Source organism: Zosterops lateralis, assembly GCF_965231275.1.
Source record: "Zosterops lateralis genome assembly, chromosome: 10".
Classification (NCBI taxonomy): Eukaryota; Metazoa; Chordata; class Aves; order Passeriformes; family Zosteropidae; genus Zosterops; species Zosterops lateralis.
Genome location: NC_139770.1, coordinates 14,007,614 through 14,079,702, shown reverse-complemented (window position 1 = coordinate 14,079,702; position 72,089 = coordinate 14,007,614). Strand labels below are relative to the sequence as shown.

The window sequence follows — 72,089 nt, the reverse complement described above, 5'->3', positions numbered from 1 at the left end:
GGATCACTGTAACTGAAAGAGAAATCTAGAGATTAATATTTTCCTTTCTTCAGAAGAAGATATCCTTAAGGCTATGCAGCAAACTGAACAAACTTATCATTACTATGTACTGAGCCATGATATAACAAGAATATCCTTAGGCTTAGAGAAATAGTTCTAGAAATGCATCACTAGGCATTATATTAGGAAGCACACATTATAATATTCATTACAGTAGTAGAATGTGAACTGCATGTTATTGTAAAAGAAAATCCAATTTGCTGCCTACTGCCTTCAATTTGGTTTTGACAAGTACTCAATCTTCTGCTATATTTTGCTTTCTACATTTATCTTCCTGGGCATGTTCAGTAATGTCTGCTTAGGGCAAAAGCAATAATCTTTTCATTTAATTTAGTGAAAAAGCTCATGTATTCACTATGCTTACTAGGTACAACAATATGAAAACAAATCCCACTTGCTAAAGATCCATTTGACAATATGAAATAGATTCTGACTTTTTAATTTAAGCATAAAACTGCAGAGGGCATATAAGGGATGCAGATTTACACAGCTGTACCCTTTATTTATGAGTGGTTGCAAGAGAGGGATTTGCAAAAGCCCATTTTATTTTAGCAGTGATGGATGAACTTAAGATGGTCTAAAAATAATTTTATTTGACCCTTGCAGAAAACTCTGGAGAGTATCAAACTTATTTGGCTTTGTTAAAAATCTGAGAACTTGAGTTTACCTCAGTTTCTGCAATGGGTGTTTCTTCAGAATGGAACATAGTTTTAATTACATTGAAGTTGCCTCCTTTGTAATTTAGCTCACTGCAAATCATGGGAAGGAGAGAGGGCAGAATTTTAATAGATATTCAACCATACTGAGCATTTCTGCTGCACTGTCTTTGAAGCAGCACTGTGTGATCAAAGGGAAACCAATCTTGCCAAAATTTTAATTGTTTTAGATCTGAGGTTTGGTTTGCTTTACGGGGTTGTTTTTTCTGAATTTGTACAAAAATGTCAAAAGAACATGTTTTATCTTCCTTAAGGTAACTTGAAGTTTGGTAAAAATGCATCCCTAATTTTCTTATTAGTTTTTCCTCAGAATGAAGTCTGATTTTTTTTTTATAAGCTCCTCAGTTTGCCCAACCAACAAACACCTCCAGTGCTTTGCTCCCCAAGTAATGTGTCTCAGATTAAAAAAAAAAAAAAAAAAACAAAACCAAAAAAAAACTGTATAAATTTTTGCTATGAAGCTCACAGAATCAGGTAAGCTCACCACCCTGATCTAGAAGGCCATTTTCAGCCCAGTTCCTCCACCTCTTTCCAGAAATAAACAGAGAAATAGAAGGATATTAAAGTTTATCCTTTACAGTCCTATTAAAACCTATGTCTTAGCCCTTCAAACAGCAAACTGCAGCATCTTTCCTGTTCCCTCATTTATAATGAGGAATAGCTGAAGGGAGGCACAGTTGGATTCATTATTTTTTCCAGGAATAATCATCAGTCTGAATACTAGGAGCTATAGCATGGCCTTATGTATTAGGCACTGCTTCCAGTGATGGCTGAAAAATGGCAATTATTTCTTATCTCTTCAAACTGGAAGGAGGCAACATAGCCTCAAGGAAAAACAACCACAGACACATGGTTTGTGGAGCAGTTTTTGTAGAATTAAATAATGGCAGAGCAAATCTGATGCTTCTCAGACCTCTGACTTTACATTTTCACTTGGCCAAGTATATCTTTAAAGTTTAGTAGAGTTTTTTTCCAGAAATGGAAATGGCCAGAAATGTATTAAATTCTTCATAACCAAATACTGCAGGTGCCGGGTCAGTAAAATTCCTCCAGACCTAAAAATGCCATAGAATTTGACCACCTGGAAGCTGGTTAGCAACATATCAGATTTTTGATTTACTTGATACAAATGTCTGATCTCTCTTATGCACTTGTGAGCAACTTTTTCACTGAGGCATTCAGACCCTATGGATATGGGTGTGATTTTAGAAACTGTGGTGCCACACATGCTCTAGAGCTCAGCTCTCAGTCACTACCTTTACAACAGATTGCAAGTGTTTCTGCATGACCTGGAGATACCTGAAATTTAGCCAGCAACTACAGAACTGGGATTCTGCAAATTCCACCAACTTGCTGCATTGCCCCAGAGTTTCACCTGACTCTCTTCTGGCATACGACTTTCTGTAGACTCTTAGAATTTAATTTTTTTGTATGTCCCGAGTTACCTCAATTGTGACAAAGCTGAACATCTTGTGGCTGAGCCTGATTTGTCTTATCCAGAAAAAAGCCCAAATGGATTTTGTGTCATTTAAAACAATGAGAGGCTCAAAATTTAGGATGTCTTTCAGAGCAGATTTGCAGAATAGGTACAGTATCATCACTGAGAATATTGATGAGATCAGCCTGGGGAGGAAATCCATAAACACTCAGTGGTGCCTTTCCCTCTCCTGCCTTCCCACACATCCTTACATGAAAGCTTCCTTGAATGTGCTGGCAGGGGTGACTTTCTCACCTATCCCAGTGCTACTGATGCCCCTGTGTGAAAAGAGGTCAGTAGAAAGGGTGGCAGGAGCAGAGCACACCCCATCAGTGCCTCAGCACAAGCACAGACTGAAGAAGGCAATTTTGTATCTCCCTGGTTGGAGGAGAACTTACAAGTTCAGACTTCTGCATGTTCTCAAAGTGTGTGATATTTTTGCTCTGAAAGAGCATAATTTCTTCCACAGCTTTATGGCTTTAAGTTTGCTGCTTCACTTTGAAGTCTAAATGATTTCATTTTCCTGGAAATTATTCCATCTCTTTTTTGCATAAAGCTCTTAATCCTTAGCCAATCTGGAAATGCTCAAGAACTTCAAAACACACTCCTTGGTGATTTAGCCTTGTATGTCTTCATTCTTCATCAGCCTATTAACAATCCTTTTCTCATCTGTTGACTTCCTTCTCTCTTTGCTGTAAGCTTTTGCCACAGAGAGCCTCTCACAGTAATCAGTAAGTTTCATAAACTGCAATTGTGCCAGATAATTAAATAAGAACTCTGTTTCAAATCAATTTAAATCCATATGGCTCTCAGAAATGACACTTGCTACACTGTAAAACCAGTGAATAAAACCTTTTTGAATACTTAAATCAATCCCAACTTTGTTTCATCTTTATCTTCAGAAAGCAATTCCTGAAAATGTCAATAACACCCTAATAGATTGGGTGATGATATCTTGTATATGTTAGCTCCAGAACTGCACTTGGATCAGGTCAATTAAATGGCTGTAATTGTTGCTTTTCAGCACAGCACAGATAGAAGTTGGTGCTTTAGCTAAGGCAAGCATTTGTAGCAATGCTGAAGTATTGCTATGGACATAAGTGGATTTCTCCTATTTATTGTGTATTGCAGATCCACAGCATCTACCATAGGTTTATAGCTGACAACCCAGAATGCTGTATGGCTGTATAGAATGGATATTTTTGTGTGGCTGGGGAAGTGTTTTTGATGGGTTTTTTATTGTTTTGTTTTCTCTAGGATCAGGGCCTGATTTTGAATGAAAGCTCCAATGCTGCACAAATTTGCAGGGAGAAGTAATCCTTTTCCCTTAATCAAAGTCAGTGAGTGGAAAGAAATAATACAACAACAGGTTACAGAGTAAATCAGTGGCATAACAGAAATAATCTCTACTGAGTCTCATCTGAGTAGCCCTATGCAGTAGAGCATCTTCAATAGACTAAATTGCTTTATATCTTTTTTACATCTGAGAGTCTGTTGTTGTCAGTCTATGAACATCAAATATATGTTCCACATATTCACAATGTTTGCATTAAAATAACAGTGAGCATATGTTCTTGAATCATATTTCTTTAATTTCCTCTAGTCATCTGAAATCTTGACTATAAAGGCAACTGTCACAAAATTGTCCAACTCTCTGTGTGTCTGGTGATAATGGTCATCCATCCCATTAGGTTTTCTGTTAGTAATAAAGAAGAAAAAACAGGAATTAGCAGGGGCCATTGCTGTTTGTAGCCAACTGCTTGTCTGGCTTCAAGGGCCTGGATGGTTTGCAGTTATTGAACAATAGCAATCCAAATTACTAAAATTAGTATAAAATACATAATATTTGTACCTTGTTCAAAACCTGCAGCTGGCAGAGACAGTTAATTAGTGTGGCGTTTACATGCAAAGCACCAGTAATGCCTTGACTGAAGTGATTAGCTGGGCCTGTAATATGCTTTTAGTGAGAATCACACTTCTTAAATCTAAATTTTCATTTCCAGATAGTATCATAATGTGCCTGTGCTTTTAGTGAGAATTGAAAATGTCACAAATTGCATTGCTTCCCAGGTGAAATTATCATTACAGGAGGGATTGGAACCACAGCTGTCTAAAGGCTTGTTCAGAATGTCAGGTGGGCTCAGCAGCCCAAACTGCTGCCCTGAGTTAGCAGGCAGTGCTGCAGGAGGACTTCATCACAAACACTGACAAACCAGGAATTAGTGATGGTACAAAAGTGTCTGGATAAATGAATCCAATCATGACTACCTCAGGTCATAGTGGCAAAAGAGCCAACTGTCTACCAGCAGAGAAATGTAAAAGGCAATGAAAGGTAGTTTGGCTGTGTTGTGGTATTATCTTTAATATGAAAGGAAACATGCACAAATGGAAAAAAGAGCAGTTGTCTCTCATAGAATATCAAAACCCTCTAGCTTAAAAAAAATCAGCCAAGATAAAATGCTGAGTGCATTGATATTTACTAGGGGTAAAGAAAGGAAGAGGATCTACAAATATATTAGGTGAAAAAAAGAGTGAAATTAGGCAGGGTCTCAATTAAGCAGGCTGTAAATGCAATGGAAGAGGAATTCTAAGCCCCTCTTCTGTCATTGCAAAAAGGTTAACAATGACCAGATACTTACGAGCTAATAAGGCTATAAGAAACAGCCAAAATGGATTTAGTGAGAGCTAATAGTATCAAACTGATTTGATTTTCCTCTTTGATGGAAAGCTCAGGCTCCAAGGAGAAGCAGTCAATGTGCTGAACTGGAAATCTGGATAAGGCTTAGAATCCTGTTCACTGACCTGTTCATGAGCAATTGATGGAAATACAGGAGAAAATTCTCTTAAGGTATAGTGGAACAGTCAATTTGGGAAACTATAATTGAACATCAATTGCCTATAGATCTTTTAAGTTTCTGGAAAGGTCTTTTCATTTTAACATATTTCCCCTTTTCCTTTTTCTCCTTCTCTTTTTCTTTTGCCAGAGAATTAAGTAAGATTAAATAATTGTGGTTTAGGAACTGGTTTCTTTACATTTATTTTCTTTGCCAGTAAGTAAAATTTTCCTAAGGTTTGAAATAATCAGCACAGTGACTGAAAAGATACAGAAATTTTATGTTTTCTTTGTTCAGTATCAAGGGAGAGAATAAGAAAACCAGGATTTCCCTACATAAGTTGATGAGATCTTAGGGATGTGGGTTTGAATTTTTTTAAATGTATATTAAATTTAATAAATCTATTACTTTCCTACTAAATAATATGATGTAAATTATTTAGTTTATTTTTCCTACAGAGTTCTAATAAACAAATTAGAGGAGGCCAGATCAGTGGGTAAACAAAGTTGACTGATTTGTTGTTTCAACAAAATGGGCTGAAGGGAAGTTGACACACAGCTCAGGGTAGCAGGAGGGGTCCTGCTAATCTTCATGTCACTCAGGAAAAAGATTCTCATGCAGAAATTTTCCCATGACATGTTTTGTGTTAGTATTCCTGTCAACACACATAACTGCTGAAAAACAAAGATTAACAAGCCTATGTCCACAGTAAGCTTTTTGTTTTCTTATTTTTGAGCTTCTCATATCCATGATTAATAATTTGTCAGAAGGCTCAAATTCTAGACTCAGAATGCTAAATACATTAGTAATTAGAGCTCTGCAAAATAACGTTGTAAACAGAATAGCCAAAGAGCTTTCAGATGTCCTCTAAAATACAAAGACCCTCTGGAGGGGAGGAGGGGACAAAGTGATGTAGGACAGAGGGAAAGGGAAATGTCTGTGCCCAGAGATTAAGTTTTGAGTGAAAATAGTAAAGTCTCTAAATAAGTTGTAGTTTCCTTTGAAAATGATAATTTAAAACTACCAAGAGTTCTAGAACCAATATTACCATCTACTAATACTTAGTTCTGTAAATCAGTATTTTTCAAAATTTTTATTTATCAAAGAGTTGTAGATCTTTATAGGGAAAAAAAAAAAAGCCAACCACTCAACATGGCCAGTGTTACTGCAATGGTTTCAGTCATAACTGAAAATTATGCTAAACTCTGGATAATCACTCTTGCTTTAATTTCCCTTACTGACTGTTCATTTCTTTGCATACATGGGAACACTTGCATTTGTTCTATTTTATCTGTTCAATTTTTTCTCTCTTTTTTTTTTTTTTCTTAGGGAGGTGGGTAAGTCTGAAGTGCTTCACAGTCACCATCTGATCTATTAAAGATCCATGACCACAGGACACGACAGAGAACATTGCTGATACCTTGATGCAGTAACTTCTACTTCTGGTGCTCCTCTAATTTAGATGTGAATACTCAGCCCAGTCACACACCAGCTAAGAAAAAAAACCAAAAGTTAAAATATAAAGATAGAACAGATTACCAATATGAAAGAGTCTTTGGGACCTAGCTAAATAAACATTTCATTTTGTCCTGGCTCTATACCTTTTTCCCCTTTGTCCTGTTGATGAGATATCCAGGGAATTTTTTACTTGGTTTATTTTCAAATTAAAGAAACCACAGTTGACATTGGTGTCTTGGTCAATACTTTTCTTATTTGAACAGTTGCCAGATTCAGGTTAGACTTGGACATTTTTCTGAGCTCCCTTGGCTGCAGAAAAGATGGGTGCAGGTTCAGATCCATGCAGGGGATACCTTTTGCTTGGGCTTCTGGAGAGAGCTAAAACATCTTTCCCTGATTTTTGCAGAAGGTCCTGCAGTGCTGATTATCATCCCAGTGGCTGGGAAAGCAGCTGTGATGTGCCAGCACACTGTGAATTCCAAAGAGGGTGGGGAGAGCCCTCCCTCCTGCTGACAGCCTCTATAAAAATAACTTGACCTCAGGGAATTTACCCAGCAGGCCTTGGGGGAAATGAGCAGAGTCACCAATTATTATCATGAGGATGTCAAGTGTATCATTGTATATCAGTGTAGTTGCTATTGCTGCAATCAGGGCAAGACAGCAAGGAAAATTAGGAGAAAAACCCTTTTCTGTCTACTTCAGCCTTACTGCTCACATTAGAAAAACAAAAAAACAAACAAATGCCCGCATTAGAAAAACAAAAAAGCAAACAAAAAACAGTCTGTGATATCCTTGCAATGTCATGTAACTCAAATGCTGATATTTCTTTCAAAGGTTTGATCCTTGTGTAAAGTGTAAGAAGCAAAAATATTCTACTGTTTCTACAGCTCAAATTGCCTCATTCTACTTTTCTTACACCTTTATAAATGCTAGAATTGATTTTATATATGTGGTGTGTTATAAGAATATTTAGTATGCAGTATTACAAAAAGATTTAAACTCTTTTCTGTGAACTTTAATAATACTCTTCACATTAATATTTTCATATGCATGCACAGGTAATACATCTGTCTGACACACAGTGCAGTACTTGTGCAGTATCAACATGATTGAATGCTGCCTTTACCAGTAAATGCAGAGATTAGGAACTTACTGGAAAGAAGTCATGGAAAGTTTAGAGACTGACTTCCAACAGGATTTGGAAATGGAAGTTCTTAATAGATCATTCTGCGTTTAAATGGAAATGCTTTTGCACACATTTGTGTGTAGCCACACATGTATTATCTTAAGGACCTGCTCTAGGTTGTCTCAGAAATGGAATTCTGTTTGACCTGGATGACATTTTTAGGTGCCAAAGAAAGGTATTTCAAGAGTGTTTGGAATTCTAAGATTCAAGAAATCATTTTTGCAACCATTGTAACAGACTACAGTATAATCTCTAAGTAAAAGAAGCAGCACTAGTTTTGATTGCTCACCAATGTTTTCATTTCTCTGGAGGATTTTTCATGTATGTCTGTGTGTCTACAGTTCTTGCAGCTGTTGGCTAATTTCAGATGGGTTTAACAGAAGGAAGTTCCCTCTGTGCCCTGAGCTAATCTCAGCAGCATTTGAGCAGCTGATCAGTCAGAGGAGAGAGGTCCTGTCCGTCCTTTTCCTGAGGGAACGGATGAATGTTGACATCAATTCTTCCCAGATATCAGAAAGGAAGAGAATGGTTCTGAAAATGCCCCTGCTGTAGGAGAGGCCTCACTCAGGGCCAGTACCAAAGCAGTTAACCATGGAGACATGTCTGAAAGAAACCAGGCTGGGAAATGGAGCCTCTTAAATTTCTTTTGGGTGTTGGGGTCTTTGATTTCTGCTTGTGCTTCATGGAAATCACTTTAGTTTCTGTGCTATATAAGACAGGTCAGATATACACTTGTTTACTGCCTCCACAAAACTGTGTGTTTTGAATGGACAAAAACCCATCAATTTTTGTTCCTTTGTTTTTCCCCTGTAGTGAATTATTACAAGGAATTTCTCAAAAAGAAAAAGAAAGCAGTTAAAGCACATTTTTGTTAGAGTTTAGAAGTAGAGAGGCATGCCAATCATCAGTTATGGATAGAGTTTACCGTGAGGTCATAGCAGGCAAAAATATCCTTAGTGCTCAATTATATTTTAAGTTACAGATAAGTTTCTTGCAGCAGTTGTGTGAATTGGTGTACATTCTCTTGGAAGAAAGAAGAGCAGTAAAACTGAGAGCAGCAAAATCTGACATGTGGACATTATTTATAGGAATTGCTTGTTATACATCCAGTTCTGGACATCTAGTGTGGAAGATGTAAATATTCATTTGAGGATCACTGCTTCAAAGGGATTTTACTGGAAAATTGGAACTACTTGGTGACTATTGCAGAGCTGATTTGACTGATGGTTATATAAATAGATATGTCAACCAGGTAATTGCTGGTTCTAGTCGAAATTCAATGGCCTGGCAATAATGATGAAAAAACATTTGAATCTAATTTATGACTAGTTGGGATGCTTACAGTAGATAGAGAAGATTAGTTGAGAAAGTCAGGGCTACTTCCAAGATCTTTTCCACAATAAGCTTCCTGCCAAGAGACAGGGACACTGCCAGGTCTGAGTGGGGTGCACAGGACAGTCCCCACTCAGCTGCTTGGCTAAGGGCATGCTGAGCTGAGGGGCTCCAGAGCTCATGCATGCTGAGACTTCTAGACCCAACCCACCAAATCATTATGAATATACCTTCAATTTCATGAATTTCAATAAGATGAAATGCAAAGATCTGCCCAGCCCCGTAGACTAAGAGGGGATTGTTTCCTATGAAAGATAAAGAGGGTTTGTAGTTACTTTTGTATCTTTAAAGCCTGATTCAGCTCTGAAAATAATGTGTTTGAAATACTCTGTTATACCAGGCTTCTGACCCTTCTGCATTCCTTGAGTTATGTCTCAGCTTTCAAAGCTGCTATCCCATTCCCATCTCGTCTGACTGAAATGTCATCTGCTCCATTTTTGTCTCATTTTTACCTTCTAGCAAAGGATTTGAAGTTCACACTAAGTATATTTTATATTCAAGCTTACTCAGCTTTAGGGTGTATGACCTGTCATCTCATAAAATACTTTTTATATCTTTATATCCAGTGGGGTTGCTTCACTTTGTTCTCATATTAGGAATTTTGAACTCCAGCCACATGTGAGTTTTGGAGATGCTGTAGAGAGGGATGGATATTTGAGCTGTTGCTGTCCTGGCTTTCCCTCAGACCTGGAAAAACCACAGTCACAAGTGTTCACTCAAGGACTCAAGTGGTTCTCAGGCTGACACATCTGAATCCTTAGCTGACTTCAAGAGCTATAAGAAAAGAATTTTAAGATAACTTTAAAAACTACCCAAAAGAATTAATTCTGCCTATTATGGGATTTCACTTGGATGGGAATTTTTTTTATAGTTGTTGAACTGAGAAAAAGGTTCAGACTCCTATCAAATATATTGAATAAAAGGTTTCAACTCATATCTAGGTATAATAAGAATAACTTCCATATGCTTCTGCTTTGAATAAATAATTTCACTGTGGTTTGTGATTGAATTATTTTCTTAGGTTAGGAATAAACAGTGACTTTGTCAATAAATTGCCAGCAGTTGAGTCTTACTCATCAAAACCACCATCATTTCAAGAAAGCTGAAGCAATGAACTCTTAAAGAGTAATCCAACATTTTACTCCTCTCATATATTCAAGCTTTACAAAAGGCTGAAGGGTTGTACTTGTGAATAATAGTGTATTCATGGAAAAAATTCTCAGCTGCCCCTTGAAATGTCATTCGCTCTTTTTTAAAACTGTATAAAGGCTCAGATTTCTATAAATTAATTTGCATTTCTCATTTAAAGAGTTTTTTTCTGAATTTTTCTGAAAATAAATATTTGTGTTAAAGACAAAAAAGAGCTGTCAACTATTAAATATATGGTCTTACTCAAGTCAAAACTTGCTTATATCTTAATTCCTAAGGAGCATTAGAAGTACTTGTATATGCAGTCACACAGCCACACATTGTGTGTTATACTGGCAAATTATAATTTATTTATCTTAAATCAAATGCACCAAATGAACATCCAGTAACATTGCAGCTGCAGATACATTTACAGGGCTAAAAGTGAGGATTCTTGTAAAGAACTAGCAACCATTTTGCATTGATCAAAAATGTTTGATAGATCCAGCTATTCCAGCATAGGCAGTGGATTTGCATTGCCATTAATTGAATTACATATTATGAAGAAGATGAAAATACAGAATCATTCTTAAATTATCTCAAAACTATTTTGAACACATTTTAGGCAGCAAATTTGTGATATACTCTTGAAAAAGGAGAGGGTTTTTTGCTAAATGTTTTTAATTGCTTTCTCTTTTTAAATTTTAAAAAGATTTCAAATGTTTTAAAATATTTAATTTTGTTTTATATCAAATCAACCTATATTTAACTAAGTATTTCTCTATAGATAGAGACAATGTGATTATTATATTGTTTTCCATCCCACCTTTTAGATGTAAATACATTTATAAGACACTCAGCCCCATTGCTAATTCTAGATTCTAATTTCTATACTGGGGAAAAAAGCCCCAAGTATTACCATACTTCAACATGTTTGTCAGTAACCCTGGAATCAGCAATACTGTGGTGTTATTTACTGTTATTAGATATTTAAGGAAGAATGATCAAGAATAATTGCAGAAGAATTTCCTAAGACTAGTGAGTAGGCACTAAATAGTGTGAAACTTGGTGTAGATAAATGTAAAGTGACACTCAGGGAACAAAACAGCTTGAACTCTACATATTAAATTATGATCTCTGGGATTGTTAATTATCAAGAGCAAGATCTTGGGATAGTTACAGATAGTGCTGAAAAGCATCAGCTTGGTGTTTGGTGAGTGTCCAGAAGAAATCACCTTTTAGGAATTATTTAGGAAAGAATTAGAAAATAAACAATCCTATATCTCTGTATAAATACATTGTTCATCAACCCTGTGAATGCCTGGTACTTTTCTGATGTCTCTCCCATCTCAGGGGGCTTATTTTAGAATTTAAAAGCTTTAAAGAAAGGAAGTAAAGATGATAAAATTTGTGTATATGAAATTGCTAAGTGTGCTGGGACTTTCTGTTATCAAGGAGACAATTTAGAGGAAGAATTTAAACATATTCACATTTAGGGTATAATTTTTTAATTAGTCTAAAAATACAAATGTACTTAATATGACATTTGAAATTCCTAAATTTCTTGTCCTTTACTGTGACTGTTTATATTTTCTTTATGGAAGCATATTTTTAAGGAAAAGATATTTAACTGTAATCTAACTTGATGACTTCACGTGGTGTAGATTATTCTTTAGCAGAAGTCAGTGATAAAATCCAGTCAGATTAGAGACTGGAATATATAAATATACTTTCATGTAAGAAAAATTCATTTAAAATATCAGATGAAATCGTGTTCATTCATTACAGCCAGGCAACATTCGTATTTGCTTCAAGGGGACTGCTCATTTGAATTAGAACATTATCCATAATCAGCAAGTCCTTTCAGAGCTTGGATCAATGCCAGGCTAAAAGTTCTCCATTCTTATCTCATGGAGCCAAAGGAAGAAATGAAAAGAGAGGAAAGAATTACAATAGATGGTCTTATCCACTGGCTTAATCAGGTAAGCACTTATCACTCCATTTTGCTTGAAAAGAGAAGAGAGATTCACTTTTTTGAATCTTCTGACCTTGTAAATGAGACAGGCTTGCCTGTTGTATGACAGGTTCAGAAGATAACCTTCTCATTTCCTTTCCTGAGTTAAAGGACACATGTTTTGCAAAGGGAAAAGAGAAAATCAGGGTTGTATTTACTTGAAGGAAGAGCAAACTGGTGGGAAGTGAACTGACTGATGTGTGAAAGGAGGAAATCTGCTACTCCATTTTTCTGGATCCCTGGTTCCTGACAGTAATGAAAGGTGTGAGAGAACACTGTGATCCTTTGAGTGCCTTGGTACAAAGATTCTTTTTATCCAGGCACAGCACATACAAATGGAAGGAGAAGCAGAACCTTTCCAGTCACTTCTGACCCTTTACCAGTCTTCCTCGACCTACTAAGTGGTTTCACCTTCTGTGTAGGGAAAAGTTGAATGTAAAAATGCAATTAAAATGAGGTTTATAAATTTAATTTGCAGGATATATGTGTGTGTGTTTTTAAGAGAAGATCAATGTTCCCTGCAGGCTGTAGAGGCTGTTCCCTGTAGAGGCACTGCTGGTGGCAGGGAAGTTGTAGCACCTTGAAGTGCATTCATCTATATTCCCACACTTCCCCTTGCTAAACCTATACCATCTGGTTATTTGGGAGAGAATACTTTATGGAGAACTGGAAGGAAAATAATCCAAATAAATCCTTTTTCTTTGTCCTTTAAGCTGCACAGAAATATCAAACTCCATTTTGACCTTATCTATCTGTGTTCATTTTGTTTTACTCTTCTGTGTAATTGAGGTGATAACCTCAGCCCTAAATACACCTTGCATTTCCATCTTTTCAATTTCCTTTCCCTTTTTCCATACCTCAGTTACTGAAGGGCTTTGTGGCAGAGAGTGATTTTAATTCCACTGTGCTTTGAATAACCTCAGAGCTCAAATAGCTCTGCAACTTTATAGTGTTTTCCTTGCTGCAAATAAATGCTGCATGGAAGGCTCCCTGCATGATTCAACATGATAGAAATAAAAATGTTTGGATTATGATGTGGTTTGCAAGGATTTAGTGAACTAGTTGACAGTTTTGTTCCTGGGAAACACAAGTGAGGGGGCAAGAAAGGAGATCTGTACAAACAGAGATGATGGCAGAAGCACTGGAAGAAAACAAGACTTGGAACCTTGCCACTGTTGATACAACAGAAAAAAATAATGGTCGCAAATTCTGCATATCTACCAAAATATTTGCTTAAAATATTGCCTGGAGAAACAAGTAGTTTTTCATACATACAGCTGATTCAAGATGAAGTAGGTAGATTTTTTACTATTTTGCACTAAAAACTTTCCTCCCTGACCTAATCTCAAAATCATTTCTCCTAACAAATTAATCAGTTTCAAGCTGTAGAGTCTACTTTAACCATTGAGTCTTTTTTTATTGTATTACAGGTAAAATACTTATGGTATCAGTGTTACAGCATCTACCTGGAAATGAAGAATTAAAAATTTGAAGTTCTGAAATGTCTATTCCTTTGTACAAAATGTTTTAAATATTTTTATCTCTTCACATTAAAAGAATGTAACATTTCCTAGATGGAGCTTCAATTTCCAGGCTTTGTCTCTTGGTTCTTTTATACCTTTTCAGATCCAAATGTCTCCCTAAGAAATTAACCAAATTATCATGAAAATAGATTACAATAATTGAATTCAAGTTCCCTATGCTTTGTCACCTCCTTATTCTACTCTTTCTCCCCAGATTATCATATATTTTATGAGATGGGTATTTAGACTTAAGTTAGATGAGCTTCACTGGTCCCTTTTCCAAACTACTTGAAGAGAAAATAAGGCCAAAATAGACATGCAATTTCAGAGGAAATTTGAAAATTATTGCAAACAAATCAGTTTGCTGGAAATATACTTTCCTGTCTACTTACATCCATTTTTAAATGGCAGCAAAAATACAGAAATCAGTTGAGTTTATTGGTTTCAGATCGAAATGGTGGGAGTTATTTTCACTATGTCATAATGGATTCAAGTTACTCTGGTTTGTATTCAAGAAAAAAGGACTGTGTGACATTTTACATTGTGCTTCTTTTGTTAATTTGGAAGCCTTGCTGCTCATCTGAGAACACCTTGAAATGGAACCCAGCCTGCAGCTTGAACAATAAGCCTGAAGCAATTATATTGGAATTATATTTACAGAATTAAAACAGAGAAGGAGAAACAAATTATGATTATTTATGGTGGTTTTTTGACTCCAAGTTCTACATCTTATACTCTTTTATGAATTTCTGTGAAATTCTTATCTCAGAAGGCTGTAGAACACAGCCTTTCTAAAACACTGCATGCTGCTAATATTCAAATTTCTTTCTAGTTGTTTTTAGGAAACCAGGTCCTCTCCAGCTTTGACTTAATGAGAAAGAACAAAGCAAAACAATGCACTTGCATTAATTCTGTCTCTCAGAACAAGTTTTAGAGGTTGACTTGTGAAAACCTGTGACCTTTTTTCTCTCTTTTAACTGCTATTCCTTGCAGACTAAGTTAATTTGGTTTTTTTAGCCTGAAAAGTTCTTTCCATGGCTGAATGAAAAAGCAGTTTTGGAGAAATTGGATATAAGTCATTGTTTCACAGCAGGGTAGTTCCTTCTCTCATTTTCCCTTGGTGGTGCTGAGGTTTGGGTCCTGTTTTTTCCTTTTCTTTTCTTTACCAAGTCTCTCAAGGTTTTTTAATGACGTTGAGGTCAAAACTGGTTAATGCTGGGAAAAGCATAAAAAAGTGTTGCTGCAAATGTTATTACTGTGTAAAGAAGTGGTCTCTCTGTTACCATTTATTGACAGCTGGTGTAGTACTGTTTTTTAGTAGTATTTCCTAGAAAATTTCCCTCTCAAAATATCTTTTTGCTATTGCTTGAAAATGTTTCAAGCTTATTGCTTGAAGAGGATGGACCTCTGTCCTTGGAGCAATTCCATTTTGAGCATCTTCTACATCTCACACAGTTTAGAAGCCAGCTGATGAAATTTCTTGGATTTTTTTCTGTTTAACTGCTTCAGCTCATAGGGTTCAAAGTCATGGGCTTTAATTTTCTTATCGGATTCCTAGAAAACTGACTCAGATTTTTGTGAATCAATCCATTACCCATGACTGCCTTGAGGATGTCAGTCAGTCAGTCCCTGCTGTATGAAATTTCATAGAGCTAGAGCTTGATATTTTAAATTCATTTTATACAAATTATATTATTTAATACTTCTGTTCTTATTTCATGGCCAACATTTTGCAAGCTGAAGTCGTCCCTGTTTGACAAGCTACTGAGAAAATGGATCTTTTAGGAAGAAAGCCATTAGAGCTGAGGAGGCTGTAGAAAATCAGTGCCCTAAACTTTGATGAAAGTGGGGAGATAATCTGACGATATTCCTTGAATTGCTAATGCCATTAATTCTAGTTCCTTCCTCACCAAGCAGCTGAGCATGTAACAGATAAACATTTATATCTTTGTAGGGACAAAACCACCCCATGCATTACTGCTTCTTTAACATGTCCAGAAGCAAAACCAAGAGTTAATGGGAGAAGCAGAGGAGGAGGATGGCAGAACACTTGCTCAGTTTTATTTAGTCCAAAAATGGAAGAACCTCACAGATTTGATGGAGCAAATTTTACCAGACAAATAAAAATTATGGACCTTCTTATAGAGAAAAAATTGTAACTGGCACATCCTAGGGTCAGAATCATTGTTAGTCAAGTCCTCCTATCATTTATTTAAAATTTTCTTTTTTGCTTGGCTGAAAGTGGGGGAAGAAGACCTTTCCTGGAATCTTCCATTTTCTTACTCAAGTTATGTACACTTGCAAAAGCTTTTGAGCTCTTAATTGTTTTCTCTTTGTTGGTACAGTGTTGATTTGAGACATTTCCTTTATTCCACATAATTTTTTTTATTTTCAATTACTTATTAAAACACTTTCAGGATCATTTTATGAGATCACCAAATTTCTGGACTCCAGAAGGTTTATAAATCTCTGTGAGGCTCTGTCTTTTCAGAGGTATAATTGCAGATGGGCCCATCTGTTCCCATTTCATTTTCATCTTCCATGTTTATCTACCTCTTTTATATTTGGCAGGATATGGATGGCAGAGAGTTTCAGCAACTGGTGGTAGTGCTTGATGTATGTCAAGTCTGAAGAAAATACACCGAATTTTGAAACTTAAAAAATACGTTGTAATTAATAAGTGAATAACTTCAAATTCAGAGTTTGTGGACAAAAATGATGAAGACATAGAAACCCAACAGAAGGCACAAAGATAAATTCATATATAATTTATTTAAAGGATAATATGTGGGTTTTTTTCAAAGAAGCTAAATAGTAGCACCATTTAATGCAATAGGAAAATAATAGGGAACAAGAGGAATTCTCAACAGAGCTCTTGAAAAATTTCAAGTCTGGAAAACATCTTCCTAATATTTTAGATCAGGCATGACACAATGTGCGTGCAAGTAACACACTTGTAGGTGCCCTATACGTGCACATCAGTATAAAATGATCTTGAATTGGCTCATACATTTTAGGCTCTGAGCATTGGCTTGCTTGGGTTTTTGTAAAGATCTTCAACTAAATCCCCACCTTTGATAATAATAAAAAAACCCAAAAAAACCTAGTCCAAAGTAGAAAATTCTCTCTCAGCTGATGACAGTTGGAGGGGGAGGTTTGTTTGTTTCTCTTTTTGAGATATTCTGGCACAACTTGTTCCAAGCTGCACAGGGATGCAGATCAGCAGATGGAATGTAGGTGGAGCAGGTCTGACATGATTCATCACTTGAACATTATAACCTTCTGAAAGGATTATTTACTTTTTTTATACTGCCAAAAAAATAATTTAAAAATCCAACTTCCCTCATTTCTTTGTAGTTTCTGACACTGAGGGACCTCATGTCAGTTGAGTACAGTATTAGTATTGTCTCTATTTTGTGAGCTAGGATGTGATAGATGGAGATTATTGCCATGTCCAGTTACATGAGAGCTGAGTTACTTCTGTGAGACCTTGGGGCTGTTATGGTGAACTTCCCAGGTGTTGAGGCAGCAAAATGGGTAAAGGCTGGGCCCATTTTAGGCTCCTCTTGGGCTAATAGCCCTGCACTTCCTTTTTAGCAAGGAACAGTGACAACAGTCTTGTTAGGTCTGGAACAGGTGTGATTTGCTCATCATCCAGATTCATCATTCAGTTTAGGAAGCTTCAGTTCACACTTGGGGAAGGGCATTCTTTGAAAAATATTGTTGTCTGTCTGTCTTGCAAACATCCACTCCTTGGCCAACATTTGGACCAAAGTACTGGGCTGGAGGCAGCTCCGTCAGACCCATCAGACCATTCTCATGTCCTTGTGCAGGGATTGAATAACTGTGCCAGTCATCCTGCTCTGCTCTGCAGTGCCCTGGCAGACAGGACATCACTGCCTCAGTTTGCTGAGCTCTGCAGCTCTCCCCTGTCTCGAGGGCTGCACTGCTTACATCACACAGTTCTCTGATCAGAAGGAATGATGCTCTGAAGTACATTTACAGGCTTTTTCTGCTTGCAATATCTATTTAGGTATGTGCACAGTCCTCAGCATCTTATGGTATTTTTTTCAGATTATTTTTACTGCCTACTCTCCTCTATAGGTACAGAAGGGAAATAAAAGACATCTGCTTGAGGATAATAAAAGGCATCTGCTTGTAGATTGTCATGAGTCAGATCCCAATTGAGTATTTCAGAGTCTTACTCCAGTCACCCATCCACTTGTCTCAGAGTGAATTGCCCTTCCTTCTCTCTCCTAGATCACCAGAGTGCCTCATTCTTGCAAGTCTGCTTCCACTCTGTTCTGCAAGCTTAAACATAGAAAATATAAAATTATATTGATAAAAAAGAAATAAAATCACCAAAAATATACCTCTTCTTTTGAAAGAGACCTATCAAGGACCTCTTCTTTTCAAGGAGAGACTAGTTATTCTGAAATACTAACCTAATTTCATAAGAATATTCTTTTTCATGAGTGGTTTCCAATTAATGCACAATATCACTGTAGCGTGCAGCATTTAACCTCTCACTAATTGCCACTAATGACACATTACTGCATCAATAGTTTTGTAATAGATTGAGTGATGGTTTTAACATAATTCCTGAAGTAGTTCTCTCCCACTTCTTTATCACAGAAAGATGATAAAACACATGCAATATTTCTAACTGATGACCTTTTCAGTTTTGGAGTTGGCTGATTATTTGATGGCAGTGTTCTTGATCTTAACAGATTAGAATGCTTTGTGCTCTATAAAGACATTTGGCATCCTTTGTAGAGCACCAGTCTCCTTTCCTTCCCTGTAGCAATGGCTTTGTGGCTTCTGTGTTTGTCAAAGCCAGACTGAAGCCCTTACATGCATTGGTAATTTGTTGGGATTCAAGATAAGAACTAGTAATTAATTTGGCAAAGACCCCAGTTTTTCTGTCATGTTTTAAAGTTAATTTCCAATAATCTCATTCTCTAATGGAATGAGATTATTGGAAATTATTATCAATGTGCAAAAAGGATATCTACATTGAAAGAGTAGGTCTCAGGTGCTTTTATAAGGCAACACCAATTTCAGTGTTGAAATCTCCATGATTACCTCTGTTTCTGAGAAGATCAAATGGACTAAGAAGCTGCTTGGAAAGTTAGTATAGATTTTGCCTGAAAGTTAGTATAGATTTTTTTTTAACAGTTAACAAAAGAAGACTTAAACATATACTTTCAAATATATATTATTTCATTAAATTTATTCATTCTGCATTAACAGGTAATAGAGATTCCAATTCATTGACATCTTCCATGTTTCTGTGTAATGAAAATCCAGCTGTGAAGTTTCAGATTCCTGAATGCTGCCCTAATGGGCACCATTTAATTAAATGGTCCCTGCAACTCTGTCAGTGATCCATCTGCTGCAGGCCCTTTCAGTTTGGCAGTCTGCAGAGGAATAGAACGAGATACAGAATAAAATGCACAATTTTCTGCAATGAAAGGCTGGGGTTTGTACATTGGTGAGAAAAGTTTTCCTGTGCAGGATGCAGGACTGGTCCTCTCCACTGGAGGACAGTCTACTGTAACATCCAGCTCCCACTCTGGCAGCAGGGCTGGGCTGGAAAGAATCTGCCTCAAGTTCCTTCAAGGGAGGGAAAAACATTACCAGTCCTACAACAGAGTTCTGAGGCTGAAGCCAGAGGCATTGTAGGCATATTTAAGGTTTTCCACAAACCAAAGGGAGCTCCTTCTCCAGCCTCATGTCTTTTCCATGATACCTGGTGATAGAAAATATCAGTAAAAAAAAAAAAGAATCTGGCCACAAAGTCCAGGAAAGAAAAACATCTCTGTAGACTTTATAGAGAATCTATCCACGGGTTGGCTGGCCAGTAAAGTACCAAGAAGGGAAAATTATCCTTTTTGCTAAAACTGCAAGGAAAACTGAGGGAACTAAGAAAGAATTGAAGACTAAATTGCAGCTAAATACACTGTAAAAAACCCACTGTGTTTTCCTCAAGATGCTGATTCATCTCAAACTAATAAGAGATAAATTCACAAGGTTGATAAAATTGGATAGATCACTATGATATTGCAATTTATTGCCTAGTGATGTTTGCTTTAATTGTCAGCTGAATTGTAATTCTCCTGACAGAATCCAGTCAGCCCCTGTCCCAAACCTGCAGAATTGGATGGAGTCTTGTACCCAAGTGTCTGGTGAGTATGTAGAGTCTGTTTGTTTTGTTTTGTTTTGTTTTGTTTGAGGGGTTCTGGGTTGTATGTAAAGAATAACATTTGATGTGCCTGAGTGCACACTTAAATATTTCATTCTCATCAAACAACTTCGTTCACGGATTTTCCCTGCAGCATATGTGCATGCAAGAGATTGAGGGTTCCCACTCCGATTCAGAAAGCACCATGGGGATGTGCTCAATTTTATAGCCTGCATAGATAAAGGATAGTATAATGGTTGAATTAGTTGGATTTTAGGGATCAAAACACTTGAGTTCAAACATTAATGCAGATTTCCTCTCTGACCTTGAGTAAATCACATGTAATCTCAGGCTCCATTTCCTTGCCTGCAAGCTGAGGGTGCTGTTCTGCTTGACAAGGCAAGAACTGTAATGACTCTGAGGTATTTTTATAATGGAAATTATGAGTATCCAGATACCCAGACCTATTCACAGCCTAACAAACAGGGGAGGCTTATGGACTGTGTCTGCCCTCTGCATGAGGCAAACATGGATTTACAAGCTACAGTGCAGATTTGTCTTTGTAAATACCCACCCAAGTACCTCTGAAACATGTTCCCTCTTTTTAACACTATATCAGATAATGGGGAAAAAAAGCTCTTATTGCTCCTTGTATAATCTACACAAAGTTTTAGTATGTTTCATGTAGGAAATGTTTTTCTAAGCTAGATTAAAAATTAATCTTAGACAAATGCATAATAAGGGGGAGAGGTCCTGTAAATGGGTCCTAAGAAACTGAAGATTCTCTTTGGTTGTGTAAGATAATACTGGAGTAGTTTGATTTTATCCTACATCTACAAAAAGGGATTTATTGTTCTTTCCTTACTTCTCCTTGTCAATGACAAATAAAGAGTTGAGAGATTAAAGTTTATCTTAAGAACGTCAATTCAGTAGAAAATTACACCTCAAGGTAAAGGAAGATCTTTTAATTCTTTTCAGACACAATTTTTTATTCTAGCATTATTCAATATTGCATACTCAGACACGGTACTGAAAAAAACCCCAAAAACCCAACCTAAATTGAAAATTGATTCATCTTCTAAAGGAGAAAACAGTTTCCAGGAGTTGAAAGGATGTCATTTTCTGCTTTGGATCTTTCATTATCATGGTCATATTTCTTAATACATGCTGTCTTGACAGCGTGTTCTTGAGGTCCTCAGAAATTGCTATAGTTTGCAAACACTTTTTTTTTTTTATTAGCACATTCCAGTTTCACAAAATACACTTGGCTGAGTATGTGATAGCATGGTCAGTGGCTGTAAAATACCAATTTTCCCTGTCATCTCAGGGCAGTTTCATTCCATCAGCTGGCATGTCAGATGTTCCCTTGCCATGTGTTTGGCTGAGGGAATTTTGAGACTGCCACAAAATTTTGTTTACTGGACTGAGAGGCTGATGAGATCCCAGGTCCTTATTTTAATCTTGCTATACAAGTTTTTGATGTTTCATACACTTAAGAGGCATTTAGGGTCCCTCTGGTAACACAGATACACCACGTTGGTCCACCCCAAGATATTTAACTGAAATATCAGATGCTTCTCAGAAGGCTATATGGTATTTTGTTCCAGTATTTTCATGTGTTTCTAAGTAGGTGGAAGGAGGATTTTTTTTTTAACTACAACTGAATTACAGAAATTATCACTGTCAAAGAACGGTTGAAATTCCAACATGGAATTTCTTTTCTGGATCACATTGATTCCTCCAATGAACTGTGATCACTTTTGATTGGCTTGGCTTTAGGCTGCATTGTAAAGTACAGAGTAGCTTTTGATGTGGCAGTATAAGGGAAAGTACTTGCCTTTTTGACAGGCAACAGGGCTGAAAGTCTGTGCTAGTCATAAGAGCCGTTGTATCATTTGACATCAAAAGCCAAAACCCTTTTGCTTTATTTGCATGAACAGTCAGGTTTTGAAGCTGATGAACATTACTGTAAAAAGGCAAGCACTAACAGCCAGAAACTAGGGAGCAAACAAATCTGTAACATAAACATAAAAATTGTACTCCTTTGGAAAACTTTGCTGTGTATAAATTGCAGGCTTCCATGCCACTATTATAGCAATTGTTATGGAGTATGACCAGCAGGAAAAGGACACAAAGTGCAAGTCATGACTTTTGAGTCAGAAATAATCAGTGCCAGTAACTGTGCCAAAAACCCAACCCAGAATAGAATCAGTTTCGAGACCCAATATCCCTAATTGGTTTCTTTATGTCCATACAACTATTTGTTTGTCTTCATATTATCATGTGTTCGTTACATACACATATATGTATTATATACACATATACATACACATGTTTCATAATAAAGCATCTTGAATTCATGAATGACAGTTAATATCTTCCAAATAGTTTTTCTTTCTTTGTAATTAGTTGGAATTTCTCAATGCTACTCCCCAATAAGCATTAGAATCCAATTGTCAGTGCATACAGTGTCAGAACCTGTTTATTTCAGCAGGAGTAGAATTGATTTGCAAACCAAACTCTTTCCCAGTTTTCAAATCACTGGCTTTCTTCTTCCAGTTTTAAGCTTCATTTATTATAGTCTTACTGTTTTAATAAAAATCTATTATATCAACATGGACAAAATTATAGATCAATTTGATCTCTTTAGAAACAATTTTCACAAATATTAACTGAATCTTTGGAAAACATGAGTTCCTCTAATGCATTTTAAAATCTGACTTAGTTTTATGCAAAGACAGGCAGATTTTATGTGTCAGTCTGAAGCCTGGGAAAAAACCCTCTGTGTACTTTACAGCTGTTTCTGAACAAAGTAAATATCAATGAATTGTGGCTATAGGGCACAACTTAAACAATTTTATGACTATTCGTGTTGCTTTCCTTCAAGATATATATTTCTCATTTTTTGTACCAAAATGAAAATGTTGATAAATTGCTGTGTTTGTTTCTATAACCAATCTAGAATTTCATAGTTTTTTAGTTCATTGTTGATGCAGTGAGGTGGTTGAATACACTGAACATTCAGGATAGGCCAGGGCTCCAAAAAAAAAAAGTTAAATACTAAATCTGTATTCCAGTTAGACAGCTGAGCAAATTAAGGTTTTCTGAACTTCTTTCATTGTCACCCTTATATATTTGCATAACTCTTCTCAAGAAATCTTGGCAGAAATGTCATGTCTGCTTCCAATACTTTTCATTCCCTACACAAGCATGGAGAATGTATTTCCGGATGTACAGTGTATGGACAGAAACATCAGAAATGGTTACTGGTGGTAGTTTCCAACCTGTGGCAAAAATTTACTTGGATCACCATAGGAGAATGGAACCCGGATAACAAAAGGGAATAATAATAATAATAATAATAATAGTAATAATTAATAAATAAAGCAGTACTATAATCTTATAACCTAAAGGTTGGAAAGCTAATACAGCTTTTAGAGGAGAGAACTCAAGATCACTAAACAAATTCGGCAGTAATTAGACTAATTGTGTGCTGGTCATTGCTGAGATCTTCTGCAATGATATTCTTCCTTGTTTGTCATGTTGATACCAATATCTACCAATCTGTGGGAAACAGGAAACACATTTGATTTTGTACCTTGATTGTTGGAATCCATATCTGTTGTCACCTCACAGCAGAGAAAGAGTTAGTCACATTGCAGCACTTTGTTTTACCGGCTGGTTTCTGATAACATTTGTGTTTGAATTGTTTGGGTGACCTTCCCAGTCTAGGAAATGTCATTATGAAGATCTTGGCTTATTAAAGAGAATGTCTCGTTTCATTTGCAATGCATTTGTTGTGACCTATACAAACACCTAAGGGTCTGATTCTAATGTAATACAGTCACAAAAATAATAAAGAAATAAATAAAATAAATAAAAACCTCCATGAGTTTCTGTGCTGGTCTATATGGTAATAATTTTACAGTTCTCCTAAGAGGCATGTTTCTGACTTCTGAATGGTCAATTTAATATTCTGTAGTGTTGCCCTCTTGCTCTTTCCCCTTGTCAAAAAGCTATGTGTTCTGCAAATAACAAACAGGGTGTATTTTAATAACTTGATGATATTTCTTCCAACCCTAATTGTTTTAATTGCTGCAATCACGACACCGTAACACCTGCAATTCAGAGTTCAGATGAAATATTAAGTAATATGAACCTGTGTAGACGGCTGTCAATAGGTCACCTGTAAGATACCCTGCTCTGTTCCAAGCCCATTCTACAATTCTGATGGGAAAGAAATGATTCATAAAGAGTTCCCCCTGAACAGGCTGTGTGATGTCAAGTAAAGAATCCGATCCTGTTCATGTGTGTTCTAACAGAGTGTGCTCTCTGCAGCTCCAGCTTTGCCAGAAGGATTGCAAATAAAATGAGTGGAAGGAATTATTTCAGTTGAGTGGCATAGGATACAGTTTCCCAGAAGAATTGAGATAAATATGGATTAGAATTTTTTACCTCCATAAAAGTTGACAGAGAAGCCTATTAGGAAATCAGGATGCTGATTTCAGGCAAACTGAACCCCAGAGTTTATAATGGTGAAGTTCCAAAGGCAAGTGTCCAAACATATAACTGAAGATTTTCTTTGCTTAAATAGTGGCTTTCTTCCTTTGTGACAGAGAACTGGAGGAGCAGAGCAGCTGTCAGTCTGAGATGCAATCAGTCTCCTACAACATATGCTTCATGACATGCAGAGAGTGGGACAGAAAATAAACATCATGGAGATTTTCCTGGCTGAGAGAACTTGCAATGCAGAAAAACAGACTGGCTTAGAGATTTATTTAAACAGTTAGTGAAGATAAAGTTTTTCACAAAACTCCATTTCAGGCTTCATACTCAAAATAATTTCAATGCCTTTTGAGGCTGATACTAACCAAAGTAAGAATAATGTTCAGTAACAGGAAATAAAATAGATTTTGTTTTGACATTCTAAAACCATATGTTTCAAGTTGTCATTTTGCTCTGACATTTCAAAATAATATTTAACTTAATTCATTGTCTAAGGAGACAGAATTTGGAAAAAGTATTTTAACACAACAAGATAATTTGTCAACTTTCAGTGTCTTTTTTTTACTAGTACATTTGGGTAGGAAACAAAAGTAGTTTTGTTCAGGTATACTCCAAGCAGATTGTTTTCTCTGATTCTGTTCCACCACAACAAGTAAGAAACAAGTTCATTTTATAAATGTTTGTACTGGGCACTACCCAGTGCTACACAGAATGGCCAGACCTCAACCTAAAATTTCCCACTGTTGTCTTTGATACCACCCCCTAGTTACAAAGTGAGTTTTAATAAATTTAATAAGTAACTTTAGAGTAAAATTTCTTTACTATAAAAGAGTTAATTTTTGCTTCAGTGCAGTCACAGTAATAATCTCAGATATATTTTTTGCTGCTGCCAACTGAGTGTTACAAAACTGTGAAAGTACACAGTCAGGAAATTTCTATTTCTGTTAAAAAGTCTAGAAGTTTTAAGCTGCTGGTCATAATATTGACTTTTTTTCTGATAGTATCTGCTTTAGTAGAGAATAAAATTATGTGGATCAATATTTCTTGTGATATTTATGTCTTGCACATTGCCAAAATATATCATAAGCATTGGAGAATAATGTGGCAGAGTAATTGATTTCCTTATCTATTAATTTTGCAGAACAAAGCCTCACATGATGCTGTATAGTTCTGTATCATCCTTCCTTACAGAACTATAATGACTTCTGTATCTGTGGTCCATCATCCAAACTTTGCTTACAGGAACTGCCTATAATATTTCTTGAAAGTAGAATGCATTTTCTTACACCTCCAGTGGGTTTTAAAGGAACCACTCCTACCTAAACTCTTTATGAATCTCTTGTCTAGAAATTTGATTAAACTCAACCCAAATCTAGTAATCTAAATAATATTATCACCAACTGAAGATCAGTGCACCAATTTAATTTTCAAGGAGAATGGCAGCTGGTAACTGAATTCTGCATTGAGGAAAGGGGAAGAAATTTCAGCTTCTGAATGCATTATTCAATATGTAGATGAATGCCATTCAGTTCTTCCCACTCCTCATAAGTATTATGTGTGATCTCAGAGTGCATAAAGACAACAGTAATACATAGGTAAGTACTGGAGTACACTGCATTTTCTGAGAGGTGTCCTGCCAGCAAAATGAAACATATGATCCAGGCAGCTCTTCAGCAGTCAGCGTTGCCTTGGCTGTGCCATGTGTTAGCAGAGGAGCCAGAAAACGATGTGCTTTTCACCATGCACCAAGACTCTGCTGTTACACAAGTCTGCAGTCTGTCTCTAGTCAACTCCACTCTCCCTCAAACACATAAATTTCAATGGTTAAACAAAACTCTAAAAAAACCTTTGGGCTTGTGATTTTCATACATGTTGTGTAGTTAATTAGCTATTCAAGGAACTGTGTTTTTGTCATTACATATTATAAAAGCAGGCAAGAGAGACAATAAATATAAACATTGACAGACTATCTGTATTTTTTAACTTTGAGTTAAAGAAACTTGTTTCTTCTAAATGAAAAAAAAAAAAAAGATCTACAGCAGTTCATATAAGAGAGCTCAAGCTGGTTTAAGTGCCTGAATAGTGTGTCTAACAACATCCATTAACATTTATTTCTTTGAAAACTGGACCTGTTGAACTATTTCCTTTTGTGCTAGTATCCCATAATTATATGTGCATAAATCTTCACAGAGGTGATTTCTTCTTTGGTTTTTACTTAGGCATTTTCCCAGTTCTGAATTTTGGAGAATGGTGTTCTTAGCAAGACAGGGTGCAAGGGAGGAGGTGGTGTTTTGTTATCCTGTGCAGTGTACATTCCACTGCTCTTTGGTTTCTTAGGCTGATTTGCTAATTTTCAATATGCTTGATTTGGTCTCTGACAGGCCAAATTTACTTTTAAAAGGTAAATTTAAAAGAAATATTCCAGTTTTTAATGGTTTTGCTCTTTCTTTCAGTCAGGTTGCATCTGACTGACTGCTTTCCAGTGTTCCTGAACAGACCTGATAGCACAGACTCAGCAGGCTGAGGTCAACTGCTGCTAGCCAGGAGACAGGTAAGAGTTTCTCCTTTCATTTACTACATAATGAACCCCTCCCCGCGCCCCCCCCAAAAAAAAAAAAAAAAAAAAAACACCACACAAAACCTTAGGTTTTCTGGATTCTATTTCCAGATTTAAAATAAGAATAATTAAATTTATGCATTGAAAAAAGAACAAAAATAATAGATATATAGAATATTTTGGGTAGGAAGGGATCTTAAAGGTCATCTTGTTCCAATTCCTCTGCCATTGGCAGGGACACTTTCCATTAGACCATATTGCTCAAACCCTCCAACCTGGACATTTTCAGGGATGGGGCAGCCACAGCTTCTCAGGGCAGCGTGTGCCAGGGCCTCACCACCTTCACTCTGAATAATTTCTTCCTTAGATCTAATCTAAAGCTACTCACTTTTAGTTTAAAGCCATTGCCCCTTGTTCTGTCACTACATGCCCTTGCAGTAAGTTTCTCTAGAGGGTTTTTTTTTGTCCCCTTTAGGTGCTGGAAGATGCTCTAGAGTTTCTCGAAGCCTTCATTTCTGCAGGCTGAATAACCCAAATGTCCCTTCCCTACAGCACACTGATCACAGCACAGCACACCACACCACTGGTGTTGTCATCACACTTGCTGAGGTGCACTCCATCCCACTGACAATGTCACTGACCATTTTTTTAAATAGCACTGGTCCCAATATTGACTCCTGAAAATACTATGATTTAAGTATCTTTTTCTGAATCCTGAAGCCCTGTTGGTGTCCAGGATGAGTTGCTTTGTCTGTACAGAAACAAGGATGGAACCAAAATGCCATAAAGCGGTGACAAAGGACTAAAATTTTACAGAATTGAACAGAAATGGTTATCCAAGAAAAAGCCCTGACAATGCCAGCAGCATAGAAAAGCAAATTCCAAGATTAATTAATAAATGCAGCATTAGTAGAGACAATTTCTGTGTAAGTATCTCCAGCTTGCTCATTTTCAAATTGTGGATTGTTTATTTAGCATACTTCATTGCCAGTAAAACTTTCCCTTTAAATACAAGTTTATAAGGCAAATTACCCAACTGTGAAATTGGAAGCTCAGCTGTTTCAGCCCATCCTAACTTTTTTTTAAGTGTTCCCCCACAGTAATCTGCACTTGTCTTTATAGTGCCTACAACTGAAAAGGATTATCTAGTCAGAATACATCAGTATATAATAAATGTGCTTCATTTCTTCTGCAGTCCTTAAAGCTGACAGCCAAAATGAATGTTTGTCTCAGCATTGGCACCACTGCTACTTTTGTAGAGACTATTTCATGGTCCATTGGACCCTAAAGGACATTGTTTTTAAAGGCATATTATCAAAAGGGATGAAGCATGCCATCAGAGTGCATATCAGTATGTATTGAACTTAAGGGCAATAGCATTGCTTAGTTGATACTGTAAGGCTCTCGAGTCAAAATGTATTAAAACTAATCTTTATACTTCTCAGCTTCTATAATTATTTTTTGTCTAACCAGTAAATACAGGTCATGCAAGGCCCTTGTACATCTTCAGTAACTTTGAAAGGACAGAAAAGTGCTCTATATTCAAGCAATTTATCCTTTCTGTGTGTATATAGAAAACCTACTATCACCACAGCTGTTAAACTAATGGGCTACAGTGCCACATTAATTAGCTGTGAAAGCAGCACAGCTCTGAATCCCATTTTGCTGATTTACGTGGGAAAAAAAGCCAACCTACATTCCTTTAAAAGTATACAGATTCACTGTTAGGGATATTTCCATGAAGTAATCAGCTTTCTTGGACACAGCTATTGAGCTGCACAATGCAAATTTCTGAACCTCAGAGCTGGGGGACTCATCAGAATATTCATTGGTCACCTCACAGCTATGATAAGGTTGTGTGGGCAGTGCCTAATTTGATCCAGATTGCAGCAGTGCTCACTGGGTTAAATGCTGCCTGGTCCTGACAGCTTAACTGTCAGATAAATTGCTGCAGTTATAGCATATGAGTAAGCCCATAAGCTGATCACATTAATATTACAAAAATATGACACCAAAAACTAATAATGTTCTTTGAGGCATCTGGACAGAAGCAAAATCTAATCTTGTCTAAAAGATCTCCATTAGCAGTAATCATTCTGTAATATGATCAACATATTCTTGTCAAAGCAGATACTACTGTGCAGCCTTAGGAAAACTGATTAAACATGGCATGCTGTTCTAAAATAAACCTTCAACTTTGGGAATCCAAGCCTGCTGCTTACACTGGATTTGTTGGCCAAAACATGTCCAAGGCATTTTCAAAATTGCTTCTTCTTGTGATTTGTTCTTACTTAGGGAAAAATACACAGTGTGGGGAGAGGAATCAAAATCAGAAGTTAGGTCCCATAGAATTTGAACTGCTCGGGGAAGGGGAAAAAGCCAAAAACATCTCAGAAGCGTTGAGTCCTTAGTACAGTAATCTTTTATTTCTCCCAGACAGATGCAGGTTTGTACATCCTTTACTTGCACTACCTTATGATACAATTGGATAATCAACCAGAGTCCCTTCAAGGATGCACATCCTCATAGCTGAGGAATAAACACATTGAGAGCACATCAGGCTGTCAACTTCTTTATTAAAAAGAGGCTTTACACTTGGTCTAAACCTTTGAAAGCTTTTTGATGTTTTTTTTTTTTTTTTAATTTATGCTGTGGAACACTTGGTCCATGATCCTCTAATGTTCCTTACAACCACAGAGGTTAATGAATTTAGAAGTGAGAATAAACCTGGGCATGAAGCACCATGCATTTTTTGCTCAGTATTGTTGCTGTGGTCCAGGAAAGTGCTATGAATGATGGAATAGAGCAATGCAAAATAGATAAAGAGCTGTAATTTACAAAGCATGAGAATGGGGGTTTTTTTATATTTGGGGTTTTTCTGGTTTGGTTTGGGATTTTTGTGCTTTTGTTGGGTTTTTTTTTTAATATATATTTTTTTAAAAAAATATTTAACTAATTCTTCTATAAAATCTCTCAAGTATAGCAGAATCCAGCTGCTCTCCCAGGAGCGTGCATTCAAATGCAGAACACACAGACTCTGATTTAAATTATAATTGGGAAAATATTTCCCCAGCTGTGAACTGGTTTCCTTTCTGGGGTTGTAAAAGGATCCAGACAGAATCTGAGGAGCTTTAGTCGGCAGCATCTCAGTTCTTTAAGGCTGAGAGGGTTTTTGACAGGCTGTAATTACAGGCTGTAGGTGTTTACTTTGGCTGGAAAATTACTGAGCACCTTTAACAGCTGGCAGTAGCAGAGCTCCTCTGGAGAAGGAAAATGAGCTACCAAAGGTGCAGCAGATCAGGATGGTGGTTTCTGCTTTCTTGCATGCAGGACCTGAGCTGTGGCTGGTTGGGGACTCTGCAAATAATGATGAGGTGAAACAGGGGAGGAAGGCAAGGCATGATGTGAATGACAGAGGTTTGTTTTCTGCTTGGAAAATGAGGAGCTGCAACCTCTTGGGCTGCATTTCAGAGATGGAGCCAGATGGACCCATCAGTGCCTCTGTGGTTGCTGCCCCCTGCACAACAAAGGGCTCCAGTCAGTGCAGAACTTTGTGATCTCAGGATTGTGTGTGAAGTGCTGTGCAGTACTGCGGGAGAAGGATGTGATTTGCAGACTTGAAGTAGGTTGTGAGAGTCTGAAGACAAGATGGAAATAGCAAGATGTCCCTGCTTCTGTGTAACATGAATTAATTAAGACCAATTAAGTGGTAGTTTTATTTGAGAACTTGACAGTAATTGCAGTGGTCAGACTAAGGTGGGAGCAAAGCAGTGAACCCCGTGACAAAGGATTTGAGAAAGTCAAAAAATAGTCTTAAATAAATACCCACAACATAATGAAGAGTCTGGGTCCAAAACACAGGTGAGAAAACTTGGTTATTTTCTGTGATGTAAAGACAAAGGCAGCAATCATCAAATAGAAAAGTAACGTGTCTTCAGCACACCTTTTGTATTTTCCTTCTCTCAGCCATTTTGAACTGATCAAACTTTTTTTTTTTTCTCCTGATCAAAAGGACAGCTGTTACATTGGGATAAAGTATTTCCCAGTATTTATCCTTGTAAAGTGAAATATAGGGCTAAGTGTCGTAAAGTCTCGGAAAATTAAGTTTAGTTTCTCCTGGCACGACCTTGTCTAAGAGGATGGGCATCTGTATCATGATGTTATAGTGTTCTCATGAGAGAGATGCCTCGTTTTTGCAGCAGGAGAGCTACTTCCAAGGTGAAAGATGTTCAATGCTGAATCATAAATTCAGCAGGCCTCCTCTGTCACAAGAAACAAATTCAATTTTACAGTAAAAATTGTACACTGAGTATCTGTGCTTCTAAAATGAAGATGGGCTGGTGATAAATGAGATCAGGGCAATAGATGTCAGACCCTCTAAATTATATGGACTAGACTGCAGATAGTACCAGACACACACTCTGAAGTGGAAGGAAATGAGAGTGCACTCGCTTGCATTAATATTTGCGTGCTAAGGATCTTTTAATTTGTGTGTGTGAGACAGATGAAAAAAGCTTCACTTTTCCCCTGCAGTGCCCAGTCCTGGCTCACAGGAGGGGCAGGGTTTGCTGTCCAATGCCAGAACATCCACCTGGCACAATTCTGCTCCTCCACAAGAAGCAGGAGGGCACTGCCACTCGGGCAGCCCATGGTCAGTGCCTCCCATCCTGACCAGCTACAGACAAGCCCTTGCTCAGGCTGTGCCAAGAACCAGTTTTAACCTCCCAGTACAATGGTTTACTTTTTTGACATTTTTCCCTGATGGTTTAGCCCTTAAAAGTTAAGCTCATAAGGTACATCATTTAAACATGATTTCAAACTAGAAATAATGTTTCAGTAATATCTTATTAGAACTAATAACTCACTCTGTAATGAAATTTTAACTCCACCAACAGTCAAACTGAATTACTACAAAGGAGCAGGGATATTCAAATAGAAAACCCCAATGATTTCACTTTCTCTTCTGTCTGTAAAATGTAATAATTTCCCCTTATTAAGGCAGTATATTTCAGGGGAATTAAAATTTATACACAATGAATAATATCTTAAAATATCATTGTTTCTTGGATATTTTCAGTGAGACAACAATTGAGCCAATCTTTCCCTGGAAGATGTAGATGCAGAAATTAAATTTAAAAGTATAGTGTGCCATCTGTAGCAGGAAAATGTTGATACTGGCTTCACAGATATTTATTATAAATACACAGGAACAGATTGGAGCATTTAGTTCAAAAATTTTAACATTGAGATAAATTCAGAGAACTGGATTCTTGGGAATACTATGTTGCACTGTATTCTGGACTTTTGGTAATGTTTATACTTAATGTGGTCTTTGATTTAAATCTACCCAGAGATGCAAGAGATTGCCAAAGATCCTAAGCCTGCACTAATCAGCACAGATGATGGGTGATTTAGGAGACAAACTCTCTTGGGAGTGACCATGTCAGTGTGCTGCTGTTGTGAATCATCTTTAAAACCTTCTCCACTGAGTGTGAAGGACATCCCCTCAGTTAAGGGGTTTGGTGGTTTGCTTAATTCAACACTGCTGTGTTCAGCATGTTTATACTGAAGAGAAAGTCTGCTGGATTTCAAGATACTGCCATTAAGGGTAACTCTTGAAAGACTGAAATTCTTCCTCAAAAATATCTTGCCTTAAAAATGTATGTGGTTTCTGTAAAGAGTTTTCTACAGGTCTTAAAAGCTGAGGAAAATATCACCATCCCTTTCTTCCCACTTACTTGTGTTTCAGAAAGGATGGACAATAAATCCCTTCATTCCTGCTGGATAAGTAATATGAAAGGGTTATTTGACCTCCTGACAAAGTTGCTCAGTGACTCGCAGCAGTGAGAGAGGCTTCAGTCAGTGATAATTGCTGTGTCTTACAGGCAGGAGACATTGTGAGTGATGCTCTCTAATATAGAAACTGAGAGAATGGGAAAGGCACAGTTTGTGATGACAGGGAACTTCCCATTCATGTGCTGGGCCTCTTAGAACTTCTCATAACCAGAAGTAGCCTTGACCTTGTGAGCTACAATCCAACAGCTCTAGTTGTGTGTTTGACACAGAGCACATGCAGCTGAGCCAGGCTGTGCTCTAAGAAATTGATGAGTAGCCCAGGTATGTACAAGGAGGAATAAAAGAAAAGCACTTTTATATATTTTAATTAGTCAAAGTAAAATCTGGCTATGAATTTAGCTACCTGAACTGCCATTGCTGAGAATTACCTTACAAAATTTATGACTGTCCTTATGAGCTATATTCTAAATAAACTGATAGAAAAATAAGGAGCAAAATGTGAGCAGGCTTCCCATACATCTCTCTTGTCTCTCTGACCAGAAGCAAAGCTCTTGGAAATGGAATAATCCCAAGGGTCAAGTTTTCTGATGACCAAGATCTCCCAGCAGCAACTCACCTCTGATTTGGTGAACACTGAAAGACCATCAGGGTGAGCCCAGATTGGAATTATCCTTGGTTTTTAAGAACATATGAAATTTGTGTGTAATAGTTGAAGAATATTACAATGCTGGAACCTCATAGTTGCTGGTGAATGCTTTCCTGGTATTTTGGGAAGAGTTAGAGGTTAAAAATCTCAGTCTTGATCTGAATTTCTGTAACTTTTAGAAAAATCTTATAGCTCCACTATATATATATATATATATAAACTTTCAGCTCTATTATTTAACTTGTGTTTAAATTCTTACACTATATATTCTCTGTGTGGAAATTTTAGATTCTGTTTAAATCAAATCAAATTGTTTATGAGAAAGGGAAAAGACATAACCTCAGTTGCTCTTTTGTATTTTGCTTTGTAAGTGAACAGAAACAAACATGTAAAAATAGCATATTTCATTGTAAGGGGAAGAAGGAGGGGTGAATATAATTTCCTCAGGAAGAAAATGCTAGTTGTACTACCAGATGTTTCAGTTATGCACACTAAAACATTTTTATATTAATTCAGCTTCTTAGCAGGAAATCATCTTTGTGAGTAGTTAAAGGGAACTTTCCTCAGTGGACCATACAGGTTAACATGACAAAACAGCACAAATTGCAAATGTGTTATTTATAATTGAAGACCCAAAATGCTGGAAATAACCAAATTTTTGAGAAAAAATTACTTAAAGTTTTTAATCATTTTAGCAAAGTAAAACTTGTGGTCCAAAGGTTATTTGTAATTGCTTTTGGTGAGTTTATATTACATTTTCCCCCTTTATTTGCTTTAAAATTTCTTCAGAAATGGAGAAGACTTATTCCAGTGAAGTGAAACTAAGCTAATACAAAAGTTAATGAAATTAATTAGAGTTTGTGTTATAATTCTAAAAGAAAAATGATTCAGAAATGTTTCACATATTTTCAGAGGATTGTTGGACTTTTAAAAAATGCAGGAAGCTTAAGGTGACTCAAAGTAGGCAGTTATTAAATCTGTGCACCTACAAGGGACTTGCTACACAAAAGGGTTTGGCATTTGGCTGTTTCTAAAATTGAAGAGTTGTGGGGAAATTCTGAGCTCGTTTTGAGGTTTCTTTAGCTACTTTGCCTGGCTGAGGTCTGATGCTGAGGTCTATCAAGCTCCATTTGATTTGTTTCAGCAGTCACAGTGGTGGAAATGACCAAGGGACCATTTTTGAAAAATACACCTAAACTAATTTGATGTTTGAAGGTAATAAAATAAGAATTATGATATTGTAAAAGTCTCTGTGACATGTGTGGCTCTGAAGCCCCTGGAGAGACACTGACACCCAAGGCAGTGGAAGCAGCTCCATGGCATGTTCCTGCCTGTCTCATGGTGAACTTTGTGGTGTGATTTATCCTGTGGAAGCTCAGATGGGGTGGGGGTCCCAGGGGTGCTGCTGACAAGCAGAGGGAGCAGTGAGAGCAGAGATGCCCCTGGAGCTGCCTGGAGGTGTGAACATTCATTCCTCTCTGTGCCCTGCTCCTGGTGCAGCTCAGAGACAGGATTTGTGGGTACCCCACTGACATCCCCATTTCTGCTGGAGGCAGGAGGGGACCCAGCCCACGCTGGGAGCAGCTGTGGGGTCCTGGAGGGTCCTGTTGGGAAGCAGCATGGGGCTTTGGGAAGCAGTCTCAGGAGGGCTGCTTTGGAGACACCCAGAGAAGAAATGGCCAAGAAACAGACAGGGCTGGCCCTGTCTGTGTATGCAAGATTTTAGACTTGTGTAATATCCATTTAAAAATTAGTATTCCTAGGGAAAGAAATAGGGTTCAGTTCAGATTCAGGGGATGTCTGGTGGCATAATTTTGTTCAGAACCCTTTTTTTTCCCATTCCATGGATAGTAGAGTTTAATGGGGTTAGAAAAGAGTAAAAAGCTTGATTGTAATGAAAATAATTTTGAGTATACCAAGTGAGTGCAATTAAAATCTAGATACATAAATAATATGCTGTTCTAATTAAAGGGGGGGTGTTATGCAGAATACACATACTAAGGAGACTTTGTGGTTCTCTTTTTTCTATTCTGGTTTTTAAGATTAATTGAAAGCATAGGCCACTCAACACTGAGAAAAGTATAAACAAGAATTTTTTATTTTACTAAATTTTCAGTAGTGGCCCAATGGCCTTGTTTATTTTTTCATACTGCAAATTTTTTTTTTTTTTTTTTTTTTTTTTTTTTTTTTTTTTTTTTTTTTTTTTTTTTTTTTTTTTTTTTTTTGATTGCATATGTCTGCACTATCTTCATTAATGCGCCACCTGTTTTGGCTGGTTAATATTAATAGCAGTAAGTCATCATTTCTTGATTGATAAGTGATTGAACTAAATCAGTATATTTTATTTAGTCAGAGCTCCATTTTTGGGCCCCGTTGTCTATTAAAATGTTCAGGAAACTACACAGGTGGAGAGAGGGAATTTGGAAATAGAAAGAAGAGTTACCACTCCTTGCTGAGCTGTGTTAGAGTGTGTGGGAGATTTGTCTGGGCAGAGCTCATGGCAAGATGAAGTGTGAGCTCTTGTGGATTTATATCAGTGCCCTGGGGCCTGCCACCATGGCAGGTGACACTGTCACCTTTCTCTAGGCTCAGATGCAGAATTCAGGACATAGACTATGAGGATCACATTTCTTTTGTATCCTGAACCTGGAGAATTCAGTAACAGCATGAAGTGGTCAAGTGATGAAGGTCTTTGCCAGTCCACCAAAATCGAATTTCTAGACACCTTACAGGGATGTGCTAAGAGATTTAACTATCTAAATGGTATTTTTCTGTCAAACATTAAAATACTGAAAGGTTGTAAAACAAATTAGTTGCTCTCTGGCTTATTTGTATCTCTGTTCTGTAAAGTTTACTGTTTTAGTAGTGTAGAGATGAGACATGGTAAAAAGAGGAAAACATTTTGTTTTCAAAAGTTTGTGGAATTATAGACATGGGAAATAGAATGGTTTATTAGGTATATTTAGTTGGTAATGAACCTTTAAGTACAGGATTACTGTCATGCATACAAGTATATACTTTTTCACGTTTATAAGCCAATAATCATACTCTGGTCTCTAGTTCAGATCTTCTGCTGAAAAAGCACTTAAGTACTAATTTGGATTGCTAAAATTAGAGGGTTTATTATAAGTTGCATTGACTTGAGGCAAGGAAAAAATGGTTTGAAATGTTCCCAGAGCCTCACATGCTACAGCATTACAACTTCTGGTACATTACAAATGAGGAGACAGGTTTATCAGACAAAGACTACAAGAGATGCTTGAGGGCAGTTCAGATTCAGAGACTGGTAAAAGGCATAAACAGAGAAAGATTTCTTTGTTTATATTTTGGTGCATTCCATGACCAACATGAACTGGGGATGCAAAACAGCCCTGTCAGCTTTCTGTGGGAGGCAGGGATGCCAAGATGTTAACAACAAAGGGCTTGCTAATTTGAAGAAAGAATAGGTGACCTATGTTGACTCTCTAGATGTATTTTCATTTCAATTCATGAAACTTTGAAGCAAATGGAAAAGGTAGAGATAGGCTGAAACTAAACTAAGGATGAGGACACAACTCTGTGTGCCATGGAGTCTGCACTGTGCCTTGTAAATAAATATCTGTTCTCTGTGGGGAACTCTCAAAATGAAACCTTCCCCTTTGGTTAACTTAAAAAAAAAAATACAAATTGACCCACTGCTCATCTACAGTTCTGAAGGACCTTATCCTTGAACACTCCTAAACTCTGTTGAGTACAAAAGGACTTCAGCTGGTTCCTTTTTCTAGTCTCAGTGAACACCAGGCACCTGAGGCCAGCACTCCTGTGAGAAGCAGGGAGATCCATGCTGTGGCATTCCCTTGCAATGTTGTGCTAAGGAGCTTTGCTGGAAAACATTTCACGTAGATAGCAATTTGTCATTAAAACTGAAGTAGAGAAAGCTAAGGTTAAATGAAAAGCATTTAAGCTCTTATCAGGATAGGCAACATATTTTTCATGTTGGAAAAGCATGTTTAGACATTGAGTAACTGATGTATTTGGTTCTCATAGTGTACTGGAAATGCAGATAAACTTGATAAGCAAAGACATGTCTGCTGAATAAGAATGTAGTTTATCATTTTTCTCCCAAGGTAATGACTACCTATTCACCCTCCCCTTCCTCAGCAGAATCTATAAGACTTCTCCTCCATTCCCACTCACAGTGACAGTGCAAGTTATTCTACTTATTATTCTTGTATTGCCAACACTGCGCCTGTCACCTTTAATGATGTATGGCCTTACCCTGGTGGTGGTTAATCTAATGATGAACTAACTCCCTGGAGGGCACAGGCACCATTTTCTCTGTTTCTAGCAGCCAGCATCACATGGTGATGAATATTTTGGGCTTTCCTCACTCCCCCAACTATGTGCACATTTATAGAGGGGGAAAATTATAGCTATAGCTTCAAATATAATAATTTCTTGGCAAGGCATCCTAGGTGTCTTGTGTACCTCATTCACCAATAAGACAACATTGGAATGAGAATGAATTAATTCAGGAGAGTGACAAAATACAGGGGTGGATCCAGGATTGAAGGTCTTCAAGTGAGAAGTAAAATCAAGATTTATCACTTAAATATCTCACACAGAAGTCTATTGAACATTTAAAACATTCAAGCAACCAAAACTCTATTTTCCAGAAAGATGCTCTACAAGAGGATGGGCTGAGACAACTGGAGTTCTCAGCCTGGATAAGAGAAGTCTCCAGGGAGACTTTTAATACCTAAAGGAGCTACAGGAAAGCTGGAGAGGCACTTCCTACAAGGGCGGGTAGTGAGAGGACAAGGGGGGAATGGCTTTAAGCAGAAAGAAGGTTGGTTTAGATTAGCTATTATGAGGAAACTCCTCAGTGTGAAGGTGCTGAGGCAATGGCACAGGTTGCCCAGAGAAGCTGTGGCTTCCCCATCCCTGGAAAGCGTCCAAGGCCAGGCTGGATGGAGCTCTGAGCAGCCTGAGATAGTTGATTCCTGTCTGTGCCCATGGCAGTGGGTTGGAACAGGTGATGATCTTTAAGATCTCCTCCAACCCAAACTATGCTGTGATTCTATGATTAATTACTCTTTTGGCTAAATATGGCTGAATTTTCTGCTTTTGAATATGATTTTAATGTTTTCCTTGATCTCATCTATTTCTGCTACATACTTTCTGTTCTATAATTATACTAGGGATGTTCAAACTATATTTCAAATATTCCAAACTATATCAAAAGTGCAAATATTTTGAAATGGAAATGTTTAAATCCTTGCATTTTAAATTTAATAAGACTTCATAGATTATATACTAATAAATTTAATGCCAAATTTAAGTCATCTGTTGGTCCAAATACCTCAACCAGTGTTATCTGGTGAACATTCACTTGTGGTTTGTAATGACTATGGACTTCATAGGAGGTTATCCATATGTATATTTTAAATAGGGCTTATATTTAAGAATTTCCCTGTCAACTCTTGCATATTTCATAAGCAGCAAAAATTAGGTAGAAATAATGAAACTATATTTTAAGGGTTGTTGTGTCAGATTTAGCTACCAATTCTTTCCTCCAACACTTTTTAAGACTGGCCTGTTTTAGTACCTCTGTTCTTAATTGGATTTCTTGACTGTTTTCATGTTTCTATTTCCCCTGTGATCCCAATGCAAAACATGAAATTTCAGGTGCAGCTTCAAGATGGGATTTCTTTTTTTTCTTTTTTTTTTTTTTTAACAACAGAGCAGGACTGTATTTAGTATATTCTACAGTTTATTCCTAATTTAATGGCTTAGAGAACCACTTCAATTCTCATTCTCTAATAATCTGGTCGAGGAGGTCAGAAGTGACAAGATAGAACGTAGAGCATGTGCTGAGTATTTTAGAGAGTAAAACAATTCAATTCACAGTGCTACAGTGCTATGTTTCCTATATCCCCATAACAAGCTCAGACAAGGAAAGTTGTAAAATCAGATCCTTTTTAAGTTTACTAGAGTTTATACCTCCCGAAGACCATTGGGATAGTGGGTTCAGTCAGACAAGGAAGAAGTCCCCAAATAAATGATTTATTCCCCAGCATGGTACAGGGTTCCTGTAAGAGCTGAGAAGAAAGGCTGCTGTAACAGCATGGGATACAATGCAGAGATCCCTACATGTCCCTAAGGTACACCCAGAACATTTTATCCCTTATCAGAAGCTCCTGAAGGAGCAGATCCTGGGGAATTTTTCTCTTGTCTATAATAATGCCTTAGACCTCCAACACCAGGGCAGCCTTTTCTTCTTTCCTGAAGTAAACAACCAGAAATCAATACTGTTTTTTGCACCACTTCATAGGAGATTCTTACACAAAATCTGTTCTGCCTTGACTCAAAGTATTTACTGTGTTGTGGACTACATGGAAGAAACCTCCAGAGGACTCTTTAGTTTGAATACATTTAAAGGGAACAGATGAAATCTGAATGCAAGCAATTGATCCTCAAAACTGGGTTATAAATACCCTAATACTTCCCAATGATATGAGCAATATGACCTTTCCAGATTAATGTATTCTTGTCTTTGCAAACAGCTCTATTTATGGCTGACCCAATTACTTAAGAGCTCATTAATCTGAGATCTAAATTATTAGGTGGGGAAGTTTAGAGTTTTCTTTAGAGTCATCTACGCTTCTCTATTATTTTGGATAAATATAATCAGACCTCCTGGGATAGATGTACAGCTGCTTTAGATTTGCAATTAGAACAGGGCTTCCATTGGTGCTGGTGAAGGTAAATGATGAACAAAGCACAGGAATGAAAAGCCAGGAGAGTTTTCAGTGATTACTGCTGGAGTTGTCTCAATCTCTGAAATTCCCAGTCTGAAAACTGGGAACAATTCAAAGAATAAACCTCACTGGATATCTTCTCCTGACTCACAGACTCAAGCACTAAGCCAAATGCAAGAATTAGCTGGTTTTAAAGGGAGAGAAGAGGGAGGAAGCCTTCACTACTGCAGCAGTGCAGGCAAGGACAGAGCCCCCAACAGCCCCACTCCAGAATCCATTCTTCCTCTCACCCTTTGGATAGGAAACCTTATCCTTAACTCTGCCTACTTATTTCTCCTAGGAGTATGTGAATGTAGGAGATCACAGTGACCCAGAACAGATCAAGGTGTTGACTCCAGACAGTCAGAGACCTCAGGGCTGCTGGAAAGGCTATCAAAGCACACTGATGTCAAGGAAGGCGTGAGATGGCTGATTATACTAAACATTTACTGGAAAATAATCACCTCCTCTTCTCTGACAACTGTTTAAAGTAGGAAGATTCCCAATACTATTATCTACTGTTTTCTGTATGGTTCAGTTACATTTTAGATACATTATAGGGAGTAAAGCTTTGAGAAATATTTTGTTTGAAACTTTGTAGGGAGGCATAAATTATACTAGTATTTGTTTATATTAATCCTTAGTTGTCTTAAAATGTCAAAACAATCTTAACTAACTAAAAACGTGCAGAGAGGAGACAAACTCAAAAAAAAAAAAATGACATGGAGCCCTTCTATAATTTTTATTAGACTAAATAGGATTAACAGCATATTTATGTATCTGTTGTATTTTATCCATCTCTAAGTTTATCCAGCTTCTTCTATAAAATCTAAAATAAAGCTACTGGTGCCAGGACCATGTTCATGTTAAATATAATTTCTCTGATGATAATTGCAGCTATGTTCAGAACATGAATGCTGACCACAAAGGACCATACAGTCCATGTACAAATAGAATAAAAGACACTGTAACACCATATGCACCCCAAATACCATCACAACAGGTTCTTGTAGTGGATCAGGCTGGTCAAGAGAGCTTTGAGGATTTTGCTAAAGCAATAACTGCCTCTGTCAGATACATCTTTTGACAACCATGATGTTCCTACTTTGTCTTGATTCAGGACAGCATTGCTCCAAGTGCATAAAAAACATGACAAGGGACTGTAACAAGTTGCAGATTAAAATACTTTTAAATTAAAATTCAGTGTGGAGAGGATTAAAATTGCTAGCTAGAAACATGAGAGCGATCAGGGCATATTTAACAACACGTCTTTAATACTCAGCCTTATATAACACTGGGCTGCCACAAGCTCTTTGTGAGCAGTGACATTTTAAGAAAAGCTTCTGTCCATTTCTTTTCCCATTTACCCTGCAGAATGCTTGCTTTTCCCTGTGCCCTTTTCAAGAAGGCTGGCATTAATAAAATATAGGGAAACTGAAAAATGCAGAGTAGAAAAAGGGAACAAGTTTGTAAAAGTGTTAAAAAACCTTTAGCTCATGAAGCATAGGTCCTGATGAAAAATTTCTGGCATTTGTTCCTGGGGTGCTGTCCTATGCAAGTGAATATTTTACCTCAATGCAAGGTGGAAGGCTGACACTAACAGTTTAAGTATGCATTAAAATCTGGATAAAACTTCATTCAACCGGATATCTCCAGGAATATATAAATAATATACTACCCAGCTCATAGGTACTTGGTACCCTGGCAGTACAAGTGTCAGGGAGAAATATCAACCTTATTGTATTTCCCTGGGCACTGTGCTGAGGAGGGATAAAGACCCTCCCCAGAAGTGACATTTCATTTGTTTATATTAGTTCTTAATGGTCTAAAAATGTCTAAACAATCTTTATTAGTTACTAATATGTGGAGAGGAGAAAATGTGTGGAGATCTCTGCTTTTCTTTCCTCAAGACTTTCCAGTTTATCACCTGAAATGTGCTGCTGAAGATTGTCCCAAGCTAATGTCACTGGCAACCACAGCTGTAAAAGCTCTGCAGGTGGAATGAACTGTGCATGGTGATGCTGTGGGGATAGCAAGCCACAAAGCTCTGTTTAACCTGACTCTCCTTGGATTTCCATGAAATTTCTTTCCTGAATTCTGCATCTGGCTCACTTTGCAACCCTGTAGATTTAGTAATCTACATAATCATATGTAGATTACTAAATAGATTAAGGTAGAGCTTTGTAGGAACTTCTGAGGGTTGGAAGAGTGGATAAATAAGCAAGAAATCCTCCCTATGGGAAAGTGGCCTCTCATCTCTTTACCCTCTGTACAACCCTGTCCCTTGTGCTTTCAGGCCTGTGCAGTCCTATCAAAGTGCTGAGGCAAAACTGTTTAGGGAAAGCTGAATGAGAAAAGAAAGAAGAAAAAGATAACAAATTGCAAAGACAAATAAACCTAAAAATTATTTTAGAAAATCTTGCCATGTTAGGAAGGTATGTAAATGAAAACCCAGCCCTTTCGCAAAATTTATTTCAATCAGTAGGACTATTCAAGAAGTAAGTTTTGTCTCAAACTTAGAAATGTTGATTCTTGTCTGGCCCTTAGCAAAAATGCAGACCTGTTAGTAGCTTCCAGAATCCCTCTCAAGCAATCATTCAAATAGCATTTATATCCAGGAAATATTTCTTGCCTCCTACCATTTACTTCCACATAGTTGAAAAAGAGATTTGAGTTAATAGAGACAGCAATATAAGTTATTTTAGTACTAATATAAAAATACTTAGCTGTTCCTTGAGTGGCTATAGCTTGAGACAACCATTGCTTTTATGGAACATCCCTTCCTGTTTTAAAATTGCAAGTGATTTGGAAGTGCCTTATTTTGCTTTACACATAAGCTATAAGCTTACACAGCTATTAAGGATGATGACCCAGCCTTCCAATTGTAGTATCCAATGAGTGGATACAGGAAAGTCTCTATGTTTTATAGCATATATTGTTTTTAGAAAATCAGTGAGAGTTTTGTCACTGGCCACATTAGAAGTTCAGCATATTCCTTCAGGAATATTATGATGCATAGGTGATGGAATTTCTAGAGGCAATCAATTAGAGTGGCCCTGCTTGAGCTGGGGTGGTTGGACAAGAAGATCTCCATAGATGCCTTCCACCCTCAGCCAGTCTGGGATTCTGTGAAGTGTGGGCTGTCAAAAAGGACAATTTGATTAATGGTAGCCAACATCAATGGCAAATAAATTACTACAATTTGGAAAAAAATATTCCTCTTCAAATTTTGTTAATGTCAAAAGTTTAGAGTTTAAGCAACCTTCAGATATTGCAGGTTTGTAAAGTGTAGGGCTGTTTGAAAAGATAGTAAAATCCTTAAATGTTGCTTTCTGGAGGTAGGTTTGCATCAGTATAAATCATGTCATTTGACTTAATTATACAGACACAGTGCTTACTGTTATTATCTGATTATTAACCCCTATGTGAGCTATTTACATCTCAGTCTTGATTAATCATCATAATGATTACCTGCCTGTTGTGGTAATAATTAAGTAGAAAAGCCAGCAACAAAATAATGAGATTTTTAATATTCTTTTTAGGTCAGACATAATGAGCACGAGGGGTGTAATAGTGGGTCTTGAACATACGGCAAATTAGATTAAGTTTTAAGAGGCCAATTTTTATTTTTTTTCACTTACAGATATTTACTTTTTGTTTACAAAAAGCTAAAAATGTTTAGGAGCCAAATAAACAAAATAAAATAAAATACCTGTTTTTAATGCATGAGGCCCCCTGCCATGCCAGAAGAGGAAGGGGCTGTGTACACCTGACCCAAACTCGTGCCATCCTTCCCATAGATGCTGGCACTGCAGGCTGCCCAGCTGAGCCTCACAGGTGTGCAATGTCACCTTCCATCCCCACTCCTGGCACTGCAGCACTTCCCACCAACTGATGAGTAACATCAGGAGAAAAATTTTTAAATCAATTAAATTTTTCATCACCTGAAGTTATGGGCATCTAATGTTTAGTCAAACATGGAATATACTCTCAGCCTAGTACCAGAGAAATATCATGTACTGCTGATCCAACAGGGTTATCTCCACAGAGAAATGAGATGAGTTTGCTGACTATGGGCATTGGAAATTAGATTCAATAATGTTCTAAGAAATCTACTTCAAGGTACTAATATTGCAAATGTGTTAGTGTACAGCATATGGCTCTGATCTGAAAATCTTGAAGCGTGAGCTCATTTTCATTGAGTGGTCCTGTGGGATGAACATCTTAAATTCATCTGGCATTCTGCAGCTGGTGTACATTTTGGAGGATTACTTGTAAGTGTTCGTTTTGCCAGCATATTAAACTACTGCTGCCTCACATTAATTTTTCTGCCCTTAATCACAAATTAAACTGTTTTTCACTAAAATTTCTTCGTATACTCTGCTCTCTTGTCAGTGCTGACCCACTGATGAACATATAATATCCCATAGGAGATGAAGCCATGGGCTGTATAAAATCATACCCTTCAGAAGACCAGATTTCTAAAGGCCTTTAGAGATTTCATTGGTTTTCTCTGAGCTTCCTTGATTTTTTTTAGAGCTAATTATCAGCTCTTCATCTGAAGACAACTGAAAGCAACACCTTCAAGCCACATTACAAGTATATACAGAAAGATCTTATCTCCCTTCTTGATAATGAGGTGCTGTGATAGAACATCTGAAGTATGTTGGCATTATTTGCTCCATTCTTACAAAATAATCTTGTCTATACATGGCTTGGTGTGCTGGGAGAGCTCTTTCCTGATTGTCTAATTAAGCCATACCTCATATTATTTCTCTTAGTGTTTCAAACATCTTTAATTATATTTCTGTTTAAAATCCCTCGTTACTCACAGAATGTGGTAGGACACACATGCTGATCGAGTACAGGTGTTTTCTCTGTAGAGAGAAAAAGAACAGACACAAGTTGTTGATGACATCATCTTTCATAAGATTAAAAAATCCAAATGTTCTTTGTTTCATTAGAACTTCTTCAAGAAGGATAGATCTTAGTGGGCTGCTGCTAAGCTGTCCGTGGATTAAGAATAAAGCTTAGTAGCCTTATTTGATTCTGTTCTGACCTCTTTGAAACATTGATTGCTTGTGATCATTTTCCAACTCTGCTGTCAAACCTCTCTTTCATCAGCTCTCTGAATGCTACATGGAGCACTCAGAAAGTCCCATACCACTTCTCCCCTGAGGCCTTCTCATCTGGTTTTGCTCTTTGTTTTTGGTTTGTTTTTTTTTGTTTGATTGCATTTATGCATTAAAGGTAACCATGTTTTATTTCTCTACTGATAGATGTTTGGGGATGGTTTTGGTTTTTAATATAAAATATATTGAAGGCCTTGGCTCTGCAATAAATTGCATTGTGAATACATGTCGAGGCCTTTCCAGAGGTTATTGCATGGTTAAGGCCAAAACAGAAAACAGATTTCATGTACACATTAAGGAATATGCAGCACCAGCTTATTATAAAGTTCCCTGATGCTTCAAATGTCCCTGTGCATTTAACTTCACAGCCAGGAGTAATTCATTGACAGTAATGGAAGTCCTTTTGTCCACTTCACATAAAGTGTTTGCTTATACAGGAATGAGAGTTTATGTCCTCAGTCACAGTACACTTCCTTGGAGGAATGTTTTTACTTGCCTTTCTTCTCAGTGCAATGAACCTTGCATAAACCCTACATTTGAAGAACTGTTTTTGCACAAAAAGGAACTGTGTTTTCCACTTTCAGTGGTTACATGGTTTACAAGCAACCTATCCTAAGAATTCTGTTATTTTTTAAGCAAAGTAGAAATGCTTTTCTCAGTGAATAAAAAATACTGGCATTTTTCTTTGCTCTAAGGATGGGCTTAAAAGGGGCTGTTCTATATGGTGCATGAATGGTTGGAGGATGGGGGAGAGAGAAGAGTAATTACTTTTATTTCTTAATACTGTTTTTTAAAATGCTGTTAATGACGAAAATGTTTGCAGAGGAGATTAAACTCCACCAAACCTTGGGTAGATTGAAATGAAGATGAGTTTAATGTCTGAAATTATCTTTTGAATACTTTCTTCTTTTTCAAGTATTGCTCTGTCAGCTAAATATAGTTCTGATTTTTACATTTTTATAGACCATGTGAGTTCCCCGTAGGCACATTGTCTCTCTTCAGTGATTTATATAGTTTGAATTATAGGGGATGATAAGCATTTGCTGTTCAATAGTGTAGTTAATGCTCAGCCCCCCCTGGGTAACAGAGCAGTGAAGCATTTACTACTCCATGGTAGTTCTGCAACAATCAGCAGCAGTGCGGCTCTATCACAGTAAATTTATATCAGTACACTTCAGCCTTGGGGAGCTGAACATTCACTCAGCATAACCTAGGGAAAACAATTAGAATGGACATTTTCCAGTCTTTTTGGGTGGCACAACAGGAGGAGTTGACTATACTAACTGGATCAGAAACAGAAATCACATATGTGCAATATGAAAATTATTCAACCTTTATTTTCTAGCCTTTTTTTTTCCTTCCAGGATAAAAAGTCAATAAATTCTTGGACTAGAAACCTTTTGGAAACCTGAAATTAAAAAAGATTTCTGTATTGGCAGACCCACTGCCATGCTGGTGAGATGCCAGAGTGTAGGAAGGCTCCAAGCTCTTCGCTCCTGTGCTTAGGAGGAACCTCCTCCGTGGGTTGGTGAGCACTGTGGCAGTACAACACTTCTGTTCCTGTGATTGTGCTGAGAAAATAGCAAGGACTGCATCAGCCAAGCAGTAATAGCATTTCTCTTCCAGGTTATTTTTCTTCAATAGGCCTGAAAGCTTTTTATAAAGGAAGCCAATACCATCAGGGTTGAGGGGAACAATTAGTATGCTCTTCTATCCTTCTGGTTGCAGGACGTGATGAGGTAAAAAACATTAAATGCTCTAAGATCAATATCTGGCTACAAACCTGGAATAATTTTGGGGTTCTTTGATTGTGGGTCAGTTTACACAACACAATAGGTGGGGTACACTTGGCTCAAAGGGGAAAAGGTTCTTAGGCACAGGTTAGCAGGGCTAACAGAAAGAGATCAAACTAGATTTGAAGGGGAAAAGGAGCAAAGCCAGGCTCCCTAGAGATATAACCTGGGCACAGCATAACAATATTGAAGGGTGGCTTTTGTGGCAAGGTCTGTGAGCCTGCAGGATGGAGATCCGTGTGACAGCAAAACTACAAAAGTTATTGATGTTAGAAACCATGGAAGTACTTGAGAATGGTCATGCAGGAATTCAGATTTATCCCCTCAGGAAGGGGTGGGATCAGCAGCCCAGGTGAAGTGAATCTACACCAGTGCAAGCAGCACAAGGGACAAACAGGGGGCTGGGAGCCCTTGGGCAGCAGTGACACCATGATGTAGTTGCCATCATGGAAATGTGGTGAGATAGTTCACACAGCCAGAGTACTGCAGCTCCTCAGAGGGACAGGCAGGAAAGGAGAGGACTGCTGAGGGCACACCTTGAGTATTGCCTTCAGTCTTGGGACTCTTATTTGAAGAATCACATTAAGTCACTGGAGAGTGTCCAGAGAAGGACAACAAAGGTGGTGCAAGAAGAACAAGACTTATGAGGAGGAATGAAGGGAGTTGGGGTGATTGAGAAGGAGATTCAGAGGAGACATTATTGCTATTTACAACTACCTGAAAGGAGGGGGGGGGAGGGGGTGGTCAGCCTCTTCTCACAGGTGCAAGTGATAGGATAAGAAAAAATAGTCTCCAGTTGCACCACATGGGTTTAGATTACATATTAGGAAAGCCTTCTTCACCAGAAAGGGTCGTCAAGCACTGAAACAGGCTGCCCGGGGAAGTCACCATTCCTGGAGGTATTTAAAAGACATGTAGATGTTGTGCTTAAGGGACATGATTTAGGGGTGAACTTGGCAGTGTGCAGTTAACAGACAGACTTGATGATCTTAAAGGTCTTTTCGAACATAAACCATACTCCTGTGATTTTATCTTTGTATGAAAGGTATTGAAACCAAAGCAGAAGGAGGCCCCAGGAGGCCACGGTCCTTTAGCAAGACTGTGACAAAGTAAAAATGAAGCTGAGGTTCCCAGAGTGTCTTGCTTAATGCTGTGACTGCTGCAGTCAACACTGCCCTCTCTCTCTGAAATGCATCTGGAAGCCTCAGGCTGTAGTACAGCCAGCATCAAGAATAAGGACTCACAAAGTTAATTTTTTTTCTTGTAAATTACAAAATATGAGGCAGAGTAAAGTATAAAAGAGGAGGAAAAGAAACTGCAGTAGGCAAGATGAGTTCAGCCTAGAAAACAGTGGGAAAGTGTGAAGTGGGATTTCTGCAAAGCAGGATTTCTGTGAAGCAGGATTGTAAGTGCTCCAACCCCACAGATGCTGTTGTGATTGTGAGAAAATATGATTGCAGTGAACTGAAGAGGTGTGAACTCTGCTTTGGTGACAGGGAATCTACAAATAATGACCATTATACCTACACTGCATCTTTAAGTCTGGCTGGTTGAAGAGACCCAGCAAGCATAAATCTAGGTGAGTTTAAGTGCATCTCTCAGGGCCCTGAGGTCTCAGCATCACATATTTTCCAGCATCTCTCTGCACCAGAGAGCCTGAACAGGCTGTTGGCAGGAAGGCTTCAAGCTGAGAGGGCGAGTCGGGTTTCCAGAAGATGTCTGTGTTGTGCTTTGTGCCTGCCTGCCTGCTGCAGTGTGGAAACAGCATAAGGACATTTTGAAGAGGCTCAGAAAGGGTAATTCTGACAGGCAAGTGGAGGAGTGAGGCAAAAAAGCATGATTTTTGTTAAAGTCATGGTGAAAGGACTGCTGACATCCTCTGGCAGTGGTGAGAATGTGAATAATTAAAAAGAAGTTTGATGACATTAGAATTGGGACTGTTTTGAAATCAGCATAAAAATTAGGACATGCAAAGCTCTCAAAGAACAGGAATCTGATGAATAATGGGAGGGAAAAAATTAAATGTAAGTGGGTAATTGTCTGAAAACCCTGAGAATGTCCCAGCTGAGCTGTTCCAGTCAGTGCTCAGATCAGAGCATGGTTGTCTCCCTGCTGTCAGCAGGCATAAGCATCACTCATCCACACCCAGCCTGAATCTGACCTTACAGCATGGACACTGATAACAAAGTGAGGAGGACCACTTACATAAAGCCTGGCATGAATCCTACAGAACTGACAAAGATAAATCTTATCCAGTTAAACAGTGTGGCCTCTTTGGTCACTCTAGTCAAGGAAATCAAAAATATTTTCCAGTCCTAGAAGGGAGTTTAAAACTGTGAAATGGAAAAAGAAAAGAACTATGAATAAAATCAAAGACAAAAATGAGAAGGTCACAGAGTCAAAGAGAAGACAAAGGGGCACTAAATGAATAGCAAATGAGGTTACTGTGAGGCAGAAGAATAATCTCTGCACCTTCAGAATTCAGGTAACTGACTCATTCCTTTACCTCATGCTGTAACAGACAGGTCCCTTGGGGAGAGTTGTAGTAATATTTGAATTATTTCAGTAATAATATCAGAAGGAAGTTGAGAATGATGAACGACTCATTGGGTCAGGATTCAGAAACTGTGGGATCAGAAATAGGAGAGGAACAGCTGTGGAAGATCCAGTATTAACGCTGTAAGTCTCAATGCACATGTAGGTGATACAAAGAATCTGTATCACTTTATCTCTGATAAAGCATTTACCTCTGCTGGTACCTCCACCCCCTTCCCTGCACCCCAGCATGCCTAAGGCAAGAGGAGTGAGTCGAGGCATAATGTGGAGTTACACAATGCAAATAAAGGCAAGGGTGCCTCACAGAACATCTATTGTAAGTGATAATGTGAGTGATTGAAAGAGTGGATGTTTTCAACTGAGAGGAAAAAGACATTTCTTTTAACTCTCTGGAACTGAAGGAAATCACAGATTCAGTCAGAATGGTACTATTCTGTACCACTAAAGTGGTACAGACCACTTTTACAGGCTCTTTCCTGAGCAGAATCACATATGGAAACAATTTTTGATAACGTGCTGTAAAATACATTCCAGGGAATATTCCCATCTTGGCAGAGATTGAACTAGACAGTTTAATAAGACTTCCATCCCTAATTTCTCTCTGCCTGTGATTCTTTAAGCTGAAGCCACATAATTTTATGTTCTCTATAGCTTTTGAGTCATCCAATATCTACTGATTTATAGCTTGGCTTGTGTATAACAAACTCCAGGTTGCTTGAGGAAGACACCTTAATCACAAAAGCAGGCTTCAGTCACCTCACTGCCAGCTCCAGACCCTAGTTTCATTTATTTATTTAATCTATGGAATGAAATATACCATAAGAAATATCTACATTGGCCAGCCTCACCCAGGGTCTTTATTAAATCCTCATATTAACAAAATGCAGAGCAGTAAAAGTGATATGAAAATACAGGGCAAGATACACAGAAATTAGATGAAGGTTTGGGGGAGGCCACCCTCATTATTAAAGCTTGAGTATTGGGAGGAGGTGGGGTCATATCAGCAAATAATACATAAATTCTGTGTAGCTGCCAGGGACTGTGCACACTGCACAGCCTTTGAAAGGCAATATGGAACTTTTGGAGGTGTGCAATATTTCACATGATGTGAATCCAGAGAAAACAAACTGTTTCTTCAGAGCATCCCTGAGATTCACGTGTGTATCAGGTGCTGCTGGCAAGCTAAAGCTTTGACAAAACTCTGATATCTGAAAGCCCAGCTTGGGAGTAGCTGTTGTGGAGGAGAGAGGTGTTTGCAGACCCTACAGCAGAAATCTGAATCTTCTGCTGAATCACCTTCTGAAGGTTCTGCTCTCTCTGCTGACTCTTCTCCTACAAAACAGAGACACAGGCACGGCCAGAGGTCAGTTTATCCCACGTGTCTCTTGTAAGAGGAATATCTTCAAATCGACAAGGGTAAAGCTCAACCTTCAGCTTTCAGAACATTCAGTTTGATGGGACAAAATTCAACCAACAAGTGGAATACTTCTGACTTTTTTACAGGCTAGAGGCTGTAACAAAGTTGTGCTGGGCTCCAAGGCTTTTTGTAGCCTGCATTCTTAACGGTGCAACATTTTCATACTCAGAAAAGGGGGAGTCACAAAGGGGGAGAATAAAAACCAGATAATATATTTCTGTGTAGTAATCCTGAATATTAGGTAATTTTCTCCTTTTAGTAGGGTTTTAAAAAGTACAAGGACTGATTATGAATTAGTAAATCATAATTATAAATCAGTCTTCACTCCAGATGTAATCTCAGGTTTTGGAAGAGCTCTTGTTTGAATAACTAGAATTGCAATTTTTACATTCTGGGCATGTTTGTATCATCTAGGATTCTAGCAGGAATTCTTTTCACTATCACTGTGTTGAACTCGAGCATGACAGTGTTGGTTCCTGTGAAGTAGATATGCAGAAAGCAAGTGACTGGAAGTATCACCCATATTGATTTTTCTATCAGCAAGAGCTTGCTAGGTCTGTCTTAATAATACAGTTTAATCTGAGACAGGATAATTAAACATATCTGTGATGGGCTTAGTCCTGTGAAATACAACACCCAAACTCTAGCAAAGCAGTGAAAAATTTCTTTTAAGGCAGTGTTTATATCTGGAACATTTTTAAACACAGTCATTGTGGGGGCTGACAGCAGTGACTGCCTAAAACAACCTCCCTGATTTGTGTGGGAAGCCCACACTGAGTGTCCTGCAACTTTTGGACCAGTTTCAGTTAAAATTTGGTTTGGAATATCCAGATGAGAAATGCTAAAACAGCTGAATTAGTATTGGAAAAAATTGGTGTACATCCATTTACCTCCAGCCAGACTGAGGTGCAACTTCCACCTGCAGGCTCCAGAGACCTTCAGTGCCTGAGTATGACCTGGTGAGCTGCTCCCACAAACAGCTCAGACATGTATGAACATCATTTATTGGAAAAAGACTATTTCAGACATGTGACATCAATGTTATGGGACATTTGGGTCTGTGATTTGTATTTCCTTTTTCTACGATAACAAAGTGAAATCTAAGCCAAATATTAGAATAAATTACAAATTCAGTGATGAGGCCAATGAGAAAGGCAATTCATTTGTGCTTGCAGATTATGTCTTTACCTTGAACACAACACAATGGCCCAGCTGTGCTGTAGACTTGACTTTGTTCAGGGTAATTTGATATTGATCAGCCTTCAGGTGTAATGCTACAACAATCAAACTGATCAAATGCAATGCTACACAGATATGGTTTTACAGACACATTATTTCTATGAGAAATCATCACATAGCAGAGAAAGAAAGCAGACTGGCAAAAGCATATTTATCATGCTTAGTTTATTTTTCTCTCTTCTGATGTATTTTTATTGATTTTATTTTAAACATTGGAGAACAGCTAATAAATATGTGGTTATTTCAAACATTCCACGAACATTGTTTGTTTGTTTGTTTGTTTTTTTTTCATTTGGAATCCTCTTAAATGCACTTATAAAGCTAACAAAGAACTTAAATCAGACATTTGAAAAAAAGGCAATAGCTGAAATCTTAAATTCAATTATTTACTCCAACCCATCTCTAAAATTCAGTAAATTCTTTAAATTCAGTGGAAACGGTTCTCACTCCCTTTAATGAAGAGAGTGTTTAGAGCCTGCCAAAACTCGTATTTATAAATGAGACACATGCACCTGTCTTATTCTAACTCCCTGTGTTATAGCAGTGGCAGCAGTGTCCATTTCCAGTGCAGCTCTAGGTTTTCTGGGGTTTTCCAACCTCCTTTGCAGGTTATCGAGACTGTGACCACATCAGATTATGCACTTTCATACCTAATGCTATTTTTTCTACTGTGACAGTAAGAGTGAGCCAAGGTGTATTGACATCCAGAAAATTTATTTGGTCTTTGACCAGAGTGACTGGTGTTGCACTTCTACAACCAGGCACTATTTAGAAGATACTTTATCTATTGAAAAGGCATGAAGGTCTTATGGACACTATCTTTTCTCCTGCATCTTAAATGTCTTAATTTTTTTTTTTTTTTTTTTTTTTTTTTTTTTTTTTTTTTTTTTTTTTTTGTCTTGGAAAATAAAAATTGTTCTTTAATGGGGAAATAGACATTCTCAAGAGTCATGCAATTAAAACTTGGAAAGTGACTTACCTTAATATTAAAAGGAATTTAGAATTATAGTCTTCTCTCTCAAGTTCAATATGTAAGTAGAGGTAATTGGTGTGATTGTTTAAAATAACCCTTTTTCAGAGGGAATTGCAGCAGCATCCAAAATTCATCAAGATATGGACGTATGTTGCTCAGCCAAATATGCACTATGGTCTTTTAGACAATTAAAGGCATTAAATCTTCACATATTAGATTGTGACTAACAGAGTCTTGGGCAAGTTTTTAATACAAATAATATAAACCATGTTGATTAATAAATCCAAGTGCAAACTCATTAGCTTAAGACTGTGTAGCAGAGACATGAAAAGAGTTACATTTTCCCCTTAGGATGACAACTTCACAATTATAAACAGAGCTTGGAAAGACATGCTTAGGAGGCACTTCTTTCAGATTAACTAATTAAGAATGTTCTGTTTATTTTTGTGTGCACCCAAGTGAACAATACTGTTATGGCAGGAGGAACTAGGTAATTTTAAAATACCAGTCACAGTCAATTCAAATGACTTTTTGAGACATGGTTCAAACTCAGGTTGGACACATTTTTTTTTCAGTATAATTTTAGAAGATAATAAAAATGCAAACAACTCCTGAGGGTAAGTCATATCACCTAGGAGTGGAATTCAGATGACCTCTTTAAATTAAAAGTGCTGACTTAGAAAAAATAGAAACCATAGAGATTCAGTTAAATGCTTAATAAAACATATAGAATCCACATAATGTTCCTATCCACTGTTCTAAGAGTAAGAACTAAAGTATTTTCTGTGCAGCACTTACAATTGCTGCAGCATCATGTCTTTTGTTACTAAATATACATCTACCCATCAAAGCAAGTCCCATTGGTTACACTGGTGCTTCATTTGGTCATGATGCTTTGTCATCTGACAAGAATTGATTGATGTCAGTGAAGCAACCTCAACAGTAATCCCTGCTGATGTATTCATCTGCTCAGGAGCTAAAAATAAACACATGCAAATATTTCTGCTGAGAATAATTCTTTTTGAGCTATCTTGTGAGCAATAATATTAACAATAAAGTAGTGTAGCTGCAGATGTAGCCCCGAGCATATAAAATTTTACAGCAGCCTCTTCTATTGTAATATTAAGGGTCAAACTGCTGTTGTGGCAGGCAAATACAACAATGCAGACTGTAGGAATCCTTACACCCTCTACGAACAGAGTAAGAATCAAGTGAGCTTTTTTAATTAGGAAAACACCTCTAGCTGAATTGCCAGATGTATTGTGTACACATGTAGATTGTACATTATAGAAAAAGAAAACAATGCACTTGTTCATGCCAGGGGATGTGTCAAAAAGCCATGTGGCATTTGGGTAGCTATATTGCTTTACCTTTGCCTAATAAATAGTGTTCCTTTACTTGTTTTTTGGTATATTATCAAAATGCATGTCAGTGACATGAATCACTGCTTCATAGAAAACACTATTGAAATATGTCTGCTGTCCCAGTGAAGGAAAGAATGAAATCTCTTTATTTTGAATTCAGTAGTCAAAAATCTACTTTTTTCACAGTATTTTTAAGCAGTTTATTTTTGTTGTTTTGGTTGGTTGGTTTTTTAGTTTGTTGGTTGTTTTTTTTTTTTTTAATTGAGGAAGAAAGTATATTGACTAGCTTGAAGGTTTAATATGCTCTCGTGCACTTTTTATGACAGTCATTAGGAAAAACCTGCTTCTTAATCCCTGTTACTTGATGCAAGTCTATTGTTTTTTACAGTCTATCTTGATTACAAGAAATTGAAATGCCTTGCTGACAAGCCAGTAAAAAGGTACTTTTGCAATCATTTGGTAGCTACAGAAAACATCCTATCTGAATAAGATTCTTGAAATTTAAGGAATAAAATTTGGCTGTTTTTTTCTGAGACAATCAGTTGCTGAGCAGTGTTGGTGTTAAGGGGATTCCCCTCTCTTGTCTCTTGCTCTGTCTCTTGGTGTGTGTTTATCTATATTCTCCTGGTTTTGAACCAATAGACTCATTCAAACTGAAGTCTAACATGTTTGTGCAAGTAATTACTACAAATTTTAAAAAATACATGGCCAGTTAGAAGAGGGAGAGGTAGTGTACCCCCTCAAACATTTGCTGTGCTATAGGGAAGGCAAAGTCATTTTTTCTTCTATGCAATGGAAAATAACCAGTCACATTGTCATGTCCATCTGACCCAACTAACAGAGTCAGGTAAATTCTCTGAATTCACCTCCTGTGCAGTTGTTCCAGAATCACTGCTGCTTTGGGCTGAAATTAAATGGAAATTTCCAAGGCTGCTGTTCTGACCACAACACTTATTTAAATCAAGAATGTTTTCCTGGGGCTTCCTTATATTCCAGAAAAACTCCATGAACACTCCTCAGGGAAAAAAAAAAACAACCCACCTTTCTAATCCTACCTAGTAAATAGAGATTTAAAATTAAAATCAACATTTTATATAATGTTAAAAGCAGAAAACGATAGAGGGTTCTGGTGTGGATTACAAGGTGTAACACAGACTTGTGTGGGTTGAGCTGTTGACAACACACTTAAAACTTGACCATAAATATTGCTGGTCATGTCTGTTAGTGCTCCTTTTGCAGGAGAAACAATTATCCTTATGATTAGCTCCAAGGCTGTTTGAAGAAATGTTAGAAAATGGAGTAAAAAACCCAAAAAATTATTCACTGGAGTTCTCCCTTTGAAGCTTTTTCGAAGCAATTATTCATGTGCCAACTTCTTAATGAAAATTTTCCTGTGTTTCTGCTGTGATCAAACTAAATGTCAGAAATTAAACTGTGTTCTTCAAACTTTAGCCCAGTTCCTTGTTTGGCGAATCCAAAATACATGAGGATATCAAAGAAGTACTGTGGGTTTCTTGGGGCTTGACACCAAATTAAAAAGAAGCAATTTGGTCATCTACATCACCTGGCACATTCTGACTTCATCTGTTTTGGGGATAAAAAGTGACAATGGAAATATATTAGTCACAACACCAGGTCAGTCCAAGATTATGGGGAAAAAAATTAAAAATGGAAAGAGAATTTGTTCTCAGATGGATATTTTTATACTCCATGGCAGAATCTAGTTTAAGATCTGAGGAACGGAGTTCCTGAAAATGGGAAAGGTCATCTTCTGTGCATTATTTACATCCATCACAAACCAACCTTAGACTTTTGCTGAAAGGTTCTATGTTCAGGCTTGATTGCCTTTTAAACTCGCAGCTTTTTTACTCATTTTTTCTTTGCTCATGTTTCATCTAGAGATGGAAAATCTGCAACAAAGAGCATGTAAGGAGACAAAATGGGCAGTGAAAAGGTAAAACAATCTAGCCAAAGGAGCAGATAGGCTGAAATATTGCAAAAAATGAGCACCTTTAACTAGAGGCTTCATCCAACAACCAGGGCTACTAACAATATGTAAAGAGGATGTAGAAATGCCTTGTCATGTTTTTGAAAGTGTAACACATATTCTCTTAAATTACCAGAAGTAACTACAGTTGCTAACTTAACTACTGCAAGTGAGGGAATACTTATTATTTCCAGAATATAGGAAATATTTTTCACTTTTCATGTAATATTATGGGGTTGTTCTTTTTTAAAACCTGTTTAATAGTGCATATCAAATCCTGAACCAAAAATGAATGAGCCAACATGTTTTTCCAAAAATTCAAGACAGACACCACTAGTTCTTGCTATTCAAAGCATTTAGAGTTTCATTAGCAGATGTGCTGCAAAAAATTGTAGTGGGTGTACTCTGAGCTTGGAGAGGAATGATTTTGCTTATCTGGTTCTTCTATTCACTGTTTATTGACATCACTATTTGAATATTATATCAATAGCAGCACAGTAATTTTTCCTTTAGTTTTCTTTCTGTGATTATGTTTGCAGGTTGGAGAATACACAACAATTGTGTAAACAATTAAGGTTTGTTATTTTTTCCCTAAGCAGGTGTGATCTGGTGTCCTCTCTTTATTCCAGCCAGATGGATCTGTGGTAGGCTGTAATGACAGAATATAATGACAGCATCTTTACCCATTAGTCAGCCTGGGCTACAGGATGTCTGCTCTCTGAAGCTGATAAAATAGAACTGACTAGGAGGGCACTCAGGAGCTCTGAACTGAACACAGCAGGGACCCAGTGTGACTGAAGTTTCCAAGCCCCAGTGCAAGGTAAACTGCTGTAAAGCAGCAAAAATCATTATTTTCAATGCAGAAATCCTCTTTTTAATATCTGAGAATTCTTTCCCCCTTGTCTTGTCGTTTTGACAGGTAGCCCTGACCTGTGAGAGGAGTCTCACAGGAGAATTAGGTAGAGTTTTCTTAGTAAAAAAATAACCACACAAACTACATTATTTTCTTACTGAGGTCCTGAGAGAAAATGCAGTGGAATGAGAATAGGCAGGATTTGCTTATCAAAACCACTCAAGAGCACCATATAGTTGTAAATAAAGTGTTAGATGATTATTAGACATGTGGATTGAAGTTCCAGAGACTAAAAAAGCTAACAAAAGCCATGCCACAGAAATCTAACCATTTTACTATTTCTGTGAATTCCAGTTAGAGGAAAACTAATTGTGTTTGTTTTTATAGATAATATCAAAAAATTACAGGGAGAGGAAAATTCATGTGGGAATAACAAGCTGTACAATGGATGAAACAATCAAATTTTAGAAAGGGATTCTTTTTTAATCCATGAATGAAAAAACACTTTATATTGTTTTTCATTGAAATATTATAATAATAATTTTGAAGATATTTGATTCAAGAGGTATTCTGTGGTCTGGATTATTAAGTGATAGAAGGTGTAATGAAGTGATTCAGCTAGCAGCTGGCTTGGTAGAATAAGTTCAAACTCCAGTTTGTGGTTGTTCATTTTCTTGTTTTGCCCTCAGGAAAAAGCTTCAACATTTAATTCTGCAGTTTTTCTATTTTTATAAAACAGTTCACAGTAACCCATAAGGCAACTTTGCCTAGTTTATATTGGCATTTTTAATGAAATGTTTTGTTCTTTTCACTGCAAACCAAAATTTAAACTAAAAATCAGCAGCAGGAGATTTAACTGCACAGCATTCCTTTCGAGCTGGAGACAAAAGCTCTCACTGGTGTCACCAAAGAAATGTTATGTCTTTCTCTTTTATCTAAAACCTGGTTTAATTTGTTGAGTTTTGTTAGCTGAGTTTGTGGTTTAGTCACTCAGCTGAGCCCCTGCAGTTGCTAATGAATAATCTTCACAAAATTGTTGTCTGGGAGAAGGTGATTTATCTGCACTTTATAGGCTGGAACAAGGCACATCAGAAACAGCAAATATTTCTGTGGCTCTGGTGCTGTGTTCAGTGTTTATGTAAAACACCTCCAGTACCTGAGCCAAACGCTTGGGCCACAGAAGTGTTGCTCTGTGTTTTGTGCTATTCATGCACTAACGGAAGGAATACAATGAAACTTTAAATTGAGTGAACCAGGTTGGGGCTGGCTTTGTGTGGTGCTCCATTATACAAACTGTCATGGAGTCTGGTTTCAGGGTGCAGTTTGGGCAAAGCATCTCTAATGGCAGGACTGTGACTTGTTTTTTCCAGAACAATGGGGCCTTGGCATAACCTTTCTCTTCTTTCCTCTACTCTCCATCGTGATTTGCACAAGCCAAAAAACAATTCCACCAAACAGAAGAATAGGATTCCGGCTGAGTACCTTCAAATATTTTTATGGGTGCCTGAGGGTCCCTGAAAATGCCCTTTTTGCAGAATATGAGCTTGAAAACAAAGCTGCAAAGAGAGTGGGAGCATGACTTCAACTTCCTTTCACACCTGTACACAGAGTCATTTCCACTTGCCTGTAGTCATTTCATCTCCTTTATTTACATTTGATTACATGTGAAGTGCACATTCAGTAAAAATCTTGCTAGACTGAATTTTGAAGTTTCCTGTTATACCCATTATTTGGTGAATCCAGAATATAGAATGTGTAGAATACAGACACCATAGAAATAAATTCTTGCTCTTTGTTTAACTTGGGACTCCTGCTTTACTAAAAACTTAGCTGTGAAAATTTTAACTAGGTGAAATAATTCAGGCAAACAAAGCCCCAGCCAGATACAATAACTTGGAAGCAATATACTTTTTCATGAGAATTCTAGGAACTCAAGTGAGAAATACTGACTCATTCTGCAGAAATTTGAGCCCAATTCTTACCACATTCCTAACCTAACTGTGCAGATCCACCAGTTCAGCTGCATTTCACATAGGCAGCTGAATGCCTAGGCATTTCTTTGGATTTTTACCTTTTTACTGGATGTGATATAAGCTGAGAGCTGATTTGTTTGAGCCTGGACTCCTACTAAATGTGAACCTTGCCCTCCAAATTTTTTAATTCTTGATTTTCAAAAACCTTCATCCTGCTCATGAACTCTATAGTTTAAATGCAAATTGTTTGCATCATTATTTCTAGATGAATGATTCACAGGTTAAAAAGTAACAGAGGGGAAAGAAAAAAAAAAACCCTACAATAAAAATGACAACAAAGCTTAAGGGATTTCAACAGAAAAGCAATAACCTGGATCCCTCTAGAGGCCGTTTGTGTAATATTTGGTAGGAAAAAAAGATTTGAACTTGTCTCCCAATTCGCTGTCTACAAATAAAGGAAGCTTATCTATCTCATGTTGTTGCTTATTATCTTGCCAGAGTGCTTCTGTCTGGTGCTGCAAGCTGCATAATTATTGTACTTTCTCTCCTTCAAACTAGTTCTTCCTTAGAACTGAGCAATGCAGCAGGAGTTATTGCAAGCACTGATTCAGTCTTAAATTAACTCCTAAAGGCATGTTTCCTTGAAAACCATTTTTAGAAAGCAAGTGTTTTATGTCAGAAGCCAGTTGAGGCATCAGAAAGTCAGGTTTCCATTTGTGATGGTATTGCCAAGGAGTTAATTAAACAGACCAAACAACAGCAATAGACTCCTTTCCCATTTGTGTGCATTGATTGTGATCTCAGGCACAGTGAGAATGCCTCTTTGTGTGAAAAGGCAAATCTTAAATCCTGTAAGAGACAAAACAGGCCATTATATGGTGGAAACCTGCAGGCAATTACCCACAGAGGGGGTGGTTTCCTTGGACAGCAGTGCTCAACACAGCAGGGTGAGGAACAGAACTTTCTGAACCCTTCCACTGCTTCTGGTGCACAGTAATTTCTCATGTTAAATGTTTCCTGAGACTCAGAGCACTGCTGTTCCAACATCTCATTCAGGATAATCTGCTTATTGGGGTGTGTGCATGGACTTAGAGATTCCACTGGTCTGTCAGCAGTCCCTGTGACACAGCAGACTGTGAAAAAGTGAGTGAAGTATTGGCAATGTGTCACAATCTGTCTTTCACTGATTGATTCAAAAACCTTGCCAAAAAACCAACCAACCAAACAAACAAAACAACAAAGAAAATTCAAATCAATTTAGATGGCTAACTTAAAAAAAATCAGAATGTCTTCCTAGTGATCTTTGTCAAATCCATCAAAGCAACCTTGCTGCCAAGGTTTCTGTATGTACTTTTAGTAATTTGAGTTGATGGTACATAAATACTTTGCAATTAAAATGCCCTTTATAATATTTTTGGTTCATCTCTCATTCTTGTGTTTCTTCTGAACAATTGTCATTCTTATCTCCTTCCTAGAAAAGTGCTACAGTCCTCTGTCACTGTGTTATTCCATGGGATCCTACCAGCTATTTGAAAATCAATTTTAATTTTTAATTAAATTAATGTGAAGATAAATATATATATATTTATATTTCTGGCATTGAGAAAAATAGGTTTTGATCATTCATTTTGTGCAAAATATCCTTTTGTGCACCATGAAATGTAATTTTATCCACATGAGTGAATGCTGATGAGTTGCTTTTGAAGAACTGTTCACAAAAATTACCAGCCATATTCAACTTTGCTGTAAAGGTGAAAAGAATAATGTTATAATGAAAGATAAATATGTGGGAGAATACTCATAAAGGCCATTTACAAAAGAATTTATAGAGAGCACCATCTTTTTATGCAGCATTATGTTTTTTTTATGCAGCATTATGCTATTTTCTGGAAAAACCCCTGTAACTTCTATATATTGAGCACTAAAATATAGTAAAGCATAGGGAGATATCCTGGGTGAATTTCCTCACCACAAAATGTCAGGGTACCAGACTAGAATGATCTGGGGTTCACAGAAAGAACTGTTGGTGTCAAAATCTCCCTTACTTTTGTTCTGGAGCTCAGCCAAGATCTATCGATGGCATGGGGGAATCTCCAGTGGATCTGCTATCATCCTTCAGTCCTTTCACCACCTTGCCTAAGGACCACTTTACCTTTTGTCCACACACTTGTTCAAAGTTTCATTGCAGAGCAGAAAATATATTTGAAAGTCTGGGAACTGTCACTGGGTTCTCTTAAGCAATATAATTGTTTTAATCTGGCTTGATCAGCTGGGCAATTGATTTATGGCTGTTTATTTGTGCTTTGGTTAATTAAGTGGGAAGCAATAACTCAGGGGCTGCATCTGCCAGCAAGTGGAGCTCTTTGCTAGTCTAGGGAGGTGTGTCCTCACCACGAGCCTTGCTCCATCCCAAACTGAAACTACTGCAGAGTGGGTATTCAGTTTTGGTTTGGCCCTTCTGCAACTTTCACATTATATTCCTGTTCTGTTGGTTTGTAAAACAAGGGAATGATGACTAAAAACAGGCAATTTATAAATTATTCTATTTCCATGGAGATTTTATGGCTTTTTGATTTGACAGCCAGATACTGTATTTATTCCCTTCACCCCTTAAAAGGAAGGAAGATTTTAACATTTCATTTTTATTTAATGTTTTTTGTAAGAAATACATCCCATTAATTTTAGTAAAAAGGTGGAGTTTACCATATTAGGAATATGAGAGATACAGGGAACAGTTCTCCTGTACTTTTCACACTCTGGGCTCATTGCCCACTGATGAGTGTTTATAGGAATAGTTCCTTAGAGCAGGATGTCAACCCAGCTCTTCCATGATCTATTCTGTGATTTCATCAGTAGTTTAAAGTGTATGGCAGTAAGGGATCTTTGAGTGAGAACCACTGCTCCAAGAAGGAACTTTATTTTAAATTCCCTTTCTTTTCTACTACAAACTGTCTTGACTTGGAAGGATTTTTACCTACACCAGAACTTTCCAGTCACACAAAGGAGCACTCAGAGAAAATGTCATTCAGTCGAGATGTCGGGATTAGTTTTCTAACTCCAATTCTCAAATAAACCCTCAATGAAATCCAGACTGAACATATCATTTGCCTGGTAATGATAGGGGTACTCCTCTTTATGAACTTTATTAATGTTGATGTTTCATTTATTTCTGCTGGTCTGTGGTTACTCAGTATGTTACTCCATGTATGCTGGGAGTGTTTTATCCCAATCATTCTACCCATCCACTGGTCAGTGCTAAGTCATCCAGCTTTCTGAAGGTGCCTCATTTTGTGCATAACTTATGCTCTGCAGTGCTTGTGCTTGTTCCCTCAGAGCCCACCAGTGTTCTGACTCCCCCATGGTCAGAATGTTGTTGCCATATTTAGAGAAAAGCAAGCCTATTTTGGCAGGAAAAGCATACTATTTTAGGTGTGCAATTCTAATTTAATATGACAGAAAGAGGAAGATGCATCCTCAACTCACACATGCTCATGTGCTCAGCAGGGAACTTGCTCTTTCCTCCTGCTGAGGATGAGTAAAGCAGGGAGAATTCACCACTCCTTAGAGACAGCTCCTGCTCACTCCATGGCTTCAAACTGAAGGGAGGGGAAAGGAGATTGGATTTCTGGAAAGATTTAAAAGAGTTAAGCTCCTTTTCTCAGTGCTTCTGAGGAATAGCAATCAGTAAATTAGCAATGTTAGTCATGCTAGTAACAAAAAGTCCAAGAAAGTAGAATTTACATGCCCAGTGTATGGGTGGAGGCACAGACTGGGAGATGGGTTAAGTGAATTCCCACCTGGTGAAGCTGGAAATTGTGTCCAGCTCTCTTGTACTCAAATCCTATTCCATGAGGCCTCTCACTTTTGCTCCTTTTGAAAATAGTGATTTTGTGAGCCATCATTAGCTTTTCTCTGCTTTCATTGCCATAACACAGTTCCCTGGAAATGCTTTGTAGCCTTCCATGCCTGGCCAGGTCTTTACAGCCCTGGACATATTCAAGCAGAGCTTTGAAGAAGAGCTGCTTAGACAAACTGTATGGAAATGCTTCCAGCTTGGCTTCCCTGCCCCTGAAATCTCCTGGAGCTTCTTACCCTGAGCTGGCTTAGCAGCTTTTGAGAAAAAATGCTGCCCCCTCTCTTCCTCCTGACCCCTTATTTCTGGAAGAAATTTAAAAGAAAAGGATTTTTTTAAAAATGTAATCATAAAATGCAAATATTAAATAGCTACAATCCTACTCTCATGGAGGTAATTTCTCAAGTGGCAAAGTAGACAAAATCACTGTATCTAAGGAAAACACTGCTCCCTAAACAAGCACTGAGAAGAGACCTCTATAACTGAGTATGAAATGAAGGGGAAACAATATCTATAAGCTGAGAGGGTGGCTCCTGCCAGCTTTCCACAGTACTCTCACTCCCTGTAACCTCTTGTGTTTCCCAGCCTCCACAGAAGCCAAAGCTCATCTGTGCCTTCCCTGAGGTCTTCAGGGGGCTGATTGTTTTTCAGAACACAAAGACCTACTTCATTTAGCTTCTGGGGGCTGTCAGTGCTGCTATGAAGCCACTCCTATATTCAGAAAGGAACACCTGTATATCTCTGCAGGATCACCTTGTTTTATTACTGCTACAGAACCGTGAGACTGTGCCTCAGATCACTCCCAGGCAAAACTGCCTTTTGTTCTGCATAAAAATCAGGTCTCCCATAAACCACAGCTCAGTTTAGAAACATACCCAGGGACTGTGGCCTCTTACAAAGCAAGGAAGGCAGAGAAAATTTCACTCAATCAGAACAAAACAAACAAAAACCCCTTCTCTGAAAACCCAGTGCAATAAGCCTCAGGGCTTCAGTAACTTGTGCTCCTCTCAATTGTATGTGACTTTGTTAGAGGATTCATTAGTTAAGGCTAATGAGTGCCTGCCTACACACTCTCATCTCCATAACTAACACACCAGCACTTGTCTCAGAGCATTACAGTGACATTACATCAGCTGACAGAGCCAAATGTGATTTGTGAGGCTGCAAAACAAAAACAATGTAAAATTAGTCGGGATGGATATGGGGAGGTGAAAAAGCATTGGACTCTGATCTCATGTGTTTCCTTCAGAGAGGATACAGTCATTCTGCCCAAATCAAGGCCCCTGTGTACTCTTTGTATTCAAAAGTACCCTGCAGAGCAGGCTGGATTTTATGGCTGTGTGTTAACATTCTCTGTCAATTTCCATGAGCATTGAAGGAGGTGTCAAAACTCTTTAAACTCAAGGTAAGACACAGCTGACAAACTCATACCCATGAGTTCTAATATAGAGAGGTGTAACATTAACTCCAGTGGAAGAGTGCAGGGACTGGAAACTGAAGAAGTGCTTAAATGCTCTGATGGATCACTGCCTCCTTCTGCCCTGTTTTACATCAAACTGGTGCATTTGAATTGGACAGGAAAGACAGAGCAATGTAGCCATAACTCATGGCCAGACAGTGCAAATTTAACTAACACACCCTCCCCTTTGACTTGAGTCAATGTTGGCAGCTTAAACTGAGTCAGGGATTATTTTGTAGCTGTGTCTGTGTGCTGCAATCAGAGATCGTGGAATGACTGGAGCCACTCAGAGCTCCTGGTGTTACAGGACAGGCAGTGAGGGCTGTGGGACAGAAAGGGCTGGTGGGTGATCAGGTGCAGAGGAGGGGCTGATGCTGAAAGCCCTGACTGGCACCAGCATTCAAAAGGCCTGCTCATACCTGGCTCCCAAAAGGAATCTTCCCATTCCACAGGGCAAAGATACACCTCAAGAAAACCTTTAAACCTCAAGTTTAAAGGACCAGAGATAAGAAAGTAAGAGATATTTTGTCACTTCTCTCATGTTGTTCTGTAAGCAATGGACAAGTTGAATAAATGCATTATTTCGCTGAGTATTTTGATCATTTATAATTACTTTTGCAAGTTAGTCTGTTAGGTGTAGTCTCTGGATATGCTGCAATTGTTATCAAATAGAGAAAAGTTAATTCCCAAGTAAGGCTTCTTTGGGCCATACAAACCACAGAAGTAAATGTTACTGGGGTCAACTTTGGTTGTCTTTTCAACGATTTTCATGTAGGGGCTTTGGGCAGGGGTTTATTTCAGAATGCTTTGTGAAAATCAAAAAGCAAACTCAAGAAAATAACAGGTTATATGAAAGTTCAATCACAAGGGAATAGTTAAAAGAGTTGAAGGGTTGTTTTATGCTCTCTAAGATTATAGTGGAGTTATAAAAAGGAGGATTGGACTGACCTCAAATAGAGTAAGGTAAAACTATTCAAGAACAAAAGTAATATTTTTCACCTTCAGAAAACTGAACATGCACATATGGATACTTCTGCTCTTTCTTTAAACATTGGTCATGGATAAAACTACATTCATAAATAGACAGTGTGAGATCTACTGATAAAACAACAAAAGCAATTTTTTACCTATTGCAGAGAATAAGCCTGACATTTAAATGAATACCCAGAGCAGTAGATTGAAGAGAATAGGTAGATGGTTATATCCATTGCCTGCTGTCTTCCTTCTCCACTGTCTTTTAGAGCAGTCAGAGTTAGAATAAAACAGGAGAGATTTTCTTCTTTTGGAAAGGACTAAAAAAAAACTCTTTTTGCTTTATGGAAATTAGGGGTGCCATATCTCCTTTTATTATTATCATCATCCATTTTTGTTTTCATCTCTAGTGCAATGCTTTGAGAATAGTTGGAATAAGTAGAATAAAACTTCAAGCAAAAGAAAAGGTCATTCTGTAGAAACAAATATCAAAAATAGGTCAGTAGCCTGCATCATAAACCTTTCTTTATGCTGCTCTGGTAGTGATAAAGGTTATTCAAGACCCAGAAAGAGTCCCAAAGGTTACCCCTTTGGATAAAAACCCACCCCCACTGGATCAATATTGTTCCACAGCATTGTGTGCAAACCAGGGTTCTTCAAAAAATAATGGAGGTTGGAAAGGAGGTGAGTGGCAACCCACAGAGCCCTGAGGATAAAGCTGGCCCTGCATGAGGATAAAGCTGCACCTGAGATGGCTGTGGCAGAGCTGCCTGGGCAGCCCTATGGGGCAGCTCCCACCCTGTTGCTCCCTGCTGGAATGTCTGTCCTGCAGCCTTGTGAGCCCTCTCTGCCCAGCAGCTGCTCTGCTGCTCACACACAAATGTCCTTGGGTACTTTTGTATTTGGATTAAAGCTTTTTACCCCTCTCAGCCTGAAGAGCTGCAAGGAATTCACAGTTAAGATTCTAAATTACATAAAATGATGGGGAAAAAATAATCCATCCTCTTAAGGAGTTTTTGTGTCTGAGTGCTAAGGTTGCCAGGCTGGTCGTGTAGCAGAGCAGAGAGCAGAGAAACACTGGTTCTCTGGTTTTGGTGATCTGCAAAATTTCTCTTACTGCATTTCCCCACTTCAAAAACAGGTCTTGTTTCAAGTTAGTAGCTTTTTGTGGTACATGTGTCTGTGCCTGTCTTAACATGAGCTATAGAAATTTCAGTCATTTTAGACTTGGGCTGCAAGCCTGCTTAGGTAGAAATCCATGACTGTTTTGCATTTTGTCTCATTCTGTACTCCATTAGGAAGTTAGAAGGCATCACGACTGAAGAGATTTGGCCTCTCAGGAGAAATGCAGCCCAGATTCTGATAAGACTGGAATTTGTGAGCAGTCACTAGCAAGGTAAGGATAACTGTCAATGTGCTTTTGGTTGAGCTCTGTAGTGCACCTGCAGAGACCAAGGAAAACTAAGTTCCTGTCTGCTGCACAACAGTTACTGCTCAGGATGGTTTGCCATTTATCCAGAAATATGCATAACATTCTTAGGGAAGTGTCACTGAGTGAGATGGAAGGGCTAAAAACCCATTAGTGCCCTAGTAAATCTACTCTGAAGACAGTAAGGGCTAATCTGATCTATTGAGGTCCACAATATTGCCCTGGGCAGATGATTTACAGTGCCTTCAAGTGCAAGTGCAGATCATCACTGCTGCCAGGGGGGTCATGAGGGCACAGCCCTGGCTGCTCAGTTTGCAGAGCAGTGTCACAACTGAATTCTTGGTTTCAGTCACAGCCAGAGGTCTTTCATTTGAGTTGTACTTACTTTCTTTTCTAAACTTTAATAACATGAGTTAATCATCCAAGTCAGATTTCTGCCTGTTCTGTTCAAGAAGCACCAAAGGAGGTGCTATGAAGTCTGAGCTGTAATCTAAACAGTGCTCAGTTTCAAGCATCAGAATAAAAGTTTCTGCTCACCTGAGCTTAACCCATGATGCTTTTCCTCCTGACACTCCAGGGTGAAATCCATTGTCTACGTTGATTAGGAAGCCTTTGAATGACACATTGCAAAGCACAATGGTACAATACAAGTGTCTGCAACTAGTCAGAGATGGCTGTGACCAAGCTGGAGACCCACTCACTCCCAAACACTGAGGAACGCTGTAGATGTTAAATGTCCTGTGCTGACAGCTCAGGCCCTGGGCCTGGGGGTGCAGGGCTGTAGAAAGGCATCCCCCACTCCCAAGTGGGCAGCTCTGTATAAGGAAAGAGTTTCAGATTTCCCTTAGACATTTTAGGAAAATTAACTAGAAAGTTCTGTGCCCTCATTGCAATTGGCTCAGGGCCAAGAGAGAAGCACCTCTTGGACCTTGTCACTGTTCTCCAAATCCTGTCCCTCTCCCTGTTGGCAGCAAGCAAACTGTCCCTCCCAAAACATTCAGTATTTAGGAAGGAGCAAAAAAGAACTAAGGAGCTTTTTGGAGTGTTTCTAGCAGAGTGTCAGAGGTTTTCTCTGACACCTGTGAGCATCTTTTCTTTTGTTTTCTGCAATGTTTCTTATTTTTCATTTATTAAACATTTTACTTTGCAAAACTTCTCTGAAGGGCAGTCTCACCAAGATTATTTTAAACCAATCTGCAAGGGCTGAACCCTCAGAGACTGATACATTTACACCTGACTCAGAACACTCTGGTTAAACTTTATCACAGGGCAAGATTCTGGTGCTGCCACCAAGGAGACCAGGGAGCAGAGATGGCTGTGGGGACCTCCCTGCCCGCCCAGACACTCGGCTCCCCTGGCACTGCCGCAGCCCCAGCTGCTGCTGAAGTCTCTGCTAAACAAGTCACCTCTGCTATGAACAGGGTCTGTCCTCTCATTACAGGACCTAGAGGAGAAATGCTGTGACTCACCCTGGACCCAGGGTCCTGACATGCCTTTGTGTTGTCATTGCTCCTGCAAAAATCACCTCCTATTTTTCAGACTACATTAGCAGCTGTGTGATGCGTTGGCACTCTCACTGCTGAGTGAAGGTTATTGCATCCAATGTTAAATCAAGGGGTGCATTATACTGGAAAAATGTTATTTTGCATAAATAACCTTTTTGAACCTTCCCACGTCAGTCTCCAGTTTGTTTCTGGGACAGAGACATGCTGTGTTTTTCCTCACGGCAAAAATCACATAAATAATAAAGAAAAACTGGGAACAGGCTGACATAGGAGTCAGATTTCTGATTCTGAGGCCTTTATCCACTCATGGGGAAAATTACTGTTCTTCTTTCAGCATTGTGAAGAATAAGAGTTTGTTTACAGATAAAGAAATGACACAAGAGTGCAGTGGAATGAGTATAAAACTTCACATACTGATTCTCTTTGCTTACTCAGAAAGAGTAGGTAGTCTTGTCTAATTCTGAAGTTCTTTTATGTTTGTTATGTTACTCAGTAGGGACAATATTTTTTCCTTGTTTTGTTGTTTTTAGCTGAGAACTCTTCCATAGGCTTTTATGCTTTGTGCTTCTTAAAGAAAGATAAAAATTTATGTGGTAAACATTTTTCCTCACTATTTCTTCTTGGCTAGGCTTTTTAATAAAGTCTCTGTCCAAGAGCCAGATGCAAATTTGAAACACTGGCTTCAGTGCTAATGGCTGAAGCTGCTAAACTAGTGGATATCCCACTGACATATGCATTTCATATTCTGGTTTAAACCTCTAATACATGAGCTGCTTTTTGCCCCCTCCAAAAAGGTGTAGTTGGCCCGTGGAAGTTCTGTCCTGGAGCTGCTGCTGCTGCCAGTTTCTGGTGTAGTAAAGTACTGGATTCCAGTGTGCTGTAAACTTCATCACTTCATAAAAGCATTTCTGCACATGCAGGACTGTAAAGTGACACTTGCCAGGTGGTTTCTGTGCTCAAGCACTTCTGCTTTGCCTCTCACAACTTCTAATTGTAAATGCTTGTGGTCCTGGGCTTGAGTCCCCCTCCTACTTTCACCACTGAATAATGTGTGAAATTTCTGTAGTCTGCTCTGAAATGACACCTGGTCACAGTGACCTGGAGAGAGGCAGAGAGGAATTTCACACTCTTTCTTATGGCCTGTGATCTCAGATAAGAAAATATTGCACAGCTAAATACCCTATCCCTTCTTTATTAGATGATTCCCCTTGCTTTATATAAAAAATATTTTTTTGCCACATAAAACTTGATGGAAAAAAATTAAATGGAAGTAGTTAATTTGTAGGCCCATTACAGGTTTTGAATATTTCAAGGCAATTTTGTTTAAAATGCCAAAATATTTTTAAATGTGCTGTTTTAGAAGCACCATAGGTCCTTGGAAATATCCTTTCATAGAATGTGGCCTTCTAAATGTTTAATTTAACAGCTGATAATAGGATTCAGGCTCTTCAGGCTGAGACATTTCAGAAGTTTATTCAGCTTGTTTGTCTAGGTAGAGCAGGGACAGAGAATGTAATTGAATAAACAATGGTTTAATTAATTTTTCAGTCTTGCAGTGCAGCTCACTTGTACGTGTGAGGGATGGCCTCTTTGGCAGGTGCTGGTTTCCCATCATGAAGGAATGTTCCACCAAAGAAACCAAAAATGGGTTTTCAGTCTCCATCTGCGTTTTACTTCTGAACAAAGCAGTAAAAACCTTCTATGGTGGTTTTTTTTGTGTACATTTGTTTGTTTGTTTGTTTTTGTTTTGGGGTTTTTGGTTTTGTTTGTTGGTTTGGTTTGGTTTTGGGGTAGTTTTTTAGGGGGGGGGTTGTGGGTTGTTTTTTTTTGGTTTTTTTTTTTTTTTTTTTAATAGTTGATCCAGAAATGCTGCTTTGAAAGAAGTTTGTCTTTTGCTTCAACAGGGACCCTTTCCTGGGAGAGGCAGCCTGGCTGTGCAGAGCTGGTTTTTCCCAGCCCTTACAGCAGCTCCCAGGGAACATGGGCTGGTTCAGGATTCCTGGGGGGGTGTGTGGGCACTGGCAGGCTCTGGTTGTGTTGGCAGAGTCACAAGAAGTGCCACTAAGGCAAGGCCTTTGTTTGCTTTCTCCCTTCTGAGCACAGGGCTGGGAATGAGAGAGAAGTCTGGGCAAGCAGAGTTTGGCCATTCCTACTCCTAATGTGTAGTTTCCAGCTTTGGGGTTGTACTTTTGGCTTGGTTTTTTTGCTTGTTTGTTTTGACTCTTTCTACTGAAGCAAACAGAGCATTTGTAAAGTGCAGACACATTTTGAAAAACCACAATAAAACGAAGGAAAATCACAATAATTAGAAAGACTGAGTAAAGGTCAAAGATAGACTTGGTTAAAGTCATCACTCAAACTTGCTCTGTAGTTTTCTTGTGCTGCACAAAGCTCCTCAGCCTTTTGCTGGGCACTGCAAGTCCTGTTTGCTTGATTCTTGCTTCATGTCTTCATCTTTTTTTAGAAGTCCTGAGCCCACAGCTGCATGAGGAAAGAACACACTGACAAACATTACGATTTCTTATCAAAGAAAATGTTGGTTTTGAATCTCACATAGGCTGAAGGACTGAGAGCTTAAAACCCCCAGCTTTCCTCAGATTTGCCTTACAGTGCCATTTTTAGGATCCTGATATTTTTAATTAATTCTTTGACTGTGATTTCAGGGAAAAAGGCAAGCATGAAATTATTGAGAAACTACATTTGCTGATATAGGTAGCATGACTGGAGGATCACAGAGCTAATTTGGTTGCTAGTATGAAAAGTTCTCATTAGGAATATTTTATGTGTTTTTAACAATGTGTTTACATTGCCCATTATGTTTTTCAGCTCCATTGATACTGAAATACAGTGGAGATTTAACTGCAAGGAGAATTTAGATGAGTGTTCATTGAAATGAGAAAAGCACCAGCAAAGATTTTTTCATTCTGATCAGACCAGGCATATGAGAGAAAGTCAATTACATCATCTGGTAGCATCTGTAGATCATATAGATTGAAAACAAGCAGCTCAGGAGTTACAATAATAATGGGTTTAGAAAGTCCTGAGCAAGTTTAAGTCTCCAAGAAAAGTGTTTTCTGGCCTGCACCAATCTGAACAAAAATCAATTAATACAGCAACTAATCACTCTCAGTAAATTCTGCAGAAGAGAAAAATAACGGGCAGAACCTCTCATCTTCCTCCAGAGCCAGAAAGTTTGGGAAATAGTGAACATAAGGCAACATCCATCGAGGTGCAACAGCAGCCAGAATCTGGGAAACTGAGGAAAAACTTGTCACAAAGCATAAAAGTCAAATGAACACTCAGCAAGCAAAATGTTAAAAGTGATAAA

At 37.9% G+C, this 72,089-nt stretch overlaps 1 long non-coding RNA gene across 1 annotated transcript; it reads left to right on the top strand.

The window, feature by feature from the left end:
• The first annotated feature begins 19,915 nt into the window (after positions 1-19,915).
• LOC310913559 lies at positions 19,916-44,513 on the top strand. Its single transcript, XR_014590835.1, has 4 exons — positions 19,916-19,976; positions 26,932-27,029; positions 33,372-33,480; positions 44,403-44,513. It is a non-coding gene; the product is annotated as an uncharacterized lncRNA (long non-coding RNA).
• Positions 44,514-72,089: the final 27,576 nt, after the last annotated feature.